Raw genomic sequence first — 72,089 nt, 5'->3', positions numbered from 1 at the left:
CATACACAGAGAGAGAAAGAGAGAGAGAAAGGAGGAAGAGGAGGCAGCTGTAATTTAGTGCATGTAGAAAGTAAGAGGTTCAATCCTGGGAATTTCCAAGAAAGAATAGAAGAGGGTTCTATTGAAACACCAGGAATTCACTGCCAGGGTCAACGATCCTGGGCTGGATATAAAGAGAAACGTAGTATGCTGAAATTGCAGTGCTATTGAGTCACTATTCCCCCAGGGCTGTACTATGCAATACAGCTGTTTGTTGTTTAGAAATCAATGATTTTCTAACTGGAAATAATCCATTAACGTCCTCCTCCCACTTTGCATACAAATGTCTCATTCAGTTTCATTATTATTTTGGGAACATTTATTTATTTATTGTGTCAGAATCGAATTGAGGATACAGTTATAATGTTTTTAAAAACACAAACAAGGTTACAAACCTGGCATTATACTAGATTTCCTTTGACCAGAAGATGGCCACTTGGAGTGCCTTTGGTGAGAAGGTCCTTCATTGTGCATGTAGCAGGGCTCAGGTTGCATTGCAGTAAGTGGTCTGTGGTTTGTTCTTGTCCACACTCGCATGTCGTGGACTCCACTTTGTAGTCCCATTTCCTAAAATTGGCTCTGCATCTCGTGGTGCCATAGTGCAGTATGTTCAGTCTTCTGTGTGCCCAGGAGGGAGTCTCCCATTTGAAATCAGCCATGGCTTGAGGTTCCAGGTTTTAGCCTGCCACTTTTGGACTCTCGCTTGCTGAGGTGTTCCTGCAAGTATCTCTGTGGATCTTAGGAAGCTGTTTCTTGATTTAAGATGTTGGCATGCTGGCTAATATCCGAACAGAGGATGGGCCAGAGATGTGTATGACTTGGTCCTTTCATTACAGGCTGCTACTTCCCAACAGATGTCAGGTGGTGCAATACTGCTTAAATAGTATAATTTCTTTAGCGGTGTAGGACATAGACATCCTGTAATAATGGGGCATGTCTCATTAAGGGCCACATCCACTGTTTTAATGTGGTGAGATGTATTCCACACTGGGCATGTGTATTCAGCAGCAGACTAGCAATATCTGTGTCTTCACTATATCTGGTTGTGATCTCCAGGCTGTGCCAGTCAGCTTTCATATGATATTATTGCTAGCACCACACTTTTTGCTTGATATTCAAGCTGTGCTTCTTATAAGTCAGAGCACGGTCCAAAGTAACTCCCAAGTATTGTGGTGTGCTGCAATGCCCCAGTGGGATTCCTTCTCAGGTAATACTGAGAGCTTGAGATGCTCAAGATGAAAAGCATATATCTGTGTTTTAGATAGATTAGAAGTCATTGGGAAAATAGTATGTGCAATATGAGCATGGTTTCAACCCTTCTTCCATGGGGAACTCTAGCAGGGGAAACCCCAAGCTATTTCTGATGGCTGAGCCAGAAGGACCCCAGGATTCCCAAAATTATCAAGAAAACTATGGTATATATGTATATATGTTCTCTGCTCCCCTTCATTTTTTTTACATTCTACGGTAGCACAGTAGAGCAATTTGGATATAATCCTATTAAGGATTAATGGCTAAATAAATCACAGAGTTCAGGGAAATGTTAAAATGTAAATATGCAAAATTTAGAATTATATGGCAAAGCAGAACTGGATAACTGTTGTCTCATGACAAGAAGCAATGCAGCAAGTGGACATTTTTGTTTATCTTCCCGAATGGGAAAGTTTCTATAATACCATCATTACACAAGTGTACAATTGCACTGTTCTGACTTTCTGGTTGTTTTTTTTTTTAGTAAAAACTCACCAATCATGGAGCACAAAGTAGAGTAAACCATGGAGTCAGTGGCATTGTCATATTTCAAGTGTAAGAAAACAAACTTGGAAACTAACACCACTGAAGTGAAAATGCAATGATGGTGCAAATTACCATTTCAATACATTTCCAAGTACAGAAAACACACATTTCAAGCGAAAGAACCTAGAACAACTCTCCAGTGCGATAGATACCTTATCAGCAGTCTTTTTTGGTCAAAAGACCAATAGTAACAACATGACAATACCCTCACTCTCAAACTCTTGACATAGGGTGTGTTGACACTCTAGAATTAATGCAGTTTGACACCAGTTTAACTGCCGTGGCTCAATACTATGGAATCATGGAAGCTGCAGTTTTACCAGGTCTTTAGCCTTCCCTGCCGAAGAGTGTTGGCGCCTCAACAAAATTCAACTCCTTGATTCCATAGCACTGAGCTATGGCAGTTAAAGTGGTATCAAACTGCATGAATTCTATAATATAAATGTACACTGTAGCATGCTGGACACCATAGGTGTTCTGGTCTACAGCTATCTTTGGGTTATTGTATTTTACACTCCAATGACACTATAACATACAGGATTCCAACTATTTTGCTGTAAGAAAAAAATAATACTGCTACTATAACTAGCATCAATTTTCTATATGTTATAAGGTTTGCTTTGCTTTTTTGTAACATGTTATAATAAAACTAATTTAAAAAGTAGCGCTTTACTCTACTTTCAAATGTTCATTAACTTGAACTATTAAATTTTTAGTTCAGATAATCAATGAGAAGCAATATGCTACCTAGACGACTAATATTTTAACACCACATGAAACCTTATATAAATATTACAAGGTGCTCTCATTCAACATGCTACTGATAAAGAATGCATGACACCTGCATATGCCAGTTTTATGCAGAGTACAATGTTATCCCTACAAAGCCATTTGCAGCATTTACCCTTCAGTTTCACAAGGGGGCAGACTCGACTAAGAAGCGGAAACTTCTGAAGAAGAAGAAAAAGATTCAGGTCCCTTGTGGCTCCAAGGAGAAAGAGGCAGAAAAGGAGGGAGAAGTTACCACTGTCATAAATTTGTTTTCCAAATCAATGTGTGTGTGTAGTAGGCTGTGTGTTTGTATGCCAACTTCATTCTTCATATGATCCAGGATCCCTTTGAACAGAGTTCTGTTAGACTGCATACATCTGTTTTCACATTCCTTTTTATGTAATGTGTCTTATTTCTGTAATTTTTTCAACATTTTAAAAATCCCATCAGCCTTCCACTTGTTGAATGGTATTGACGGTTGCATTTGATAATGATAATTATGATGTTAGTAGGAGATTTTTTACTGTTCTGTTTAATTATTCTTATCAGGCTTCCAAATAGCTGTCCACACATGCAGTACTGCCATTCCGCTTCCTTGCTAAGACAGAGTGCAGCAATTCTCTGAAAATCCAGGTGATGCCAAAAGTCTTGGAAACCTAATTCAAACTATTTGGAAGGGGTTTCACTTGCTTCCCCACCTTTCTATTTTATTTGCAGCCTGAAATCCCTTCATAAAATCCAACATGCAGCACAGGATTGCATTGGAACATGGCCATACAGCCTGGAAAACTCACAGCAACTCAGGGGAAGCCTTCGACAACACAGACTTGCATTGTTTAATGTTAATGAAGTGTTTGAGATATGCGCCTTTTCTCCATGCAATCTACCAAATACAGCTATGCATATTATATTCATTGATTTACCACAATTCATAACTTCAGGGAAACTGAATCTGATAAGTCTAATTTATAAACATTTGCTGGGGGGACGGGACACTTACATTTGATGTTAATGGAGTTACTATTGAGTGGAACAAAGATTGTCCTGTGCATTTTAACCAATGGAAAACTACCCTGGTCTCAATATCTAAACCCTAGAGTGAGAATTTGATTAGTCAAAATTGATGTTTTGAATATATTGGACACTTGGTGTTTTGAATATATTGGTGTTTGTAAATACATGAGTTCTTTTAAATTACATCGTTGTGGTGTGGAATTTATACTGAAGGTCAAAGTTGTTAGATCCTGCGTAGTTACACGGTTGCAAAAGAAAAGTATACTCCAGATTGGAAAGGCAAACTTTTATCATCCATTGTTCCAGAGAGAAGATGTAACTGCTTTAAATGGTATATTTTACAGACCCCATTTTCTAGAAAGTGATTTTGAGGAATAGAGTCTTTTATGTGTATGCTTAGGCGATGCTCATATTCTATGCATTTCACATTCCTTTTTCATTTCATTCTGTCATTTTCGTTTATTTCCTCTGCTTCTTTTATCTGCAATCATATTTTTAATATCTATTTTTTATTTTAAGATCTTGTGTTTGTTCATTTCGCCCAGGTATGACTGTGATCTGTATCTTATCTTTGTGTCCATGTACCAATCAGGAATGCATACAGGAGGAAAGATTCCCACAATCATCTGAACAGGGGCACTTACATTGTGAATGAATGCCCAGTGTTAGTTATGAGCCACTGTCTGTGCCCCTTTTTGAACAAAGTTGGCCACAGTTCTTCATGCTTTATTGATTGCAATGTGCTTTACATGGGGCTGTTCTTAAAAGCAACTGCTAGTGCAAACAGTGGTGGACACATCATTGTCTCATGTGTGCTTTAGAGTACATATCGTTGGTTTTGCACAAACGTCACTAGCTCCCACTTTGATCCCAAATACAATTCAAGATGTTAGTTTTGACCTAACAAGTCCTTAATGGCTTGAGGATGGACTGCTATGAAAGTTGCACCTAGGTCTTTCTTCTATGACTCTGTCTTGAGATTGAAGTTCTCAAGGGAAACTGTATTGTGGGTCTCACTGCCCCTTGAAACTAAGGGCAGAGTACACAGACATTATACTCTGTTTTGGAAGTGCATTAAAAGAAATCTGTTCCTCTGCAGAGTGTCTACACCAGTGGTTCTCAACCTGTGGGTCCTCAGATGTTTGACCTTCAACTCCCAGAAATCCCAGCCGGTTTACCAGCAGTTAGGCTTTCTGGGAGTTGAAGGCCAAAATATCTGTGGACTCACAGGTTGAGAACCACTGGTCTACTCAATCAGCCAGGAAGTAGGTTGAAGCTGGGAAGATGGTCACATTGTTGAGTGATTTCAGCTACTGCAAGAATTGCTAGTTCAAAAGCCTACTGTGTCTAACTTTCCAGAAGGCCAAATCAGACACAGACAGGTAGAAGGCAACATCAGAGGTTTTATTCTCAGTGGCCAGAGAGGATGTCAGCAGAGAAACCACTCCAAAGAACTGACACATTGCAATTGCAAATACAGAGCACTTTTATATGAGGAGGCCCTACCAAGGAATAGGCCACATGCTCTATTTCATAAAGATATATCTGTTTGAAATGCTGTCCTGTCCAAGACTGGTCTGTTTATTATTTTAATCAAAATATTTCAATCCTGTAGTACATTAAAAAAAACATCTCAGAATGGTGTACAGGTATAATCAATACCTACAGCTAAGCGAAGGGGCTGAATCAGCTACAAGATGGATTTGGAGGAAAGAGTTTTTTGATGCATGGTTGTTAGAGGATCATTAACACCATAAAAAACCATGGCACCCAAAGTCTTATTTTAAAAATATTTTTTTTAAAAAAACATACAAATTCTTCACACAAATTTAAAAGCTACAGTATATAACTACATAATATATTTTACTACAAGATTACAACTAAGAAGTGTTAAAAATAACAAAGACATAAACAATACACATACAGACAAAAACAATGAAACAAACAAAAGATCTATAAACTTCCTGTTTTCTATCTGATGATTATTATCCCTTGTTATTCTACTCCCTTTAAATGATATTATATAGTTACGCTTCTAATATTGGCAACTGCTACTAATTCCTAAATCCTGCTATTGACAAATGTCACCATTATTATCATGAAAAGGTAATGGCCAAGTCCCAACCTTTCTTAAAGTTAGAGATTTCTCCTTAATGTGCATAGTCAATGTGTCCATCTTGGCTAATTCACAGATCTTCATTGGATGTTCTAATTGTATTGGGATAACTGGTCTTCTCAACCAATGCCACATCTACACTCTCATATAAAATCCAGATTATCTGCTTTGAACTGGATTAGATGGCAATGTAGATTTATATAATATCCGGTTCAAAGTAGATAATCTGGAGGCACCAGCTTTTGAACCTCTTTCACAATCATCTCTCCTGTTAGCCATTTACAGTTCAAAAATCTTGTACTAGAAATGATGGATATGTTACACTGATGTTGTGTATGATTTGCTGTTTGCAAACTCCATTTCAGGGGAGTGAGAATATAAGAGGAACAAGGGCTTGGAGGAGATAGCAAACAAAACACTGATGAAATCATCTGCCATACCAGTGTTTGCTTTTCTCACTGAGGAAGGAAACAGCAATGATTACCAATACATGGAAAAGCACAAAACCCAGAACACTGTGCACTGAAGTCAGAGAGCAGAGGAGACAGCTAATGTGTAACTTGGGTTTGGCAATCGAGGGGAAACAAATAAGTAGGAATCCAAATTTTCTCTTGGGATCAGTTCCTGAGCACAGCAAACAAGGCAAGATCCTCTTCCCAAAAAATTAAGTCTCTGAGAGGTGAGTGGCCATTTTCTACACTGACTTATTTTGAATCTTCAGCATTTGGACACAAAGTTAATTAGCTAATTTGCTTGGAAATGAAAAAAATAATGAAATGTGAAGTTACTTTTGTGCAACATGCTAGTTGTCAACATTCGTGGTTACAATCATATGTGCAATCCACATTTTGCAAAAGTCACAACTAATACCAAGTGCTGTAGGCTTTATTTCAGAGGAAGGAACTAACAAAACAACCTTTGAGTATTCCTTGACTAAGAAAATCCTATAAAATTCATGGAGTAGCTTTAAGTTGGCAGGTGACTTGACCAAACACACACATACATGGAAAAATATTCGCTCTATGCAAGGATTCCCTAAGTTTTGTTCTAATCGTGCTTGGGTTGCATCATTTGCGAATATATGGGAGGAGAGGATAATTAAACAAGAATAAATAACTAATCTGGACTCAATAAAGTTAACTTTGAAAGATTCTAATTGAAAATTATGACTTGAGTTCATAAACGCTTTCTGTGAAATTATTAATACCAATCCAGAGGAACTGGAATGGGGGTACTAAAGGGAAAGCAGGATCAACCTGAATCTTTGATAAGTAATTGTTTCAAAATGATGGGAAAAGTGTTCCAAAGATTAAGAGTGCAGTTCTGTACTTGTTTAACTCAGTCCAGAATGCTCCATTGAGTTCAAGAAGACTTGAAGGATTGCAGAGGCTTAAATTATGCAGTTTCATTAAATTCAAAGGCCAGAATTCGTTTGGTGACTTACACCAATGTAATACTTAATAATAATAGTAATAACAACAACAACAACAACAACAACTTTATTTATATTCCACCCTATCTCCCCAAAGGGACTCAAGGTGGATTTCTGAAAGTCAGCACAATATAGAGGTAAGATTTTGGGAGACCAGTATTAGCCATGGAAACCCACTGGGCACCCTCTCAGCGCAAGAAGAAAGCAGTGGCAAATCTACTCTGAATAAATCTTGCCAATAAAATCTCATAATTGAATCACTGTAGGTCAGAGTTGATGGGAGCCCCCACAACAAATGCTCCATCATGTTTGTGTAATGCAGTTTTTTTGATAAGTGTGGTTGGACAGGGGTGATAGATAAAGCTGGCAGCACAGTTTTGTCTCTTTTAACAGAGATTATTTTCTGTGTTGATTCTTTTTTTTTTTTGCTGTGTTGCTTTTCTACAACAGTAAATTCAGGCAAGCGAATATCAGATGCTCCTGTTTGTTTGACTGTCGCCACCTTTATTAATATAGTTACATCATGCGACCTAACACATAGGCTGCAAGTCACTTCTGGTGTGAGAGAATTGGCTGTCTACAGAGACATTGCCCAAGGGATGTCCAAATGTGTTACCATCCTGTTGGGAGGCTTCTCTCATGTCCCCACAACCTAGAGCTGACAGACAGGAGCTCACACCATATCTTGGATATTACTCCTAGTTACAAACGGGTGTGAGACAACAGGAAGTAAGTGAAAATCTATCCCCAGGAAGGGAAATTCACTCCTGTAAGAGTTATCATGAGAAAAAGGTGTCTCCACTGACACTTTCTCAACAATCCTTATTTCCAGAACAAGCCAAACATTTCAAAATCCAGTTGTCACAGGGATAAAAAGTGAGGTGAAAACTTCTGAACTGACAGCAAAACAAACGTTGCAAGGGTGCTAATCCTCTACGATGCTATCCAAAACTTTAAAATACACTTTAAAATGTACATGTTCCAACTTAGGACCTCAAGCGGAGTGAACCATCTTATTCCATTCCCCATCTTCTGGGATAGCCAGCCAACCTATGTGCTTGCTGCACCTTTCCCCATCTTTCCTTTGTTTTCTCCTGCAATCTGCTGCTTGGAGTCGGGTAACATTGGACTGCTGAAGACATCTGCCAGGCTCTGTGTCCATGTGCTTAGGAAATTGAGAACCATGGAGTTCCCATCAGAAGTGCCCTTACATCATGTGATGGCCTCTGTGGGACTCCCGTAGGGCTATTTCCTAAGTGCATGGAAACAACCTGAAGACTACCTGATGAAGTCTTTACATGAAAATTCAACTTAAGAACAAATATACAGGACCTATCCTGTTCATAACCCAGGGACTGCCTATATACTGATGGATGGAAGGTGAGGTATATGAATAATAATGAAATTGCTATGGTGAGTATATGAGTATGGCATTATGGAGACAAGTTCAGTTTCTGATCATTAAAAGTTCAGGACTCACCCCCCACCCCCCATATCTGATGGGTTAAAGACTGGGCCACTGTCAGAAAATGGGATGGATTGAAAAGTGGAACCCAAGTCTTTTTAGCTTTCAAATGTAAGACTAATACTACATGGGAGAAAAAAAACCCTGTGTGCCAAAGAAGCAGCAGCAATGGTCAAAAGAGCAGATTGAGGGTTGAAAATGAAGAAATGGCCATAACTTAGATCTGTTGAAACAGAGGGGTGTCCAAAGCAAGTTGTCAAAAAGCTGGAGATGCTTGTAGTTAGAGGACAAAGGTGGAAGGCAGGATTTACTTCAAGCCAAATATTTAGAATGTGAGGGTTAGGCATGGGCCCCAAGTCATATGATAGTCTTTCAGGCCGTTTACATGTAAGAGGGGGATAACGTGTAAAGGAAACCTATTCCAACTCACTGCAGCTGGCTAAAGGTTGCATGCTGACTGGTAATCAGGCCCCTAGTAAGCCATATACATCCAATAGCTTGCTCTACCCCTCCCGATCTTTGGATTATGAAGACTTTATTGAAAAGGAGCGTCTATTTTCAAAGGCCACCAATAACACCACCATCGGTTAAACACAGAGCTTGGAAAAATCCTTTCTTAGACTAGTAACTTTCAGAATCCTCCAGCCCTTGGCTAAGAGATGATTTGAATTGTATTCCCACATAAAAAGCTAAGACGAAATATGATACAATGAAGACAAAAATGGACAACTATTGCTTTGGTAGGAATGTTAATTCTTTGCTAAATTTCTTCTCAAATGAAACAATGGACCATTGTGACAATTTTATTCCTATTGTGAGAAAGTACCGTGTTTCCCCGAAAATAAGACAGTGTCTTATATTAATTTTTGCTCCCAAAGATGCGCTAGGTTTTATTTTCAGGGGATGTCTTATTTTTCCATTAAGAAGAATTCACATTTATTGTTGAACAAAAAAAATGAACATTTATTATATACTGTACAGTAGTTGTCATCACAAAACAGCATAACCAGACAAACTGTGAATCCTATCAAGAATTTCTTGTTACTACCAATATTTCCATGTACAGCACTCTATGGTACATACATTTACTGATCCTGCCTGCTCTGGTGTTCTGTTTGGTGGGCATGCTTCCAAACAAAAACTTCGCTAGGTCTTACTTTTGGGGGAGGCCTTATATTTAGCAATTCAGCAAAACCTCTACTAGGTCTTATTTTCTGGGGATGTCTTATTTTAGGGGAAACAGGGTAGTTGACATCCACAGTTGTGTGGATCCCTTGTGTGGATCCCACAAGAAGAGGTTAAATTACTGCTGGGAAGATTTACAGGGCAACAGATTCTACCTACCCATATTTTCTCAATTCTAATGCTCACTTCTTCTTCTTCTTTTTTTTTGGCTAAATGATCTTGCAAAAATCGGGGTACACATTTGATTCGCGTAATACGGTAATCTTAGTGATGAGCTGAAGCTTCTTCAGGAGCACCTGTAGCTCTTCTTTGAGGGATGCCATCTCTAATTGTATGGCCAGGGCTCAATGTTATGTGATCCTGGGTTTTGTACTTTGGTGAGGTATTAGCATTCTTTGGCAGAGAAGATTCAAAACCTTGTCAAACTACAGCCCCCAGGATTCCATAGTATTGAATCAAGGCAATTAAAGTGGATTCATTCTACAGTATAGAAAGCACCCCAAGGTTTTCTTTTCAATTGCTGGAAGCTTTGGTGTTTTAACACAATTATTTATAAAGAAAGAATTCTAAGCAGGCAGCAACTGCAATTACAAAGAGCACATATTTTTGCCACTGGGCATTACATTCAGCAGCAAATACTTTTTTGGTTTTAGGGTTTTGAAAATTGAGGTGCACATTAGATTCAGTGGTGCAGTAGACTCAAGTAAATACGGTATGTTTTTCACTTTAACTGCCTATGACTCAAGTGGCTGTTACATAGAAATGAAGGGCCTAGAAAACTCTTATGAATTCTGTTTATTCTTATTTCTTTCATGCATAGGTATTGCTGACGCTGCCATTAGCCATGAATCTGGGAGTGGGTTTCCTGTGCTTCTTTGTATGCATTATGACTGCTGGCTGCGATCGGGTGTATGTCCACCCCTTCTACCTGTTTTCCTTCAACAACACAAAGGGCCACAATTGCAAAGAGTTAGAAGTCAGAGAACAGTTGATGAAGACTTTCATTCCCATCTCAATTGAGTCTCACCTCATGTCAGAATCTGAAGAGAGTCTGAGGAACCGAAGCGAGGAAGAAAAAAAACGTTTAGGAGTGAAGTTCTTGAGAGATCCCATTCATACAGTTGGAGCCCGCTTCTACCAGAAGTTGAGGGAAATCTACAAAGAAGATAACATTTTGGTTTCTCCCATTTATATATATGAGTCTTTGCTGGCCTTCTACTTAGGAGCCTCTGGAACAACAGCTAACAATCTGCAGACTTTGTTGGAATTCAGCTCTCCTTCTATTGACCCAAATTGCACCTTCAAAATTGATGGGCACAAAGTCCTTACAGCTCTGAGGTTCATAATCAATTGTCCCTTCCATTCAAAGGATACAGATGGATTAATCTTCTCCAGGATTTCCTGTCTTTTCTCAGCCCCTGACATCCGTTTATCAGAGTCCTTCGTCCACCACTTGGCCTTTTCTGAAGCTAACTTTCATGTGAGGGCAGTCGATTTTTCAAACCCTGCTCAGGCGGCTAAATATATTGGAGCCTTTGTGGAAGACAAAAGCACACCCAGAAGCAAGAGTTTGCTGTCAGACATTGATCCAGAAACCACCCTGCTGTTTGCAACCTACACTCAGTTCAGAGGTAATAGGGCAGTAGATGGGGAGAGAGTCCAGGCATGCTGATTTCAAGGGTCATCCTCCAATATGTGTTTAGAAATCTGTATTAGTATTCTCAAGGATGCACATGCACACATTTGATAGTTGTCTGCTGTTTGTTCTATTTGTTGACCCCATCCCTAAGTAGATGGTAATTCCGACTAGGGATAAAAAGGATATTCTTTACAGTTCATTGATCTGCAAAATAATGGATTCCCCTTTGAGACTACAAATCTAAGAATCCCACAGACAGAATGCAATCACTAGTACTGAAATATTTCCAAAATAGTATAGGAAATAATCTAAGTAGAAATCCGGGACCAGATAAGTTCCTTATTTGAACCTTTCTGGGAAACAGCAACCATAACAGGATTCCTGACTTTCATAGAATCCATTAGAGTTTCTTAGAATATCCAGTGTGATTTCAAAGATTGGTTGTGGAGGAAGTGGCTTCTAGGTAATCAAAATTGGATTAGGGAATCGGGCCATTGTTGTGGCCATTCTAAAAACTGAGATGTGACCATTCCAAGTTTTCCTTTCAGCTCCAATGCCATGGCTTACAATGCAGGAGAGACAGGTGAGGCATCAGTTGCATTTGGCTTGCTGTCATTTTTAAAGAGTTCTGGATCCTCTCCAGAGGTTTTGGACCACTTACAATTTGTTAAGTGAAAATCCAAAGTGAAAACCAAAATTAATTAAAGTAGCGTTTGGCACCAAACTGGCCTTTTAATCTTTTGATTGTTCCAGCTGTTAGCAATTTCTACTTGAATTATTTTATGGAATTATGAATTGATGGTCCCTTGTCTTCACACTAAAAAAACTTTGCTGAAATCTGTAAATCTTTAGAAGGTTGTGATATAGATGGTGATGTACCAGTCCAATTCTGGAGTGTCCTAGGTGTGCAGTTGGACTCCTCTGGGAAAGGATGGAAGAAAACAGTGTTTCTGCATTCCCCTTTGTCTCTCATTTTCTGTTAAGCAACAAAAGAAAATAAATTTAAAGTAGCTTCAGGGCTGGTCTGACTTGGTTGATGCAATGATCAATGACTGGGAAGTATTTAGATTGTATGGATCTGAGCCTTCCCCTACTCCATGAGCACTTCCCTCTTTCTGCTTCTCCAATACTAAAGGTCCAATGTGGGACATGTTTTAACTTCATATTGTAAAAGTGAACTATCCTTTTGCATTGATGAGAAGACAGATCTAAGATCAGTTTTCTGTTTCTGATCTCCAAGGGGTTTCCTGCTGTCAGCTTTGTGACCCAGCAGGAGTCCTAAGTCTAGCATTCTTTAACTGTTCATCTCTACTGATGCTCTCAGATCAGCGCTTGCTGTAAACATGGATGATACAGAAACAGCATACCAATACATGTCATTCATTTGCACAATATTTAAATGTGCAAAATGTATTTCTTTTGCACATTATACAGGTGTACATAATATGGAACTAATTGCTACCTGGATTTGGAAAAATGGAATACGGCAATCCTACTTTTAATGAGAGACATTGATTTTGGTCACCAAACTGTCAGTTATAATGGCTGCCTTTATTCCTTGTCTGCTGCTGGTCTTTGTTGCGTTTGCTCATATTTATTCTGTATTTTATATTTCTGTTTCAAAACTGTGTTATTGCTAGCCACTTTGATCTTTGCTAAGAAAATTAGCAGATCGGTATTTCAAATACATGTTATATATTTGGACACTGGCAAGCTGCTTCATATGCTAACTAAATGGATTCAGTCAACCCATTTCATCTTACCGCTCCTTCATTTTTCTCTCCAAGCTATTTTAAAGGGAGCCTCCCTATTGAAGGAGCCACAAGACTTCTGGCTGAATTTGGACACAGCGGTCTCTGTCCCTATGATGAGAATGACTGGAACCTTTGAGCATAAATGTGATGGTGACCCCAGGCTTTCTGTGGTCAGGATTCCTGTCAGCAAGAGTGTATTTCTGCTGCTTTTGCAACCGGCCAACAGCAGTGACCTGGGCAAAGTTGAAAAGCAATATTCCTTGACACCATCTGTACCCTGGATGCAAAAACTATCAGCAAGGTACACTTTATTTATTGATCATTACAGCTCATATGAATGGAAGAAGTATCTCTGTAGAAATCCATTTGCATTGGCAGTATCTAATTGGAGGCATCTGCGTTTGCTTGTTATTTAGGGTAGGGATAGTTGGAGATGACAGTTTTGCAACATAAACTCTGGTATTTCAGTTCAGGCATTAATAATGGGCACATTATTCATCACTGCCACAATATAATAATCTAATGAAACCAATGTCATGATAGAGAGATACAGAGTTGTAAAAAAGCCTGAGATCTCAAAGCGCTGGAACTTAGCGCTTGACCATCTGTCAACCATCCTTTCCCAGTGTTTCAAGAGCCATCTGAGCTTAGATTCAATCCTCACAGCAGTGATGATAAATATTTGACCAGAGATGATCAAACAAGACAATATGATTTTGTCATCATCTTCCTTAAATACTGAAAGATGCACTTCCCATAGCATGTGATTGTACTGAATAACACATTGTACATAGATAATTAACACAGGGTTATTGTGCAAGGTTGATTGTTGAAGCACGTATCTTGAGGACATCTCATTGTGGTAGGAAAATGTGTTAATGGTTGGGAAGACTCATTTCTTTTAATGTCTAATTTGACTCAAGGGAGCATTTGCCAGGTAGTACCTTCCTAAGGCAGTATGTTTTGAATAGTTACCTTAAGTTGAAGGGAGATGATTCATTTAACTAAGAATAGCTTTAAAAATCCATCCCACAAAATCATGTGCTGGATTTTGCTAATCATTTTGCCAGTGTATGCGTGCCTGCTTAACTTTTAATTTTTTGATTGTTCAATCTAATCTTTTAATTTTGTATCCTGTAAAATTTTAACTACAGTAGAGTCTCACTTATCCAAGCTAAACAGGCCGGCAGAAGCTTGGATAAGCAAATATCTTGGATAATAAGGAGGGATTAAGGAAAAGCCTATTCAATATCAAATTAGGTTATGATTTTACAAATTAAGCACCAAAACATCATGTTATACAACAAATTTGACAGAAAAGTAGTTCAATATGCAATAATGTTATGTTGTAATTATTGTATTTATGAATTTAGCACCAAAATATCATGATATATTGAAAACATTGACTACAAAAATGGCTTGGATAATCCAGAACCTTGGATAAGCGAGGTTTGGATAAGTGAGACTCTACTGTATATATTTTAATTTGTTGTCAGCAGCTTTGAGTTCTGAATTGGGAAAAGGGCAGAATAGAAATAAAATAAAATAAAAATACTCCTCACGGTATTTCACTGATGCTACTCCCATCAATGAAACGCAACAATCAGATTTCTTTTAGACCATGTTATGTGTGGAATTGTGCTTTCCCACCTTTCTATGTTAAAAGGATAGTAAAGAAAAGATGGAGTGGATGGGGCACAAAGGAAAAGTGAAGTACCTGAGGTGGAAAGCTGTAATAGTATTTTGAGAGACACAGGTGCGACTCCAGGTTGAACAACACTGGATGAAAAGTTACCCAAAACATATAGAAGAGCTATTTGCCATCAAGATAATTGCTTCTATTTTTCTTTGGGCATCAGAGAGGAATGGATATACAGTATCCTCAGTAGATGCTTTCTTAAGAGTAGCTGAGCACCTGTTTTCTTGCCAATCCTCACCTTTTAGGGTTAGGATTGGCATTGAAGACTTGTCCAAAACTCCAAGGAAGCCCAAAGTTCTGCTTGACCTAGGACTCTCAGCATTACTAAATCAAACGATATTTGAAGCGATTCCATGTCCTCCTCCTTTGCAGATTTTTTTGTGGCAAGTAAAAACGGTGTGAAAATAATGTATTGCTAATGGAGGAAAGGGAAACATTTACAACATTCTGTGAATGAAAAAGGGCTGGGCAATTCCATGATAAAAGCTTCATGATATAGAAGCACTCCTGAAATCAACACTATATAGTTTATTTACAAGCAACCATTTGTAATGATTTCTCTCTTCTTGTATCTTCTTCAGACAAATCCAGCTGACTTTGCCACAGATATCCTTGAAAACTATTTATAATCTTCAGGAACTCCTTGAGAAGCAGAAGATGGGTGACCTGCTTGGAAAGAATGCCACTTTCAGACTGCTAAGCAACACTGACATGACAATTGGCAAGGTACAGCAGCACACTCTTTCGTATTGTTTATCTTTCCTAGCTGTGCACACATTCTCTCTCCCTATGTAAACTAGAATAAGGAGACCAGGTTAAATGTTGCATATCTTCCTTAAATGTTGCATAAAGGGTAGTGTTAGATCAGGGTTAGATTAGGCATGGGCAAACTACCAGATATCCCAGCCAGCTTACCAGTTTTTAGGAATTGTTGAAGTTGAATTCTAAAATACCTGGAGGGCTGAAGTTTGCCCATGCCTGGGTTAGATGAATCATAGCACTATAGAAATAACAACATTAATGAAAAGGGTAATTTTAAAAAAGAAAGAAAATAGCAGCCAAAGACTGATTTTCATTTCCTATCAGTCATTCTGGTAAAATTCACAGCCACTCCCATCCATGTTACCCCCTGCAATCTCTCAGGTCTACTTTTAAAACTGTGATGGTACCATTACACACTTCACAACAAACTTAGTCTATTTATCACATGCTCCTCTCCCAAAATGCTCAGGGTGGGCTCCAACTGTATAGCACTATTTAGCATCACTGCATCTTTTTCATTTGCTTGGATTTTCCCTTCATTATTGTTACATCATGACTTCTTGCCAGCCCGAAACTATTGCTAACTGTATTCATCTTTGCTTACAGGTAACCAACCAGCAACATTTTGAACTCAGTCCCAGTGGAGCTGATGAAGCTGAAGCTCCCTCTGAAGAAAATGAAGCCACGGAGACACTCAAAATGACCCTGGACACGCCATTCCTCTTAGCAGTGTATGAAAAGGAGTCAGATGTATTACTCTATTTTGGCAGAGTAATGAATCCTCTGAAAGGGACATAAAAGATCACAAAAAGGAAAGGGGATTTCATAGATTTCCTCCCACCTCCCTTGCCCTTGACTTAGCAAGTTTTTGTGGTCTCATCAAATTGTCATTACATATTGTGAAATGCAAATAGATATGGTTTTCAAATATAAAAGCGATGAGAAGAATTAAGAAAACTTAAAATCACTGTGTTCCATTAAGTGGGTGTTATAGGGATAGAGCTCCTGTTTATACCACTACCAATGGTCAACAATGGCACCACACAAAGGACTTCAAAATATACTTGACTTCATAGCCAACTGAATCTACAGTAGAATAAGATATGTAGACATAAAACATTATTTTTTACTATGAGGTAACATGTCAATTTCTGTATAACTGCTTGATAACGAGAACTCAAAAAGCTGTCAGTGTCATACGTAATGAAAACATTCTACCACACTTTGGCATCACATCAGCAATCCAGGGAAACAATGTCTTGTTCTCGCTACTTGTATCTGCAGTTTTATTTATCCACATCCAACAAAAGGCATTTTCAATATTCTTGGGCAGAAGCCCTTCATTTCAACAGGGTTCACTATTACTTGTAGTTTCTCTTATCCTCATAAAGACCATGGATACAGGGGTGATACTTTACTTGGTAATTTAACAGTATTAATTAATCCATTTCCCAAATGGCCTAGGTAGGATTAACTCAAGTCATTTTGCCTCCTGTGGCTAAGGCTGGGACAGTGTCAGTTCCTTTTCTGTATAGAAACTAGGTGTACTTGACATTTATTTTAACGTTGCAAACAGGATAGCATTTTCCATCAGAAGTGAGGACAGCAGGTCTCTTGAGTTCAGAAACCTGGCTACACGGCATGCAATGTGCTCTGTCTAACAACAAAAGAGGAAATGGCGAGATGTCTCTGGAACATATAGCACCTGCCATGTAATAGTAGGGATGCTCTGCAACTAAGAAAACAACTTGATACACTGTTGTCTGTATCCATCCGAAAGGCTGTTAGGAATCATGGGAGTTGAAGTCCAAAACACCTGGAGGGCTGGAGTTTGCCTGCTCTAGTAGGACAACTGTCTGCTAGTGACATGGGGAATAAGAAGGGTCATTAAAATATAGAATTGCTTAACCTTCTGGCTATTTCATGGACCATGAAAATCCCCTTCTTAACCGGATAGACAGCATTCAGATCCAGTACTTGCATATATTTATATGTGAGGGGAAATTGTTTGCACCCACGCTCTGGTAACACTGCCATTTAGCAGATTGCTGCTTTGGGCCTTCCACTGGGAGTTAAATAGAAACAAGTAAGTAAATCCATTTGAAATGACACGGCACACTTCTTGAGCTCAGACTGAGAACCAAAGACTTGTATCTTAGTGAAAACAGCTAATTATCAATTTATTCCAAATAAAACTATTTCTATGAAAGGGGAAGATACAGAGAAGGTTTCTTTTACGTCTTTCACTATCCCCTTTCTTAATTTCCTGTCTGCTTATCAAGATTTAACCTCTACTATAGACTCTATTTAATCTAATTGTATAATAAGATGGGGGGCCTTTCTTTTTTATTATATTTGTCATAAATCCCTTCAATTCGCACAACTACCATATTAGGATTTATATTATAATATAAGATTAATTTGCACAGTGCATTTCATCTGTCACCACAAGCCAGTCAAGAGAAATACTCAGATTACCAAGAAACATTTAACTAAAAAATGCACATAATTTACCATTTAAAGGGTAGTTGTTTTTTAAAAGTTCTATGCTAATTGCACTGAGTCATTTTAAAATAAGCAAGATGTATTTCTCATCAAAAAATCTCCTCCTGATGCTCAGTAACAGCAACAATCAAAAATCCTGAATTAAGGAGATACACTATTATTGTAAAATGATTGCATTTGGGAACAAAAGTCTGTATAACATTGAAGTCTGGAATTCATAATCACAGCCACAAGTGCACAACTTCAGAGTTATGCATTTGTAACAAATTTGTACAAATTATCCCCATGTATTCACGATCATGGCAATAGTGTAGGGCATTGTTTCTTAAACTGTGCGTCCCGACCCAATATAGTCCTCTTAGTTCAACATTGGGGTTGTGTAAAATCTGGCAACAGTAAAAGTTTTCTGAATGCCACCTAGACATTTTCCTTTTTGTGGGTTACAACTGAAGCATCTTTTGCAAAGTCCACTATAAACACTGCACATCAGATTTGTGTAAATGTTAAAACAGCCACTAGGTGACATTCAGAAAACTTATTTTGGCTAAATTTTTCGGAACCCAACACTGAGCTGAGCGGACCCCATTTAGGGTCATGACCCACAATTTAAGACGCAGAACTATAAACAAATGTCTTGGCCAAGATTCCACATTAGCTAATTAGTTACATATACAGTAGAGTCTCACTTATCCAACATAAACGGGCCAGCAGAACGTTGGATAAGCGAATACGTTGGATAATAAGGAGAGATTAAGGAAAATCCTATTGAACATCAATTTAGGTTATGATCTTACAAATTAAGCACCAAAACATCATGTTATACAACAAATTTGACAGAAAAAGTAGTTCAATATGCAGTAATGCTAAGTAGTAATTACTGTATTTACAAATTTAGCACCAAAATATCACTATGTATTGAAAACATTGACTACAAAAATGCGTTGGATAATCCAGAACGTTGGATAAGCGAGTGTTGGATAAGTGAGACTCTACTGTACATACCTAAGTAGCATCTCCTGGCCCAACCGCTTTCACCCTGCCTTAGCAGGCAATATTGCAAATGGCAGATCTATTCTTCTGTCTATAGGATATAGCACACTGGCAGCAATTTGGTAACATAGGATTGGGGGGGGGGTGTGTTAAAATATTTACATATATTCTAGAACAGGGTTTCTTAAACTTTTTCCACTCACAACCCCTTTCCACCTGAGAAATATTTCTGCAACCCAGGTATATAGGTACATAAAATAGGTATTAAAATTAAACATTTACTGGAAAATCAGCATTTCCAAACCTTGCTAAACAGGTTAATTTTCCTTTTTATGGAGTTCAGCAGAAGCATTTTCTGACAAGTTCTCTGTTAACTGCACAATGGAATCACCTAAATGTCTAAGTAGTGTTCAGATCCCTTTTATTGTCGTCAAATTTTCCATGACCCCAACATTGAGATAAGGGGACCCCATCTTCTGCAGAGTCCATTGAAAACACTGCATGTTGTTGCTAACAGATTTGTGTAAATCAGCCTCTTTGGCAAGCCTTGCAAATGCTGATTTGATATCAGTAAATGATTGATTTTCATACCTATTTTAGATACCAATACATCCAGGGTCACCTGAAAATTTCTTGGGACAAAAAGGGACGTGATTGGCAAAGGTTTAAAAGCCCTGGTTTATAGTTTTTACTCTACTCTGCTCAAAGAGTCCAAAAGTTATAAAATCCTTTTTACTCAGATTGGTAACAAGGACTCACAGATCAATCAAACTACTTAAAGACCTTCAAGTAGCAGGATTCTGAAGCAGGGATCTCTTCACTGTGCAAAACTAATCTCTCCCTCTCTCCCTCTCCCTCCCTCCACCCCCCTCTCTATATATATGTGTGTGTGTGTGTGAGTTTCAAATATAATTAGAAGGTCAAATGCTGAGGAAAACAGATTAATGAAGAAATTCTTTCACTGAGTTTTGTGGCCTGTTCAGAGTGTCACTGTACTTTAATTATAAGATCTGCACACATTTACACTGATTGCAAAATCTAAACTCCTAGCACTGTTTCTGTTGTGGAGATATTTCTAGCCTGTGCAGTTGAGGAAGACAACAAACACAGATTTCCATTATCAAAATTAGCTTGCCTACGGCCCACTGCTTTCCAGCCTTAAATCATGAATTTAAATAAATTATAACAAACACATGTTGTCTCTTAAAGGAAAAGTTTCAAAATGATGATTTTGTTTTAATACTGAAGGACTTGCTTCTTATTTCTTCTATCCAGCTTAAACTATAATTGTTATGCTTAGATGCTTGACAATTAGTGATCTCGGATATATATTGTAACATTTTCAACACACTCTGAATAAATAAACCTACAAAAGGATCAAGTTTTTCCAGTATATTTTAATCATATTAGTCCTACATGATAAAAATTTACAATAAAAATAAAAAAGAATTTCCACATCTCTGTAGTAGAGTTTTAGAAATATACAAAGGGTCTTCCATATAATGGAAAACTAGAATGATTGATTTCTTCATGTAAGGTTCTCCTTCTGGGTGAAACAAGTTTTTCTGTATCTTCAGACATAGCGCTGCTGAAGCTGCATTAGGAAGCATTTCACTGCTACATATTATTTGGTGCGAGAAAAGTAAGAGTAAACCCTGTTATCTTTGGAAGCCCATCACGCAGCTGGAAATCATGTTGTTTGTTCTGCTGATATCTGGTCCCTGGCGGCTTGAACAAGTTCTGAAAGACCTGAAAAGCTTTTGATGTTGTTCAACTGCAGACCCAACTTCTGCATCTAAAACAAGACATTACAGTGTTTTGTAATTTTTGTAGCCAAAAACAGAATCCCTCAATTGCTTTATAAACAAAACATCTATAAAGCAAGCTCAGTTTTGTCGTATGCTCGCAACTGGTTTCAATGAATTTCACAAACTAGTTTTGGACTTGTATAATCCAATGGCATGTAAAAAATCAGAAATAATTGTTTTTATTAGTGGATTAAACATATTTACTGAGCATGAAATGGTGCTAGATCAGTGGTTCTCAACCTTTGGACCTCCAGATATTTTGGACTTCAGCTCCCACAGTTCCTAACAGCTGTTAAACTGGCTGGGATTTCTGGGAGTTGAAATCAAAAATACTTGGAGGCCCAAAGGTTGGGAAACACTGTGCTGAATGGAAAATACAGAACAACCCAGTACCAGCTGGACTGATTCCTGTGGTTTTACATACTTGCATACAACAAAATATGTCCTTTCTAGGAATTTTCTAGGTCCTTCAAGTGATTTTATGGTAGGCTCCTGCAGAAGTTTACCACATGACACCTCTCTAGGAGTTGTCTACATCTTCCAGGGCAACTCTATGGTAATCCTGACATAAGTAATTCATTTCACTAAGGTTTAGTAAGTTCAAGAGCATATCCCCTGTAGATATGGATGTCATATCATAACTAGTTAAAAACGGCATCTTTTCAAATAAATATGTTAAAGAATTCTACTCCTGAAGCAATTTTAGAAGCACTTAAATCAGTGAATACAACTGTAACATTACAAAATGGATGTTGCATTTTTCCCTAAGGAAGCAGCATGGGCGTCCATTTGGACCTGACCATACTTTCGAAAATCTAAGTGGCTTTGACAGAGTTAATAATATTCACCAGCAGTGGCTGATTGCTGACTAAGATACTTCTTTCAAAATGGAACTAGGGAATTTCTCCCACATCACTATAGCCATTGACTATACCCAAAGCATTCTGATGTTTTTCAGGAGCTGTTTTCTGATTCCTCCTAACTTTGGAAATTGGGAAAGAAGGGACTTTTATGGTGCTGTACAGTACTGTTTTCAGTCTGTTTCAATGTGGGATTTTAATTGGCTTAAATGTTGTTGTTATTTAATACTGTTTCAATTTTAATCTTAATTTACCATATTTTTTTATTTTATCTGTTTTATTGTATTCTCTGCCTTTTTGTAAACTGGACATCAATAATTGAGATAATAGACGGGACATCTATTGGGTCCTGTGGCCAACATATAAGAATGAGTCCTAGTCTGAGGCAGGAATGAATTTAACATGGGAAAATGAGAAAACTGAGCATATTCCCACCTCTAGGTGTTTCTGGTGCCAGTCTGATGACTCTTTAAGACTTCCCTGGCCTTTTAGGGCTTCAACGTTTAAAAACAGATTGATTTTACTCGTTCTACGTGTCTGAGTATTTTACATGCTGTTGGTTCTAATAATTTCATATTTATTTTGATTGCTGTTGTGATTATTACCCATTCAGATTTTTTGTGATTATTACCCATTCAGAATTTGTCCAGTAAATGAACAGGATCATAATTCCTGAAATATCTAAATAGCTATGAATTAACTCAAAATTTTAATCATGACACTGTAAAAACAAGAATTGTTATCTAAGTGTTGGCATTACTTTAAAAAAACCCAAATGTTCCATGTCAGCCTCCAAATGCTATACCAATAATGGTTAAAGATATCTGAGTATCTTCCAGCTTTATATACAGCTTTGTATACACAGAGCACAACAACATTAATCTATGCCTCTATTTGATATTTAGCAGAATCCAATTCAAAATGATGACCTTAGCCAGAAAGCTTTTATGGAATTAATTACACACGAACATTTTGGCATTTTTCACAGATTAAACAAAACAAACAATTTCATTTGCCTAAGGAATTCATTTTAGATCACCTCAAAAAACAGAGTTTAACATTTATGAGTTACTATAGAAAAATATTAAATCTTCCTGTATGCTTGATTTTCTAGACTTAAAATTCTTTCTTATATAACTGCTGTTGGAAGAAGGAGCAAATGTTAATGCTGGATGTGTCACTTCTGATTAAGTAATATATGTATTTATTTAAGGAAATTGCATTCATGTGCTTTATGTTTGTCATCAACATTTTAATGGTCTAATAAGCTATTTCTTGCCTAAGAAAACCCTAAAAAAATCAATGGGGTCTCCATAAATCAACAGGTGACTTGAAAGCACACATGGAAGCTTCCATCCAAAGCAATAATTGGTCATACAGAGGGATACCATCAGACATCTGCTTGATCGAGGCAAGGCAAACTGTTCCCTAAAGATCAGATCAAGTAATGGAGGGCCAGAGAGAACTACATGCAAATATGATGGACCTTTACTTATTTCATCCAACAAAACTTAGTTCATCCAACAACATTGTTTTTGTTTCCATCCAGATTACCTGAATCCCAAAGTACTCCACATCCAGGGCCAACTGCAGGCGGATTTTATTGTCATCACTCATTCCTCCATTTGGAGACACACTATTAGAAGTCACAGTTTTTCTGGCCTGTTTAAGCCTTTTCAAACTTTCTTCCATCTTCTTCACAGAATTCAGAATATCTGATATTGTCTCAAAGTACCTGAATGTAGACGTTAATAAACTGATTAGAACATGGGCCTTCTGCAGACAAAATAATTAACTGCAGAGAAAAAAATACTCTGCTTTAATATGAAAGATATCTAAATGAATGCAACAATACACTTCTCTCTCCCGTTAAGTTCAATGGGAAATAAAGGGGCTAGCTAGAGATTATTAAACTGCTATACAGTAGAGTCTTGTTTATCCAACCTTCGCTTATCCAATGTTCTGTATTACCCAATGCAGTCTTCCCTTTTGTAGTCAATGTTTTTATAGTTGATGTTTTCAATACATTGCAATGTTTTGGTGCTAAATTTGTAAATACAGTAATTACTACATAATGTTACCGTGTATTGAACTTTGCTCAATAAAAGACTCAAATAATGCTGGAGCAGATTGACACCAGCTTTCAATAATATCTGTTACAAAACTGCAATTCTACAGATGAGACCACAAATCCACAGTGAAAAAATCCCCAGCAATTTATTGAGGCCCAGATGTATGTTTCACCTTGTTAATTTACTTTTGAACATTAGGGATGGAATCTACATAAATTTGTTTCTGCACATGATCAATATACATTTCCTTGATATCAGCAGTACTGATTTTAGTAAATATTGCAACTAGATTAAAAATATACTGAAAATACATTGGTGTTAGGATGTGTGTTTCCCTTAAGGCAGCATGATTCCCTGACTTCCAATCCCCAGCACAGAATAACAAAATCAAGTTCTTTGAAAATAACACATACTGGAAAACAGGAGCAGGAAAGCACTTCCACTTTGTTTCAACATTACAAAACTCTACTTGAAAGATGTGAAACAGCTAAAGTCAGTTAATGACAGGGAAAGCTGACTTACAACTATTCACATCATTGATACATATTGTCTACCATGCTGAGTCCCAGGGATGAGGAAAATATAGGATACAAATAAATTAATGATTTTATCAATAAATGATTGACAGTGGCTAGTCAAGATTTTGGGCAGTCAATATCTGGATTCTACATATAAGAGTGAACCCGGAACCTTTTGTAAGCAAGGTGCCAGTTTCAATACTGAGATATGGTAACCACAAGTCAAACTTTACTTCTTCACCTCTTAGGAGCCAAAGGAAACTCATCATATAGAATCATAGAATTGGAAGAGACTTCATGGGCCATCCCAACCTCTGCCAAGAAGCCGGAAAATCGCATTCAAAGCACGTATTATCTCTAATCCAATGCTGAATGATGTAAAAACCCTCAAGTAAATGTTGAGTCAGTTTTTAATGTTGAGTTTGTACTGTAACCTTGCATCAAGGTTTTACTTACTTCTGTGTACTTCCACTGAGGGCTCCTTCAAGCCACTGGTCAATTATAGCTGGCTTTAAAGTATCTCTGTACTCATTCTTCAGCTGATAGAAAGGTTTAAGGGCACTGTCAACATAAGGCAATGCCTTGGTTGGCACCTCCTGGTTAAGAGGTGAGAAAAGAAAGGGTGTTATTTTAGTAAACTCAAGGCATGCAAGCTGAATGCAGCCCCCCAAATGCTGGACTAGAACTTCTGTATTTTTCATCATTAGATATCATGACTAGAGCTGATGGTTGTTGGGATGCATTAACATCCGGAAGAGTTCAGCTTGTTCTGTTTAGTCAGGATAGTGAAGTGTGAATTTAAATAAAAGGCTTTGGATAGGATGTCTGACATCAAAATGTCCTTTAACCTTCATCCAGTCTCAGAGTCGCAATTCCCATTATCCCCAGTCCGCATGGCAGATAACCGTTATGAGAATCACTAAGATCTGGGTACCCAAACGGGTAAAAACTACAGAGCACCAGCCACTATGTTTTAAAAAAACTTGATCCTCTGTATCCACGGATTCTCTATCCATTGAGAAAATCATAGAATCATAGAATCATAGAATAGTAGAGTTGGAAGAGACCACATGGGCCATCTAGTCCAACCCCCTGCTAAGAAGCAGGAAATCGCATTCAAAGCACCTAAACAAATACATAACAGGTGAAAGAAAAATGGAGAGCTTGTTCTATCCTACTAAAAGGTAAGGAACGAACAGATAATGAAGCTACCATATTCCATTAGATGACAGTTCATACAGATTATACCATTTATAAAATAAAAAGCACACTACCTTATTGGTTCTTCTATAAAGTCTTGGGATTTCTAGGGCACTTTTCAGGCAACTGAAGCAAGAATCACTTAAATCTTGAATTATGTTTTTATTTAAAGTTGGCCAGCAACCCAATAAAGAATCATTTGAATCTTCCAATGCTCCTGTAATTTAGGGTGGGGGGGGGGGGGGGAGAGGTGGTAAAATCTGAGTTTGCCAGATATGCATATATTTTTCAACCTTGTCATTATAGAACATATCAGAAAAAATAAGGGGGAGGAAGATTGCTTACTATGCTATACTATAGTTATTTGTTATGTTCTTGTATGGCAACATTACCTACTTACATACAGAAATACTTTGTGCAATCTTAAAATACTATCTGATTTCCTAACAGGTCAGTCACTCAGAAGTGTCCAGTGGTATCATGGCACTTTCTACTTTTCCCCCTTTTCATTTATGAAATTAACCAGAGTATGATGCTTGCTCTGGCATTTTTGTTCTTCGTTAAAACCATTGCCACAAAGAGATACACAAACTCTGACAGTGAGAACAAAATGTAAGTAAAATACTATATCATAAATTGTTCCTGAAAAAAAAGCTGGAGGAGGGTAGTGCTCTTCTACAAAGAGGAAGAGCAAGCTCGTGAATATCTCCAGTTTCCTAACCATTGCATGTTAAAGACCAGAAACAGGTACACAAGTGAAATACAGCACAATTCGGAAAGGATGCAAACATGATACACCAAATGCTGATTATTTTCTTGAATCTAGATTGCTTGATCATGTTTACTGGAAATTGAACTGACTCTGAATATACATATATATGTCTCTGTGTGTGTCACCTACATTTTACCTGAGATGCAGGCTATGTCTTTGAAGCCAACGGATTCAAATTTTGGTTTGATAATTTCCAACAGTTCAGGCAGCTGTTTGAAAGAATGGGAAAATTAAGGGTACATTTAAATCCATTATCTTATGATTTTCACATCCAAAATACTAAAGATACTTTTTGTGTATGGAATATAATTGTATTCTTCCTGCCCCAAGAACCCATATAGAGAAAACAACTTCACATACAGTGCTCCAGGCAAAACATCAAGAAAACATGTATCAACTTTATTCAAAACAGTGCATTTGCTCCTTGAAGCATGTAATTAATCTTAAAGAGAAGAGATCAAAAAGTCCAATTCAAAATAGCACACTAATGGTCTGTGTTTCAGATAGGAATACAAACTATTAAATCTCACTGAGGTTGACAAAGTTTTAAATTTCAAAAGTTCCTGACTAAGACCAGGGTCAAAGATTGCATCATAGGCTTAAGAGACTTGGGGCCCAATTTGACAGACAAATACATGAAATGTACAAACCCAGTCCTGAAGGTGATCCAAATCTGCAGCAACAAGAACAAGTTGAGTGGTGGATATGGAAGGCAATGGCTGGGTATCTGGAGCAGATCCAATTCCTTGGTCCTCAACTGAGCCTAAGTTCAATGGAGAATCCTTGTTGCTGCCTGCCAATGTTTTCCTATGATCCTTTGTACTTTCATTAGAGATGGGTCTGAGTAATAGCTGTTCCATCAAAACAACATTAAAATAGTGACAAAGAGAAAAACATCTAGATATCTCTCTCAGTCTGCTAAATAAAGTGAAACATATGTAGTTATAGATAAAAAGGAATCTCTGAAGTACCTTTGAGATTAACTTAGAAAAATAAATTTACTTCATCATATATGAGGGAAGAACCTAAGAATGTAAGCTACGAATTATATAAATGATATTCATTAATAAAAATAGAAATGCAAAAATGCTATAATATCTCTGTATACTGGATCCAGACTAACACAGCAATGTCTTTGGATTCTGGCACTTGGTAGTCATTGGTAAAGGATCCTTGTTTTGATTGGATATCATAAACAAGGGAACTGTCAGTACTTGTATTGATTGTTATACAGAGAATGAAATGGGCCAAGAAAGAGTAAACAAATTAGACTGCCTTTTGTAGCCTGCAAGATATGAAAAACCTTTTCCTCCTAGCGGTGCTATTCCAGATAGAGATGTTTCAGCTCCAAATATGTTGAAAGATGGTCCATGATGGTAAGAGAGAAAATATTTACTAGGCTATGCTTAAATAGAAATATGTCCCATTATGAGCATAATGAATGAACATTAGGCATTATGGATGTAACAATTGCTATTAAGATTTAACAAAGCTCAAGGAATTAACACTTGAATGTCTGCATGTTTACACAAGTCTGTTTAGAGGTGCATAATGCCTCAACAGATGAAACTGCATTCCTTGAGTGGCAACGTTAAGTGGTTATGGATATGATACAAGGAACTCCATTTAAGATCATGACATTCCCCTACACAGTAACTAAAAAGCCCATTGACAAGATGCAGGGATAAAGGTTCAGTCCTTATGAAACTGTAATATCACACTGGCCATATGATGTAATGTACTGAATGTGTGATATGATGCAATCTGTGATGCAAGCTTAATGTTCAGACATCAACATGTGTTTTTCTCCCTCAGGGGATATATTTATGAATGCTTATAACAGATTGACCAAAGAGCCTGCTCATTGTTCTGTGTAAATATGCTGTTATCCCAACACCTAAGAAAGCTTAAATTATATGTTGATGTTTACTCTGTCTATCTGGTTTTAACCATTATTATTAATTGAGCACTCGGGTGGCTAGAAGCTGATAATAGGGCCACAGAAAAAAGCTAGATTTTGTTTATTGGCAAGAATCCTCAATTCCCTCAATCTAAAAAGGTAGGGATGGGAGATCATGCCTGCTTCAAGTGGCTCAATTGAATAAACTTATAATTAAACAATTAATCATTTATCTGGTCATTCCAGGCAAATTTTCTAACATACCATTATAAGAGTATGAGAAAAGCAGAACTATACTACAATGAGGGGAGGCTGTAGTTTTCCTTACTTCGTTAACAAAAACTGAATAGCGTGCTACAATTTGCAGTGAAAGCTTCCAGAGGCGATGGACTAGCAATGGCAGAAATATTTGAGCTGACCAACACTTCTGTAGACTTTCCCACACCATATGCGCAGCCAAGAGATGATACGGACTGCCATCTAAAACAAAACATTTAAGGATAATTATATTAGTAGTCCCAATCCAAATTTCTAACAGAAATACAGATTTCTATATGTCACATGCTGTTTCCAAGATTGACCTGATATTAGATAATATGTGTAACCAACATGTTTTCCTTTATTTTCTTCTTTCCAGTCCATCACTTATAGCATATTTATAACCTCTACATTTCAACAAAACTGACTGCAAATTTCAATCCTGACAACAAGCAATTAGCAACACTTTCTATGCAGCCTTATATGAGCAGATTAGAAACAGACACAGTAGATGGAAAGACAATGGTCTCTTAACTCATGTTCCATTAACAGAAACACTATTCCAACATCAAGGTTTATGCCCAAAAGGCACTGTAAGTCTTCTGCACTTTCACCATTTGTTCCACATGAATTCATCAATATTATCCAACCTCTGCCTGGTACAGCAGCCAAACTTTCTCTCACAGTTTTATTTCACTAATGGAAAAGAGAAAAAATCCTCTTGCATTGCTTTTTGTAGGTTGTCCAAGCAAAAGCACTGCTTTCATTCTTATGGCATAAGTGAAGTAAGCAAGATGCCACTACTATAAAAATGATAGAGATAATTATGAAGACCTTTACCATTATTCTAATAAACACGAATACTTGTCATTCTTTGTCTAAATAAAAATACAGAGAACAGCTTTACCTGGAGCCTCTTTTAATTCTTCAGAAAGAGCAGATTCTAAGGCCTCTGCAATTTCTCTAAATCTGTAAACAGATTGACATTATGTAAGGCTTCAGTAAAAGTATCAATGAAATTTATATTTTGCAGCTTAACCCTCAGAGCTCTGGATAAAATTACCTTTAATACATCTCAAATTGAAATAATATGAAGAGACCTTTTTGATGACTGTAACCCTGCGGTAAATCATCATCCTCTGAGAGGAAAGTCACCACTGTGTTCCCAAAGATGAACTGAGAAATATATTAACACCTTTTTATCCTCCCAAGTGTTTTAATTTTTAATGCCTTTACCTTAGCTGTATCACTGACCCTTTCTCACCAGAGTGTTTTTTTCTTCTGATTACACTGCAGTACAGGCAGTCCCAAGTTACAAACATAATTGCTTCTGTAGATTTGTTCTTAAATTAAATTTGCTTTTAAGCCGGAACAGGCAATTTTTAAAGTGTAATTCCAGACAACATAAGCTATATATTATAGCTTTGGACAGCATAGGGAAAGGTTAATACCCTGTGTTGTTTGTTTTGCTGTCTGTGCCCCTGTTCAGAAGATTTCGCCTCACTTTCTGTCTCTGTGATAATTGAATTTTGAAAAAAATGGTTTGTTGTAGAAACAAGGATTGGTGAGAAAGCTTCTGGGGAGAGCCCTTTTCCCCATGATAACTCTTTCAGGAGTGAATTTCCCTTCCTAGGGGTAAATTTCTCTCACTTCCTGTTGTCTCACCCCTGTTCTTAACTATGAGTCATTTGTAAGTCAGATATTTGTAACTCGGGCACTGCCTGTACTTCATTCTGTTTTGCCTTTTTTGTTTTGATCTGATTCATTTTGAAATTTTATTTTTAACAGTCCAAGGAATGTTAGATATTGGGTGGTACATGAATACTACGAATAAATAAAAAAGGTTTCTGCCATACAGCGGGCCCAGTATCTTTTTAAACAGAGATCAGGGCAGAGAGAAATGGAAAAAGGAGAGGATACGAGTCACTCATTGCTGAACAAATCTGTCACTTGCAGGGATGCCTCAAAGAAACATCAGCAAAAGCAACTTTCTGAGAGCTCCCAAGGAAACTGGCATGTTTCTATTATTATGAGGCCCATGTTCATACATTTAGTGCATCTTAGTTGCACACCTTGTTTGTTCATATTATTTTTTGCTGCTCAGATTATAAAGGGGGTTGGTAGACTGCAAAGCTTGAGGAATACAATTTAGCCTCAGTTGACACCTTTATGACCCATTGCAGAGTTTAAGATCATCTGGGGAAGCCCTGCTCTCACAGGCACATTTGGTGAGGATGAGAGACAGGGTCTTCTCAGTGGTGGCCCCTCAGCTATGGAACTCCCTCCCCAGGGATATTAGATCAGACCCTTCCCTCTTGAGCTTCTGTAAAAGAGTAAAAATGTGGTTCTGTGACCAAGCCTTTGGTGAATCTGTGCAATAACCAGATATGGACTGACATGTATTGACTATAGGAAGGGCCCGGATCATGCTTGTGGACGATGTGATTAATTGTAATTGTTTAATTTTAAATGTCTCATTGTTTTAACTGTGTTTTATTATTCCGTTTTTAATTGTCCATTTTACATTTGTATTGTTTTTAGGCATCAAATAGCTGCCTATATGTAAAGCCACCTTGAGTCCCTTTCGAGATGGAGAAAGGCGGGATAGAAATATCGTAAATAAATAAAGTTAACGCTGAAGTGAAAATACATAATGGTAGAATATTACACCAAAAAGGGAAAGGACTAATTTGAGGAATTGCATTTTAAATCGTTTCTTTGCCTGAAGAAATAAGCTGTCATTCACACTGAAGAGAATGCAGAGATGCTGCTGAGTTCTTAGATTTGCTTTAGATGACCCATGGCTGGGACCTATGACGGTGGCACCCACCAGTTTCAACGTGTTTGCTAATGTACTTTGGCACCAGGTTCTGCAAATAGTTCTAGGGGAAGGAAATCAATAGTTCTTTCTGATGCCTTGAACTTTTTGTTTAAAAAAAGATAAACTTAGCAACTGCAATGTTAACAGAAACGTTCTTTGTTGGGAATTGTGGATACAAAAATGGATAGTAAATATGGCATACTGTTTCAACACAATATTTTACAGCAGTAAAATATTGTTTGCTCAAACTTAGTAATGGATTGAAACACAGATGATGGAAGGTTGTTAGGATTGCTGAGGCAGCCCAGACTGTTTTTCAGATACATAGATATGTCACCAGGTAAATCAGAAAAAAAAATAGTGTGTTGCAAGCCAAGCCAGATGGCTGCCTACTTTAGGGGGGAAAGGTGAGTGTGTGTGTTATCTTATTTAAAGCACAGGCCCAACATGGAACTTTTCAGCATAATTTCTGTTACATGTTGTCAGTTGCTCCCTGGTGGAATATACATGTAATCTAGGTTTCTTCCTGCAATGTATTTTCTGACTGGAATAATATAATCCTGTCTCTAGAACAGTGTTTCTCAAACTCTGCTCTTCCAGGTGTTTCGGACTTCAGCTTCCAGAAATCCCAGTTGTTAGGAACTGTGGGAGCTGAAGTCCAAAACACCTGGAGGAGCAGAGTTTGAGAAACTCTGCTCTAGAAGTATATTCTTTACTGTTGGGATTTTACTGGCATTGTTCATGACCATCAAGAGTACTTACAAGTAATTGCTGAAGAGGATATTATATTAATAAATGTTGCCTGTGTGAAATTATATTTTAATGATCTAGGTCACTGACTCTTAAATTGTGGGTCCTGACTCCAAATGGGGTCCCTTTAGCTCAATGTTGGGGTCATGGAAAATTTGACAACAGTAAAGGGGTTCTGAACACCACTTAAAGACATTTATATGAATCCACAGTGCAGTTTACAGAGAACTCCATAAAAAGGCAAATCAGCCTGTTTAACAAGCCTTGCAAATTCTGATTTATTATATAAAATAGGAATACAAATCAAACATATCTTGATAAATATAAAAATTTCTCAGGCAGAAAGGAGCAGTTAAGAAGCCCTGCTCCACAATATTGCAAAATTTAGCATCAGTTTGTAATTATTTGGTATTTTATTCCGTTTAAAAACAGAGAATTATAAGAACAAGCTAGTTGTGCAATGATGCAACACAGCCGATTTTTGCTTAAAAGATTTATGTTGCTGATAAAAAACATATTTTATATGTTTCATCATCTGAACACTGTAATTATATAGAGCTTACACTGTTTCACTCAATATGGCATTTCTAATTCTGACCTATCTTTATAAGAACCTTATTTGATCTGAAAACTACATTCACCTGAAGGATTACTTTTACTAAATAAATTAAATACTGAATAGACTGAATACTCTGAGGTTGGTGGTATGAATGTATACTTCACAGTTTTATTCATAGTGACCACAAATATTTTGTACTAAAAATACTTCTTTTCCCTGAAGGTTCGATGAACAAGAAAAATAGTCTTAGTAAAACTAAAGTGCTTATTGTCCTGGGCATTTGAAATATGCAACAAAAAGGACTGGATGGGAGAGATCTTGGAAAGCGATGTGGGACAATTTGAGTTCAATAATGGAAGGTTGGCAGGATGTAAATGTATAATTAAATGAGGACTGGGGAAAAAACCCTAAGTAAAGTGCATTACTTGTCACATTAAAAAATAAAACTAGGGTTGTACCAGTTTGCAACTTTCCCAAAGCATATATTGCAGGAATAAAATGACGTTACTGTTAAATTATTAAAAGGAAGAAGGAAGGGGGAGTGGCACTGCATCCAAAGAAGTGGGTTCATAGCCATGAAATCTCATGTAAAAATAAAACAAGCTGCCAAATTTTACTCCTCCTTTTTATGATTGCAAGAGACTAACACAGCTAATTATTTGGAAACTATTAAATTATTAAGCAATCAATTATGAGAAACAATTTCTGTTCAATTATCATAGAAAAAAACAGGCAAAATAGAAAATGGAGCAGAAAAAATATATATACAGGCAGTCCCCAAGTCACGAGTAAGATTTTATAGGTTTGTTCTTAAGTTGAATTTGTTTGTAATTTGGAACAGCTCCTTTTTAAAGTGTAACTCCAGCCTGTCTGTCTGTCTGTCTGTCTATCTATCTATCTATCTATCTATCTATCTATCTATCTATCTATCTATCTATCTATGCAAGCTTTGGATAACATAGGGAAGGGTGAACACCCCGTGGTGTTTATTTTGCTGTCTGTACCTCTGTTCAGGAGATTTCCCATCACTTTCTATCCCTGTAATAATAGGATTTTGAAAAGAAAAAAAAAGGTTTGTTGTGGGAAAAAAGGATTGGTGAGAAAGCTCCAGTGGAGATACATTTTCCTTATAAAAACTCTTCCAGAAGTGATTTTCCCTTCCTAGGTGTAGATTTCCCTCCCATTCTGTTGTCTCAGCCCCATTTGTAACTATGAGTCATTTGTAAATCAGATATTTGTAACTTGGGGACTGCCTGTAAAAGATATGAGATTGACCAACTGAGACCATAAAATCCAAGCCCATTCCCCTAAATCTGAAAACCTCAGCCTGGTTTTCTGATGGTCCAAATTTAGGGTAAACTACCTGAATGGGATGCAGATACGGGGTATGTATGTATATGTATGTATGTATGTGTATGTATGTGTGTGTGTGTGTGTGTGTGTGTGTGTATCTGTCATGCTTTTCATTTCTATTTTTAGCAAGTAGTGAGAAAAATGTATTTTCCAAAACAATTAAATTAACTAAAAAATTAAAATTAACTCACACCTCACAAGTGTTCCAATTGTCATAAAATATGTACTTTATGCCCCATTAAAATAAAGCTCAAAATACCAACCTTATTTGGAAATAAACAGGCAAGTTCCACTTATCATTAAAACTCTGGTATGATGGATGCAACCTCAATCTTTTCACGCTGGCTTGTGAACCACACTGTCGTTCAAATTTTCGTACAAAATCCATGCTTATAGTGTATTTCTGAAAATTAAGTTCCGTGAGAAATCTCATTAAGAGAAGAATACTGGCACAGCACGGTGCTATTTACCTAGTATTTTCCTATTCAATCATGAGAGCCAGTATCATTCAGCTCATTGTTTATAGAGATAAACCAAAAATATTATTTCCAGTGTTAATCCTTTTTACTATAAACTCCAGGAAGTATAAATATGTTGGCTTACAAAGACAACTGAAACTGAGTCCCTTCGAGGAGAGAGGGCAGGGTATAAATAAAGTTTTATTACTACTACTACTACTACTACTATTTATTAACTGAGTGATAACAACAGACCTGCATGTGCCTCTATTTCCACTATTAGTCTAACTTACTCAACTACTTTTTTCTTCAGGGTATCTTTTTAATGTTTATCTCTTAGTAAATTTTACAGAATCCTTCATGTAGTCATAATGAAGATTTTCTATTTACTAGATGGCAAAAACCCTGGTTTTGAGGCAGACCAAATGATGCTTATTCAGGATCACCTACATGTTACTAAATATGTGTACTTTTATCTTATTTGCACTCTCCGTTGACATTGAAAACTATGACAAGGTTGCCAGTGGCTAAAGTTGAGAATATGATATTAAACCTTCTTTCCCCAATATATCTTTTAATGTAAGGAACTGTCTCCATTGCTTTAGAATACCAAAGATGTTATTAATCAAAATTACCTCATGAAAGGCATCTGGGTTTCCAGGATTAAACAAGGATGGCAATTTAACTTCTAAGCCACGAACAAACTCTGGCCACACAGAATTTACCAAAAAATCATATCCAGGAACAGTATTCCCCTTTTCACTACAAGATGAAGTGGAGATTTTTCTTAGAAATACTTTGAACAAAGAGATCAAAATCAGAAATAGTTACATTAAAATGCCTTGTATTTGTTAGTTTAGAAACCTAGGGTCAGGGAAGAAAAAAGAAATCCTTCATAGTACAAGTTTACCAGGTAAGAAACCCATCTACTAGTATAATATGAAAGATCAACATTGAGGGATTAAGAGAATTGAAATGTTAGCAAAACATAAAGCCAGCTGAAGAGCACCACAATTCCTCGCTAACTAGAAAAGCATTTCTGTAATCTCTAGAGCTACATCCTAAATGCTAATAATTGCAGTAGGCTATAGCATTAATAAACCAGTTGAGAGCAGTTAATTAAATTTAGTTGGCCTAAATTTAAATTTTTATTGCAATATGCATTAAGCACATATTTAAGAAGACAGTAATATAAAATAAAGTGTGCATTAATCAGACATACAGTGCAATGAGACATATTTATACTGTGATCTCTTATTAAAATTCTTTTTTTTAGATAAATTAGGAAATGATAGTTTCTTACAGCTAGCATTTAGAGTCTGTTTTTGCGGATTTAGTTCTCCACTAAAATAACCAGGACTTTCTCTATGCTTGTTCTAAAACCACGAACACAAGTGCTTGGAATCAGCATGAATCCTATCAGAGTTATTTTTAATGGAGTAATAAACAGCTTCAGATTTTATATTCCTTAGTTAAAAGATTTGGGGCTGATTTTTTTCTTTGTACCAATTAAAGCAAGCAAGAATATCAACAGAATTTTTCAAACCAAGATGCAGCACAAACACGGCATCTGGGTTCCAATGGAGTGAGAAATGTTTAGACTAATTTTATTTATTCTTCTTCTTTGAAGATAAACAGAAACATTCCCAACAGTTTATAGCATATCCCTAGAACTGTTCACAACATTTAATTGGGGGGAGGGTTGTGTTACCTTGGAATACTTCCCCCTGTGACTTCACGCAAGAGACGGCAATGGAGAGGAACAAACTCCAGCAATCTATTGTACATGGTCTGAAGACCATTAGGATGAGACTGAACATACTGTTCTACAATCACCTGTGAAAAGGAATTTGAACATCAGGCAAGAACAGAACTGAAATGCAAAATAATAATAAAAAACCCACCTTGCATCTACAACCTATTCAATAATTACTGTATTATTCATACATCTCAAAATACTGGCTTTAGAGCAGATATATAATGATTGTAAGTGAAATATGTGCAATAAAAACTCTTCAAAGATTATTAAGCATTAATGCAGAGGCCTTTAGCACTCATTCCTTTAGATCTAGTGGTAAATATCAACTGACTTCATTTCCATTCTATTTTAATTTTCATGTGATAGTTATTTCTGAGGAGTCAGAAAAAGCAACACAGAGCATAATGTACTTTCTCAAATTAGTTACAACCAGCTTCACTTACCTCATCTACATAAGGTTTCACAAGTACTTCACCAACTAATGCTTCAGCATCCCGTGTTTTGTCTATCGTTGCATAGGTCCGCAAACAGTGACGTATGATATCAATGTTAGAAGTCTGAAGACCTTCTAAAAGCAGCCCTTCCAAGGATTGCTGCAACATTGCCGTTATTCCAACTATACGCTATAGATTTAAAAAAATAAAGATTTTTTAAGTTGTACTACAGTCATGAAGGCCCACTAATTTTGTTATGTAAGAGCTGCATTCCACCGTTCATTTTGAACGGTTTATTTATTTATTTACTTACAACATTTTTACCCCGTCTTTCTCACCTGAGGGGACTCAAGGCGGCTTACAACACCCGGCAAGATTCAATGCCAAACAATCAATAAAATTAACAACACATTTAAAACCATTAACAGTAATCAGTAAAAATACATTATACAAGCATTAAAAAGCATTAAAAACATATAAATTACTTATATGTTAAATTCTTCCAAGAACCTTGTACATAGACCTTAATTCAGACCATGTCAATATTTGCTTACACATTAAATGCTTGTGCACAAAGCCATGTCTTAACGTTCTTCCTGAAGCCCAAAAGAGTTGGGGCCTGCCGGATGTTACTGGGGAGGGCGTTCCACAGCCGAGGAGCCACCACTGAGAAGGCCCTGTCCTTCATTCCCACCAGCCATGCCTGAGAGGCAGGTGGGACCGAGAGCAGGGCCTCTCCCGACGATCTTAGCATTCTTGATGGTTCATAGGAGGAGATACGTTCAGACAGGTAGGTTGGACCAGAACCATTTAGGGCTTTGTAGGTCAAAACCAGCACTTTGAATTGGGCTCGGTAGCATAGTCAGTGGAGCTGGCTTAGCAGGGGGGTAGTACACTCCCTGTATGCTGCTCCGGTTATTAATCTGGCTGCCGCCCGTTGTACTAATTGCAGCTTCTGGGCCGTCTTCAAAGGCAGCCCCATGTAGAGCGTGTTGCAGTAATCCAAACAGGATGTAACCAGAGCATGGACCACCATGGCCAAGTCAGACCTCCCAAGGAATGGGCACAGCTGGCGCACAAGTCTTTGTTGTGCAAATACTCCCCTGGCCACCACTGAAACCTGGCGCTCCAGGCTCAGCGATGAGTCCAGGAGAAACACCCGGACTGCGAACCTGTGTCTTCAGGGGGAGTTTGACGCCATCCAACACAGGCTGTAACTCTATTCCCTGTTCAGCCTTACGATTGACCAGGAGGACCTCCGTCTTGTCTGGATTCAATTTCAATTTGTTCACCCATATCCAGTCTGACACAGCGGCCAGAACCTGGACAGCCTCCTTAGTGACAGGTGGGAAGGAGTGACAGAGCTGGACATCATCTGTATACAGATGACCCCGAAACTCTGGATGATCTCCCCCAGCGGCTTCATGAAGATGTTAAACAGCATGGGGGACAGTACTGAATCTTGCGGGACCCCACAAGTCAATGATTGTGGAGCCGAGCAGGTGTCTTTCCCTAGGCCAAATTAATTTAGGCCTCCCTTTCCCGTATCTCCCCCCTCCCCTCTATTACTTCTATGGGGACTCCTCGGCTGCCTAGCAGCCACCCCCCTCAACATGGTCCATCATGAGACTAGCACTAGCCTTTACATATGGGCAGAGATCCTGTGTTATACTCCAACCTCCTTTAAAGATGGTTCTTTCCTTCTCCCCCTCCCCCACCTTAGGAGTTACCCTGATGTTATATCTGAGATAGTTCTGAGGCTCACTCCCTTTTTGCCTTATAGATCTTAAAGTGCAAGTGCAATGTGCTACAGGTGGGGGTACAATTGACTTGGCTGTCAATTGTACCCTCAATAAAATGGATTATTTGTCAAAGTCTGGGTTGGAAAATAACAGTAAATAAGAGTGTTAAAATAGTAAAAGCAACACAAATTTAGAGATGATAGTAATTGCTCCTAGATTGCTGTGCCTGCAACAGCATGTTTGACTTGGGAAGGATATAAACAAAGTGAAAAAGGTTCAGAAGAGTCCAGTGATGACTCTCAGCATTATTGAGAACAAACTCAGTTTTATTTATCTCTCACTGTGAAGCTTCTCCTGCCTCTTGGCCCCTTTCTTGCCAGCACCATGGAGTAGTGGGGGATCAGCTGCAATGGGCTTCCACATCCTCCTGCCAAGAGGAGGGTGCAGGGCTGTAAGAGAGGACCCAAGGGGGATGCACCCGGCCCGTGGTCCTTAGTTTGCCCATGCCTGGTCTAAATACGTGGGTTTGAACTAGAGTAGATCCACTGAGTTAATGGATTTTACATAAATAATGACAACAACTTCTCATCAATTAAAGTGGATTACTCTCAAGTAGGGCTAACAATGTCGTTAAGGCTAAAACAATAAAGGTATAGAGACAGGACGAATTACCATCTTAGAGCAAAGCAAAGCAAACCAAGGAAATGAACCAAGGCTTATATAAAATTTCTAAGAGGCCTAGGTGGGGAACAAAGTATTTCTCCTGATTCTTAAGGTTCAGATATACCGAAGATGATGATTGAACAAGTAATTTGGTTCCTTCTTCCCAGTTTATAATCTTCTAACTAACATAGCTATGCAGTAGCTGCAATTTGTGTACTACTTTGAAGGTAGAAACATAAAACTATATTTTAGTAGTCTAAGTAGGAAGATACTAAGGTTTCAGTAATGTATCACCCAAAACTGATAGAAAACATTTCTAGGAACAGAAAGTATTCTTAATGCCATACTGGATCAAAAAGGATCTCCAAACTGCAATTTGTTCCAGAATTGTTTACTATTTATTTAAGAGAACATTCAGCTGGTACCATAAAACCATGTTTAAATACATTAATTCACTGTAAGATCCACATAAAAACAAACAATATTATTATTGCGACTTTACACAATAAAAATAAAACAAGGCAACATACTTACTGGTTTAAGCTTGTCTAAAAGTGGCATTCCTTTGCTCTGTACCGCATGAAATTGTAATTGATTGAATTCTGTAGCAACTCTCTCTAAAACCTGTCCAGTCAGAAGGGGACTTGCAGAGGAATTGAAACATGAGGATATAGTTTTAATATACAGTGACACCTGCCAATCTGAATCTCTCCACAACCTCCCTCTCATTCAAAGCCATTCCCAATATTCTACTTCATGTCCTTTAGCACTTTAACATGACCAGCAAATTCAATCTACAATAAGGCTAAGTTATGAGAAAAGATACATTTTGAGTTTTAATGATTGAAGTCATCATGGCATGGATGAAGTTTGGACCACGCTGTTATTGTTTTCCTTAAAGATGCCCTTCTTTTTTAAAGATGTAAATGAAAGAAATCAAAGACATCAAAAATGTCCTCAAGGACAATATTTTAGTTGCAGAAAGAGCAATCCGGTCCAGTGACCCTCAACACTAGATGCCTAGTCTATAACAATAGGGACAACATGGATTATGCAATATGTTTCTACCTTAACTAGAGCGATTTAATCAATGTTAAAGAAAATAAACATACAAATAAATAAATGGAAAGGCACAACAATAAAAAAATCCCAATTTCAACAGGATTATCACATTCCAATGCCATACCTGCTTACTTCTGATGTTGATGATGACTCTTTCGAATTTTGTGAATGTAGAATTTTCTCAATTTTCTCAACTGATTTAATAACTTGAATAAGTCTCAGGACACACATCTGTTTTTAAAAGCAAATAAAATTTCTAAAATTGAATCCGAACAATTTTTAAGTGCAGATATTTTGGGAAACCATTCAACCCAAGGATGATATATAACTGTGCATAACTCGACCTCATATACAAATCAATGATAGGTTGGGGGACAAAATGAAGAATTTTCATATGACCTATGGGTAAGTTGAGTATTAACTCTTATAAAAAATGGACCCATACTCTACTCTCTTGCCGTTTGACTGTATAGGAATCGAAAAGGCCAGAAGCAATGCCACAGTGTAAAGTCTAGAGAAGGGTCAATGTTTCTTTCAGGTTCTCACAGGAAAGATCACGCTCTTGCCTTTTATCACTCTACTAAGAGAATGCTTTTTTGATAAGAATTACAGTATTCTTATTCAGTATTCTTACAGTACAGTATTATGGATAAGTTGACCTTGGTTTTGAGGTTGATTTTTTTGATTAAATATTTTAGACATACATGAATATATACATGTTAAAAATGTGTTGTATGACGCACTCCCTGAAATATAACAGAGGTTTAAAGCAAGCCTCACTTGAAAAAATATACAAAAAGTAAGAACATAACATTTTTTTGAAGAGCTACCTAACCTTTCAATTTGCTAGGTTGGAAGAATGCACATGGTACCACCACACCTAAAATTATTTATTTTAACAAGATTCCTTTTGTCTCATTGCACAAAAAAATGCAAACAGTAACATGTTTGTCCTTAATACCTTTTTTCTTCTGATATCTTCCTGTTTAGACAAACGATCATCAATTGCATGAATTCCTTCACTGACACATGACTTAAGACTCTGGAAAAGATTGAAAAAGTAAAGTTCTTAACATGAAACAGTTCTCCCCAAGGAGAACAAAATAAAGTCTTTGAGTGTCACTTCAAAAAACAGAATTAGGGTATAAACAATGATATTTAAGTATATTTTTAAGTCAAATATATTGTAGAAGACACATTCTGTACATGCTCAGCTGAAATTCTGTCCTGTATGCAAATAGCTACAGGTTGTGTCATATTAACTGCAAGTCCAACCTATCCTAGATGATACAGTGTTTCCTCACTACTTCACGGTTCACTTTTCATGGATTTGCTGTTTCGCCGTTTTTCAATAAACTCTAAAAGAATATTATAAATCATAAAAAAAATACAATTTACAGCCTAAGGAAGAGAGGAGGGAGAAGCCAAAGGGAGAGAAAAGGAGCCCAAGCGGCAACAAGAGGAGGAGGTAATTTATCAACACACAATTGGTTGATAAAGACTTAAAATAGTGTATAACTACTAAAATAATGTATACATAGTAAAATAAATATAGTGTCCCTACTTTGTGGATTTTCATTTATTGCGGGTGGTCCTGGAACGTAACCCCCGCAATAAGTGAGGGAACACTGTACTGGAAAGAAGTACAGTAGAGTCTCACTTATCCAACATAAACGGGCCGGCAGAACGTTGGTTAAGTGAATATGTTGGATAATAAGGAGGGATTAAGGAAAAGCCTATTAAACATCAAATTAGGTTATGATTTTACAAATTAAGCACCAAAACATCATGTTATACAACAAATTTGACAGAAAAAGTAGTTCAATACGCAGTAATGCTATGTAGTAATTACTGTATTTACGAATTTAGCACCAAAATATCACAATATTTTGAAAACATTGACTACAAAAATGCGTTGGATAATCCAGAACATTGAATAAGTGAGTGTTGGATAAGGGAGACTATATTGTATACAGTAAAATGCAGAACAGATGAAAATAAGTTTCAGAGCAGAGCTAGGAGACCAGCCATTTCAAGACAGCAAAGCCAGGAATACTCTCTGGCCAACTGATAGTATCAACTGCTGGCACATCTGCCTATGAGATTCATCCATTTCCCTTTTCAATAATTGTTTTAGCAATATAGATGTTACAAGATAAATCCCGAAGTGACACTACAGAAAAACTTAATGCTTTATGTAGAATCATAGAATCAGAGTTGGAAGAGACCTCATGGGCCATCCAGTCCAACCCCCTGCCAAGAAGCAGAAAAATCATATTCAAAGCACTCCCGACAGATGGCCATCGAGCCTCTGCTTAAAAGCCTCCAAAGAAGGAGCCTCCACCACATGTCAAATAAAAGGCAATGCAGTCACCCAATCCACAACACTGGCCAATAGCAAACAGAGGATGGAACTATACCATAGTCTACCATGTCACTCTGAGTTCGATCTGTCCTATAGTGATAATCTCACACAACTAACTTAACATAAAACCCAATTAAAAACACAGCTTTTTTCTTTGTATCCTGGTTTTTAGGCCTGTTCCAAGAGTTGTTTGGGGACCTGATTCAGACAATTGCATTGGATAAACCAAATCAACTCTGGTTTCTTACATATGGTTATCATGGTTTTCTATGGGCGAGCAGATGAAGACTAGTATATGGCATATGTTCTGTATCTCAAAAACTAGAGTTGAGAGGGGGGGGGGACTGGTGCCATTTTTTGAATCAGCATGAAAAATATACCCAGAAACAGGTCTAATATTTGAGGCACCAAAATGTGTGTTGGACAGTGATATGGGAAAGGGGCTTTAGATATTTTAGGTAGCAGTTGCACTCTGCCATTTTGCTTGAAAGTATAAGTTATGCAGAATTTAACCACCTACAAATCTATATATATAAAAGGGTAATGGAATCGTGGCCTAGGACAAAACAACAAAACTATAAGTCCCAGAAACACCAAATTTGCCAGCACCATCCAACGACCTTGCCCCTAGGTTCGTACAACAAAACAACACAGCAGGAACCTAAAAGGGGGCTAAAAAAACAAAAAAAACGGGAGCAAACCATCTGCGCCTGCACCAAAAGCCATCCCGTGCACAGACAGAACAACCCCCATCCCTTCCCTCAACGGTTGCTCCTGTGCGCTCCCCTTTTTCCTGCCACCGGCGCCATCTTGGCAACCAGCCCCAAGGCACCGCGCGCCACAAAAAACTCACCCAGCAGCCCACGCCGTTTCTCCCCAACTTCCTTACCTCCTTCCACAAAAGCTGCTTGAGGCTCCTCTAGAGGGAGATGCAGGCCTAGGATGGAGCCCCCCGCCGTTGCCCTCCGGCAAGGCCTGGCCGGGAGCAGGGCCAGGGCAGGCAGTGAGGAGAGGGTCCGGCGGGCAGGCCTCCTCCCCAGCCACCCTCCTCTGGGGCCTCCTCCTCCTCCTCATGGTCGTAAGGGAAACACAGTGAGGAGGGAGGAAGAGAGGGGCCATGCCCACGTCGCCCCGTCAAACAGAGGCACACCAACGCCACGGAGGTACGGGGGGGGGGAGGAGGAGGAGGGAGGAAGAGTTCTCCCTCAATTACTTTCAGTTTTTCCTCCTCTTTCCCTCAATTTACCCCTCAATTATAATAAAACAACAACAACAAAAACAACAACAATAAACAGCTTCACAGGCAGGAAGCAGCCAGGCACTGAAGCTGCGAGGCCATTCAGTGCTAATTAAGCTCGCCAATGGCAACATTCACACTTGGCCTCCAAACAGACAATACAGTAGAGTCTCACTTATCCAAGCTTCACTTATCCAATGTTCTGTATTATCCAAGGCAGTCAATGTTTTTGTAGTAAATGTTGCAATGTTTGGGTGCTAAATTAGTAAATACAGTAATTAATACATAACATTACTGTATATAATATGTAATAATTACTGTGATCTAATAAGAAAACAGAAAAATAGAATCTCTAAAATTGGGACACTAAATACAAAACAATACTCAGAAGACAGGGGAATTCCAGACAGGGGAATTCCAGACAGGAAACAATCAGGCCCAGCTAACACCTCCCAACAAAAGATTCCCTCAACCAGGAAACAGCTAGGCCTTGAACCTGAAAGGCCATTCAATGCTAATCAAGGTAACTAACTGCAACATTCATACTTGCTGCACTCAAGACTATTCATTGCTATCCCACCTGGCCAACCAAGAATTCCACAAGATCGAAAGCGACCAGGCTTCAGAGCACCAAGACTATTCACTCCTCTTCAACCTGCCCAACCAAGATTTCCCCTAGATGAAAAACCCTCATGCTTGGAAGCCATCAGGCCACTCCGTTCCATTCAACCAGCTCAAGCAAGGAGGCCCCTATATAGAAAGCACCCAGGCTTAGAAGCAGCGAGGCTATTCAGTGCAATTCCAAATGGCCACAGCAACAGCAGGGCACAGCTAGTACCATTATAAATTTCCAAACTGTGACTGATGAAAGGAGAGTACTAGTTCCTAGAATACTAAGTACATTGGTAATAAAGGCTTTAGAAAGAACCAGCTAGTAAAGAGAGGTAGTGACAAAACAACAGAGAAAAATTAAATACAAGAAAGTTCAGTTCAAAGATGAGTAAAAAGGAAGCTTTCAATTCACTCTTCAAGTGTAATCTTGAAAGTCTTTCCAAGGTTAGAAATGTCCTAACATCAAGAAATTACATAAGTTATTTCTGTGCATTGGTATGCATCATTATTTGATCAATATTTAATTCCATCTTTTATTATTTCAAGTTCATGAAGTGATCCATCTCAAATTGCACATTTTGCCACAACTTAATAGTACTTCCTATTTTAGTGTCATCTTAATCAACATACTTCTCTTCCTAAAGCATTAAAAAGTTTATTTTGGGTTTGTTCTTCTTGTATCCTTTAAGTTACTTTCTCAAAAAGCAAAGCAATTACTTTTCTCACCTGAGAATAAAATATAGAACACTTAGATATTTTACTTTTTAAAAGCCTTCCTCATCAGTATAGCATACATTATGAACATAAATAGCAACAGCACATCAATTTCTAGCAAGACACACATCCACACTAACAGTCCCATGGAAGTGTCTGTTCAGATGAAAGATAAAACAATATATTGTTGCTTCACATCTCATTACATATAGACCAGGTGATCTAAGTGCATTGGCACACCATGATGAACAAGAGCCAGGCATGTTTGTCATTAATGAACAGCAAATTGACATTTTGTTCTATGGCTTATTTATTTGTGTTATTTGACAGTGGCAGTTTTTGTTTTCTAGATTGTTCCCTTCAATAGCCATAGAAAGCATCCAAGGCTGATTCATTGAGAGGGAATAAACCAATGAAAGGAAGTTGTGGACTAGAAGACAACAAAGTAAACAAATAATGGGGCAAAATTCATGGCTCATTAAGTATTCCTGCAGGGATATTTCTTTATGCCTGGCATTTTTAATATACAGTAATTGTTGCTATTTGCCTTTAGGCTGACCCTATATCATGACCATCTTTTAGGAGTTCTTTGTGAGATTTATTCAGAGGATGTTTGCCCTTCTCTCAGAAAAAGAGTGTGTGACTTGAACAAGATCTCTGAGGGATTCCATGTCTAAGTGTAGATTTAAATCCTGATATCTAAGCATCCTTATCCAACACTCAAACTACTACATCTTGAGATTTTCTTTCACCCATTCGCTAGAAAACAGCTAAATTCAAAACAACAAACAACAAAGAGATACTACAGATACTACTGCAGTCAATCAATACTACAGTTAATCAAAAAGACATAGCATAAGAAAGTCAGATTTGTGAAGTAAAGTCTCATTACAAAATCTTTAGCCTAGGAAACTTCTGTTTGATCTGCCTATCATATTCCAATTTTCTGGACTATTATTTTGCAGTTAAATTAAAATCTATTTGAATAGAATTATCTCTAAGATGCTATTCAAACTCCAGTTTAGCTTTCACTGAAACAGCTTTTAGAGAAGCTATCTACTTGAAAACTAGTATTGAAAAGAAGGTACTACTGAATTTACATGGGTATGTTCCCTGGACATGTTTACAGGTTATGGGCTGAATTAAATAAACTATTTAAAAAGAAACCATTGGCTCTTCTGGAAAAGAATTATTTAGTAAACAACTTTAGAAGCCAACTGATATTATTTAAGCCAAAGGCTAAACAACAGCCTTTGTCTTAAATAAACCTTTTTGCAAAACTCATTCAGTAAACAGCAGAAATTTTGTAGGACGTTTAGAAGGCAGCTTATTTTAGAACATACCATAACTTCCTCTCGCAGCTGTCCCAAGGGTACCGAAAGCTGATTAAGGGCCTTGTCCATGCCAACCTGAAGAAATGACCAACAAACACATACACACACATATAAATATATATTTAATAGACAACTGAGATAAATGATTATTCGTGGAATTGTACCTGCATATTAAATCTTTGCAGAAATTGGCTACCATAGCTAAAACAACAGGGATCCAGGCACTGGCTACAATCCTGCCTGAAAACAGGTGTGAATAAGACTTTGTAAATACAAAATGAAGTTTCTGTTTGCTTACTGCATTCATATTCAACCATATTTCTAGACTTTTAAAGAGAGAGAGAATTGGATCTAAACCAAGGAAACCAATTCGCTGGGACAGAGGAATTCAATGGTTATATCTACTTGTCACAGGAAGCCAGATGGGAAGCTACAATTAATGTAGTAGATCCAGATCTTTTAGATTTCTTTCTTTGGAGGCTTTTAAGCAGAGGCTGGATGGCCATCTGTCGGGGGTGCTTTGAATGCGATTTCCTGCTTCTTAGCAGGGGGTTGGACTGGATGGCCCATGTGGTCTCTTCCAACTCTACTATTCTATGATTCTATGATTCTATGATTCTTTGTAAATTGTGCTGCTAAGCAACTAAATATATAAAATATTTATCTCATATCCTACATAAGATATTTGGATTTAAACAATTTAATATTAGAGCAATAACAATTTAAAACAATAAAACAATGAAATTTCTAAAAATGCAATGTTGGAATCATAGACGCCTTAAAGGGCCAGGCTTAAAAGTGTCTTCAAAACAGAGTTTATTGAAACAAAAGGAAAAGGACGCAGGGATACTTAAATGCAGTTCCACTGGTCAAAAACTCAAAAACCCAAACCAGACCTGGTTCAAAAGACTAAACAGAAATGTAATCCAGATCAACTGGATGCAAAAAGCAACAAGTCAAACAAAGTGCTCTAAGGCAAAACAAAAAGGCACAGTACACAAATGGTTAACAGAGGGAGTTGCAAGAAGAGAAGCGTCGTCAGCCGAAGTCCAAGGTCGAAGCAGGAGGAATCCAAAGCAGCGTTGCTCCAGTGTCTGCAGAAGCAGCGTCTCCAGTCAAACCAGTTCAGGTCCAAACTGCAGATCCGAGCCCAACACCGAACATGAAACAGGCAGCAGCAAGACTACAAGAAACTTTCCCAATACCCAGGACATGAACACACATCAACACCTTGCCTTCTGCAAAGACCCCTCACCCCTGAACCTACTTTTATCTACAAACCATCATCAGAGGATAAACTGACCACCGCCCCATCACCATCCCCCACAGCTGCTCCCAGCTCTTCATGTGAATTCCTTTGACTCTCCCTCCAATTCCTCCATCTCCTGTCAAGACTTAGATCCCCCAAGAATCAGCTGGATCCCCTGATTGCCAGTCTTCACTCCCAGAGAACCCCATAAAGGTATCACTAGTTGTTGGTGCCTCACAAATAGCTCGCACTTCTTTTATCTTAGTCCAATCCATGGTGTCTCCTTCTTCTCCTTCACTCATTGACCCATCATCCCCAGAGAATCCCTCAAATGACTCTTCATCTGTAGATGCTGTAAGTATGTCCCAGATCTTCTTTCTTTGCTGCTCATCATCGGATTCCTGCTCCCGAGTAACCCTTTTTCCCCTTCTCGCACCCATACTACTGTTTGTAATGTTACTCACAGGCTCTACTACAACACGTACTGTAGACTCTCTCTTGTTTGTTGGAAGAAAAACCGAAAAGAGTGGAAGTTGTACTAGCTTTCACACAACAAAACACACTCTGTGGTTTATCAGTTTCCTAAGTTGGAAAGAGGGCTGAGTAGACCAGAGTTCCCATGTATCCCTGGTTTGCTGTGTCATACAAACCTGTTCACTACATCCTGAACAGTGCAGAATAGAAAAGTAGCACACAGTTGGAATCAAATTCATCATATGGAAGCAAAATATATTACTGATCATTAATGGGTTCTTTAAAAGACCAGTTAAAAAGACCAGGATTAAAAAGCAGCTCAGTGTTTTTATTTATCACATAACATTTATTTCATTTAGTTCATCTATCTGCTCAAATGAGTCTGCAACCAGTCGAGTCCTTGTCTAAAACCTTTTGTATGGTATCAAGTGCTCCCTTAGAATCTTGCAGGACATAGAAGACATACTGGAATACATACAATACAGGATAATAAAGCTTTAGCTTAAGCACAGATAAAGCATCTATTTTGAAAACTTACCAGATTGGTGGAAAGATTAACAAAGTCTGCATAATCCTTGTTTATGAGTTCTACCATGGCAGTTTTTAGTAGCTTATAGTAGAGCTCAAGATCATCGCGAAGTTCTTCCAGCTGAACACGTTTTCTGCATTCAGACACAAAATGATCGACATCGAAATTTGGCTGCATAAAAAACAGATTAAAGAAACAATCAAACCCTTAAATTGTACCTCTGAGTAAACTAGTTATATGCTGATCTAATAATCAAATGTATCTGAACTGAAGTCAAGGAATAAAAGTGATGGGTGGTAAAATAAAAACAATACCCATTGGCCAGAAGCACTTACATTCTAAGTACAACATGAAAAGTAACTTCTGGGTAGATCAATCCTAAATGAGATTAATAGGAGAGGAAAATGGAGGACTGCCTTCTGAAAGTCTTTCCACTTTGAAACTTTTCCCCATCTGCCTTCTCTAACTTTTAAAAAAAGTTCTTTTTATTGGTGTCAAAGTATCTCAACCTGAGACTATCTCAAGCAAAGGTCATAATCCTGAGTCTCACAGGGGAATGGGGTGAGGTCTGATATTGTTTATACTCTTACCTACTGAGTTACCCATGGGTGCATGAGTACCCATTACCCATCAGTAAAAATCTTCCCTATTGGTGAAATGGCACATTTGCCTCATTGTGGAAAATCCAAGGAGGTTAGGATTGCACTGTTTTTGAGCAAGGCCTAAATGACTGGCACGGCTAAATACCAAATGATACCAAATAAACACCTGCAGTTTCAGTACACAGTTCCAGCACTCCTAGAAATAAATTCAGAGAGTCATATTCAACATTAAATGAGTAGACGTTTCGTTTCCCTTTACCTACTGCATCTCCCTGTCCCACCCATTTTCTCTAAAGAGGTAATACAGTGGTTCGGCCTAATGGTTAAGGTTTAATAGGTAATTTCATGAATCCTCTGCCCACAAAGCTAATGCACATCCCGAGTGTGTAACAATTTATTCTTAGCATCATATTGATCCCAGATGGCAAGGGGTCCTTTTTGTTCCAAAGTTTTATATAGGCAGGTACAAAAAGTACTCTAATGGCAAAAATCAACAGATTTCTAAGAATTTTTTCTCACTGTTTTTGTTGTCTTTGGCAAATCTCTGAATCTTAGGAACACTGTTTACAAATCTTCAAGTAGCAATACCATAGAACTCTTAACATTGTGTATCTAGTTCTGTGTGAATTTTTTCACAACATAGGGACTGTTGTGGACTAAAATGTCCTTTCCTGGTTTATGAGGACTAAGAACATCTGCCTTTCAAAAGTCTTACATAATGAGTACATTTTGACATCAGAGCAGCTTCCCAGTTTGTTTAGCTACTTTCCCACCACTTCAGCTTGTGTTTGTTTCCAAAACTAAGTACAACATGCTGACTTGCTGAAATTGTGTAAATTGCCCTTTTTATTGCCTAGTTCTTTAAATAAAGTTTTGTTTTTCTTTTCTTTTGGCAAGACTGATTTTGTAATTGAGGATAAGTTGCATCACATCCCTGATATTAACCTATTTGAAGAACAGTTTGAGTATCCCTAATCCAAAATTACTGGCTCCAGAAATATTTTGGACTTTGATTTTTTTTATTTTGTAATATCATTATACGTATACACAATATGTTGGAGATGGTACCAAAGCTGGAACAGATTTACATTTCATATACACCTTATAACTTTGCAACTACCAAGCTTCACTAGCATTATATGACTATCCGTTCATTATTTTTAATGACTTTTATAAAACATTTTCAATTTAAATGTTCCATGGAAAAATTAATTTTATTCCTAAAGCAAAACTGGAATGGAACATTTCAATTACTATGCCGATGAAAACAGAGACAAAGATGGCAGTTTTCTAAGAAACAGATCACTTTCCTGATCACTTTTAGTCTTCAATTTGACCAGAACCAGAATTGGGTTGCTGCCCAGCCCAGTGTGGATCACACCAGTGTGCCAGCACTATTCTGCCTTCAAGGCAGACAAATGTTAAAGAATTAGTGGTGAGTAGTAATGGGTATAAAAGTGAGGAAAGGGAAATTTAAGAGGGAAACAGAGAAAAAGTAAAATAAAGCAAGAGAATAAAAAGGGAAAACAATTTTTTGTGTGTCAGGAGTGACTTGAGAAATTGCAAGTTGCTTCTGGTGTGAGAGAAGTGGCCGTCTGCAAGGACGTTGCCCAGGGGATGCCCGGATGTTTGATGTTTTACCATCCTTGTGAGAGACTTCTTTCATTTCCCTGCATGTAGCTGGAGCTGACAGAGGGAGCTAATTCGTACTCTCCCTGGGTTGAATTCGAACCGGCAACTTTCAGGTCAACAACCCAACCTTCAAGTCAGCAGTCCTGCCAGCACAAGGGTTTAACCCATTGGGCCACAGGGGCTCCTTAGGGGAAACAATGATAAAAGTGAAGTGAAGGTAAAGTTTAAAAAATTATGCAGACTATTGTTCGTCTATTTAGTTGTGTTAATTCTGACTAGCAGTCGTATCTAAGAGGGGTCTTCTTTAGGCTAACTCCCCAAAGGCCCCTTTAGGTAGAGATGCTGCGTGCTAACTGGAACTTTCTGTATAAGGATGCATTCTGTCATGCGACTATGGGCCTTCCCCAACATACCACCATACACCAACTGCATTCAACATTTTATATGAAGCAAGGTTGTTTGAAACATAATAGAAAAAATAGTGTTAAGCATGTAGAACCAATGACTGAGGTCACAAAGTTTCTTGATTTCATTGGTATCCTATCCAGTGGAGGAAAAAATACTAATATCACATACTGCAGGTTGAGCATCCCTTATCAGAAATTCTGAAGTCCAAGGTACTCCAAAATTCAAAACTGTCCTCATAGGAGGTTGAGACATTGGCATCTTTGCTTTCTGATGGTTCAAGAAACACAAAGTTCTGGTCCCAAGCATTTTGAGTAAGGGATCCTTAACCTACAGTAATTTTTTCAGGAGGTCTTCTATAATTCAGATGATAGCAATGAAAAAACATCTCATATTATTCACACTGAGATAGAAGAAAATCAAAAGGAACATTCCTGTCGTACCTAAAGAACCAGGCCTCAAATGCTGTGAATCAGCCATCCCCTCTGTTGTCTACTGAGTAGTTTCAGAGAGAAGATACAGGTTGAGCTGCTAAGGAACATAGAAGTGTCAGCACTCTGAGAGGATGCTGCTTAACAGCACTCTGGGCAGAAACAAAAAGAGCAAGTATGCATGTGTGTGTCAGTGGGTGCACACTGCTTGGGAGCTTGCTGCTAGTTTGTCTACTCTTCTCCATGAGAATTTCTGCCTGTAGAGTTCCTTATCCTTGAAATATCAGTCCATAGGTTCTGTGAGTCAACTGTTCTCTCTATTCCTTATCCTTGACTGTTGACCAATTTCTTAGAAAAGGAAAGACAGCTAGCACTTTAAAGCGCATCTATTAAGGAACTAGACATGGTCCTGAAGTATAAAGATATCTCATTGAATACTTTTTTAAAAATGTTTTTATTGTATCATATTGTAAGTATACATATTGTAAGTATGTATTGTAAGTATTGTAAGATACATATTGTAAATATCAAAATCCATCACCATTTCAATATATATTTCAAATGATATAATCTTAGTAACATTATCCTTGCTAATTCCACCTTTATCTCCCACTTGGGTCTGTTGGTTTTTCACCCTTCCCCCCACCCTCTGGGAACAGTACTTTCTTTCATTCAGATATTATTTTAATTGACCAATCATAAAAAGAGAATGGTTCAGTTCTTTGTATTTTCTTTGTCCTTTGACTTTATCTATCAATCTTCCCCATTTCAGATCCCAGTTCTTTTTGATTCAGCCTGATGTATGTTGGGTTCTCCTTTTAAGGATGTAATCCTGAAGTATAAAACTTTTAAACTTCTCATTGAATACTGAAGTCAGGATTATTTGTGTATGGTTGTGAAAGCAGAACAGTGAAAAAAGCTGACGAGAAGAGAAACATCTCATTAGAAATGTGTTACGGTGCTATGGACTTCTGGAGTTACCCTGGACTGCTAAAAAGACAAACAAATCGGTCCTAGAGTACATTATTTGTCATTTTAGCAGCCCAGGGTATACACAGAACCCCACAGCAAAGCACAACATTTCGAATGAGCTGTTTATCTTCTTAGCATCCCTTGTTTTTAGCAAATCAGCAAACCAGAATGGTTTGCAGGTTCGCAGCTTGGGAGTGATCCTAGATTCATTGCTGAGCCTGGAACCCCAGGTTTTGGGGGTGGACAGGGGACTTTTGCACAATTAAAACTTGTGTGCCAGACTTGGGAAGTCAGACTTGGCCATGGTGGTTCACGCTCTTGTTACATGGAGAATAGATTACTGCAACGCACTCTACGTGGGGTTGCCTTTGAAGACTGTTTGGAAGCTTTAATTAGTCCAACGGGCGGCAGCCAGATTGCTAACAGGGAGCACACAACTTCCTTGTTTCGTCAGCTCCACTGGCTGCCAGTCTGTTACCAAGCATAATTCAAAGTGCTGGCTTTAGTCTATAAAGCCCTAAACGGTTCTGGCCCAGCTTACTTGTCTGAACATATCTCCCTCTATGATCCACTTCTTTGCTGACAGAGAAAGGTCTTGACCTTCTTGCAGAAGGCAAGTAGGAATGGGACTGTTATGGTTGAGCCTTCTGGCTCCGATACTAGGAGACGAGGTCGTAAGACTCCTCGAGAGCCAGACTCTTTTGAGGAGCGCGAAAGGAAACGGCTCCGGGACTTATTTGCAGAACCAACAGACGAAGACTCCTTTGAGGGTTTTACCGAGGGAATGGAGGAAGAGATGGTTAGCTCAGAGGAGGATGATATGGAATGGACTCGTGTGAGGGAGGATTTGGGTGTCACCGGCAATAATAGCATGGGAGGCGACTGGCGGGTTGCAGGATCGGACCCGTGGACGGGCTGGAGGGATGGAGCGGGATCCACAGCTGGGGATGCTGTGGGGCGTAGTCAAAGGTGTTTTAGCTCTGATGAGGATGATGATGAGGAGGCACCTGGAATTAGGATAGCAGCTGACAGCGATGAGGAGTTATGAACTGGCATAAAATGGGGTTTAGAATCAAGGGCTAATTGCGTTGGGCAAGGTAATCTGGATGAACGCTTGGGCTCTTGTTGGGGAACTTCCTGAAGACGGGTGTGATTCGTTGCTGAATACGTAAGTTACTAAGGACACTGGGCATAGACGGCGGGAGGAACTGTGTGGGCTTTTTCTGTGCAACTTGTGTTTAATCTTAATAGCTTGGACCTCCGTCGTCTTTTTGACGGACATTAATTGCCTACTCTGGATTGACGCTGGACTGACTGACTACGACCTTGGACTATCCCTTCTGTGGCTATCGGTGGAACTTGTGGAACTTAAGACGTCTGCACCTGGCTTTCGACCTCGGACCGGATTGGGACCCTGCTGACCGTTGTTATCCTGATTGATGTGCTTGGACCCGGATTTCGCTCGTTGCACGGAGGAGTAACAGCCTGAGTTGCTCAATTGTAGCTTTTGAGTAGCAGAGAGGAATCTGCTGCCAGTTATTTGTGTTATATTGAGTCTCTGTTTACCAACTTTTGTTTGTTTAAATTGCCAGGCTGAAGTAAGCATTTTTGATTTAACCCGGATTAGACTCCTGTTTAATCCGGTTTATCTTTTGAACCGTTTTTTAGACTAGCGGAGTCTTTTCTGTAACTTTTCACATTGAAGGCAAGTGTTTGCCTAGTCCTTTGTTTCTTACGGGCATTTTTTAGTTCTGTAACTTTAATAAACTGTGTTGAACCTTATTTGGTGGCGTTCTGTCTGTGACATGGGACCATATTAGTCTTTCTTGGGAAGGAGTTCCACAATCTGGGAGCAACCTCTAAAAAGGCCCTCTCCTGTGTTCCCACCAAATGCTTTCAAGTCATTTCTGACTTATGATGACCCTGAGACAGGCATGGGCAAACTTTTTTGTTTTGGGGCCGGGCCAGCCCGGGACAGAGAATGGCCCACGAGAGGAAGGGCCCAGGAGAAGGCAGGGCTAGGATTGGGCAGAACAGGGTCCGAGTCATCAGGTTGTCCTCCCAGCATGGCATAAGGACGGGTCTGCTCACCACATTCTTATGCTGGGAGGAAGGCGGGACACACGGCGACAGCCCCAATCCTCCTCTCCTGATCCTCGGGTTGTCTTCTTGGCATTATCCCTGGAGGGAGGAGGACAAGACAGCTGGCAGATAAAAATGCTCCAGAGGGCTCTCAGTCGCCACATGCCATCTTCGAGCTGTCCTCCCGGCATAAGGACAGGGCCTCTCGCACCATCTTTATGACGGGAGGAGGGTGAGACATCCAGTGGCTGAGCATGCTCCAGATGGCTCTCAGCTGCTGTGTGCCTTCCTCCCCCATCTTTTTGCCATAAGAATGTGTTGGGCTGCCATGTTCTTATGCCAAGAGGACAGGGAAAATGAGGAGGGCCCGAGGAAAGCACCCGGCTCCCGAGCCTTAGTTTGCCCTAAGGCAAACCTATCACAGGGTTTCCTGGGGCTGAGAGAGTGTGACTTGTTCAAGGTCGCCCAATGGGTTTCCATGACCAAGCACTGAATTGAAACCTGGTCTCCAGAGTCGTTGCCTAATGCTCAAACCACTACTAGAGTAATGCCATTCCATATATCAACACAGTTTCCTTGCTTGAATCTGATCAGGTGTACAGGATTAGTAATAACTGGGGGAAAAGGACCCTCAGTAGCCTCCTTTTTGGAGTCAGGCTTTAATGAGAAGGTTTTGTGGCGCTAGGATTCCAAGGATTCCGTAGCATTGAGCCATGGGGGGTTACAGTGGTATCAAGCTGGATTAATTCCACGGTATAGCTCAGGCATGGGCAAACTTGGGCCTTCCCTACAGGTGTTTTGGACTTCAAATTCCCACCATTCCTCACAGCCTCAGGCCCTTTCCTTTCCCCCCTCGGCCGCTTAAGCGGCTGAAGGGGAAAAGGAAAGGGCCTGAGGCTGTGAGGAATGGTGGGAATTTGAAGTCCAAAACACCCGGAGGGAAGGCCCAAGTTTGCCCATGCCTGGTATACATGCAGCTCAACTGCGCCCATCTCTCCCGAAGTGCCAGTGCCTGTCACGGGGCTGGGCCCAAGAGGCGCCTCCAGGCTCTCCTGCCCCTTAAAGGCACAGGCCATGCCCTCCGCCTCCTCACCTTTAGGAACTCGTCCTTGTCGAAGCAGAGGTGCCCGGGTCCCCGGGGCAGGTTCATACTCCGCGCCTCCATGGCTGCCGAGCAGGGAGGGCGCCCAGCTTCGGCCACGTCTGCGCCCAGCTCTGCCTCGGGCCCGGCGCCTCCGATGACGCAAAAGATACGCGCCGAGGCCGCACACTTCCGCCAGCACCTCCACCGCCCGCCCCTGCCAAGAGATCGGGAAGCGGGCGCCTCCTGCGCTCGCGGGCGGCCCCTCGCGGCCTCCTGGCTTACTGCAAGCACTGGGGAACTAGCTAGCTACGGTAGCTTGCTGACACCAGACCTGGCCATGGTGTGTCCCTCTTTCTGCCTCTTTCTCTCCATCTACACTGCCATGTCATGTATTATATGGTAGTATAGAACCAGCTTATGTGTTCATTCCTGGGGCTTACCTATATGTGTGTTTGTATATATGCACACATACTGTAGAGTCTCACTTATCCAACACTCGCTTATCCAACGTTCTGGATTATCCAACGCATTTTTGTAGTCGATGTTTTTAATAAATCGTGATGTTTTGGTGCTAAATTCGTAAATACAGCCATTACTACATAGCATTATTTCATACTGAACTACTTTTTCTGTCAAATTTATTGTATAACATAATGTTTTGGTGCTTAATTTGTAAAATCATAACCTAATTTGATGTTTAATAGGCTTTTCCTTAATCCCTCCTTATTATCCAACATATTTGCTTATCCAATGTTCTGCCAGCCCGTTTATGTTGGATAAGTGAGACTCTACTGTATCATCATCAGCACAGCGAGTTAAACCGCTGAGCTGATGAACCTACTGCGGTTCGAATCCAGGGAGCGGGGTGAGTTCCCGCTATTAGCCCCAGCTTCTGCCAACCTAGTACAGTAGAGTCTCACTTATCCAACGTTCTGGATTATCCAACACATTTTTGTAGTCAATGTTTTCAATATATCATGATATTTTGGTTCTAAATTCGTAAATATAGTAATTACTACATAGCATTAATGTGTAATGAACTACTTTTTCTGTCAAATTTGTTGTATAACATGATGTTTTGGTGCTTAATTTGTAAAATCATAACCTATTTTGATGTTTAATAGGCTTTTTCTTAATCTCTCCTTATTATCCAACATATTCACTTCTCCAACATTCTGCCGGCCCGTTTATGTTGGATAAGTGAGACTCTACTGTAGTTTGAAAACATGCAAATGTGATTAGATCAATAGGTCTAATCGGGAAGGTAATGGCGCTCCATGCTGCCATGCCAGCCAAATGACCTTAAAGGTGTCTACAGACAACCCCGGCTCTTCGGCTTAGAAATGGAGATGAGCAGCAACCCCTAGAGTCGTACACGCCCAGCTTCGGCCACGTCTGCGCCCAGCTCTGCCTCGGGTCCGGCACCTCCGATGACGCAAAAGATACGCGCCGAGGCCGCACACTTCCGGACATAATGTCAAGGGAAAACCTTTACCTTATCATCATCATTGGCAATCACAGGTGTCCGAGTAGGATGGCCTTCCAAGCGTAGGGTCTTTGTGGTGATTTCTGAGGTGACCGTGGAGACCTATAATAACAATAATAATAATAATAATAATAATAATAATAATAATAATAATAATAATAATAATGATAATAATACCGTGGGACTTCCGAATCCAGACTGACAAAGTTTTGGAACACAACACACCAGACATCACAGTTGTGGAAAACAAAAAGGTTTGGATCATTGATGTTGCCATCCCAGGTGACAGTCGCATTGATGAAAAACAACAGGAAAAACTCAGCCGCTATCAGGACCTCAAGATTGAATTTCAAAGACTCTGGCATAAACCAGTGCAGGTGGTTCCAGTGGTGATCGGCACTTATGAAATCTAACATTAACATATACAGGTAAAATAGCAAACTTAATAAACATGACTAAAACACCGAAAAGTTATAAAAAAAACGGACTGGGTAAGTGCACCGTATGCATTTTCAAACATGAGGAGCTAATAAAGTGCTGCAGATTTGTGAGAGAGCAACTTGGGATGGGAGTAGACCCTGTGGCTATATCAAATTAAAGCGCATACAATGAGGAAATGGTCACAGAAACAAGAATCATCTGTATATGCATGTCACCCTCTTCCTTAGTTTTGCATCCTCCCAGGAGGCATCTCGGTGACAGACTGGACCTTTAAATTGACCAATGATCAGCTTATTTCCGCTATGGGGATCTCATTTTCCTGTGAGTGACATCAGGGAAACCTCTGGCCAATCACTGTGTGGATCTTAGCTGGCCTCATTCTCAGCCAATAAGGAAGAAGCACAGGAAGTCTGAATAGCTGTCAGAACTGCATAAAATGTCTTGCATTTTTTTTTAGTGAATTTGCTTGTATATTTTGAGTGTTGGCTGGTACTTGCATCCCTCTCGGCCAAACTGTAATAAACCTCAGGGTTGTATGTTTTCTGGACTGTATGGCCATGTTCTAGAAGTATTCTCTCCTGACATTTCGCCCACATCTATGGCAGGCATCCTCAGAGGTATACTTCACAACCTCTGAGGATGCCTGCCATAGATGTGGGCGAAACGTCAGGAGAGAATACTTCTAGAACATGGCCATACAGCCCAGAAAACATACAACAACCCTGTGATCCTGGCCATGAAAGCCTTCGACAACACATTGTAATAAATCCCTGTAGTTTGCCAGAGTTCTTGTTCTCTGTCCTGTTGAAGCTCACCAGGCACAGGCATTCTTATCTGTGTTCCTAGCTGAAATCACTTCAGGCTGACTGTCTATTGGCCAGAAATTGCACCCATACAGCGAGAAACAGGTTAAGCCCTTGCATTAGCATCACATCTAGCCACTCTTTAATATGCATGAAAAAAGACCTACTGCTACTAATTTGCTTCTTCAGGAAACTGGATGAACACATTCAATGGACGGTGTTTAGCCCATAACTGCAAAGGATTCTTATCCTTTCTGTAGAATTGACGTGTAACATGCTTATTTGCTTGGCATAATCACAATTCGTTAATGTCTCTTCCCCTCTGAGCCTGTAAATGCCTGGGTGTGCTGTTGACTCAAAGAGTCATTCAGCGCAGGAGAGGTCATGCAGTTCTGTTCACACTGAGTGGAAACGCACCTCATATCATGCTTCATTTTCCATGATGTTCCTCAACCGTCACACAAAAAGGGTGGATGAAGCCACATCACAGAAACCAGTAGAGCCTAATGGCAGGGACAGAGCAAAGGGAGAACAAGTCCAAGATGCCTTTCTGCCTTTGTTGTCGACTGCGCTTTAGGGGATCGGGCCCTTAAGGAGAGTCCTGATCCGGTCCTGAGAGAACGGACCTTGGCGGAGCCAATAGGAAAATATGAGCCGCAATACAACCTGAAGCCGAAATGAAGAAGGTCCGCCAAAGTTGAAGGAAAATCCGCCAAGGAGTCTTTATTGAGCGATTCAGCTGAAAAGGACTCTAGTAGTGATCATTCAGTCTACTAGGGTACCATATAATCAAAATAAAGCCATATTTATACAATGTTTCAGTCTGACAGCCCCTTGAATTTCCCGCCCCACTCCCCCGCCCATCTGATCGCTGGTAGGCTAGAAGGTTGAACGAGGCGGGCTTTCGTTTCCCGCCTTGCTCTGTTGGCCCAATAGGGAGCTGCTTTTTGTCCCCACTCGAGCCAATCAGGGAGGAGAAGGCGGGAGTCACTGAAACAATGAAGTGACTGAGCAGGAAAGATCGGATTAATTCCTGCCCGGCCGATTTCTAAAGGGATTAATGACAGCAATCAAGGGTTCCTGTCACGTATACAGATTTCAGATATGCCTTGGGGTGGTGATGGGCCATAATTGACAAACTCTGCAGGGCGCCTTCCTGAGGTGTCCTGGATTTCCTTTTGGAGGAGATATGAGAATGTTTGCCTTGGGGGCGAATCACCTTTAGGAATTCGGCGACTCAGGCCCTATGTTGTCCATGCAATCTGAATTTGATTGGGTTAAGCGGTGGCGGATTATCCTTTTGTTTTTGGGAAGGGAAGCCTGGGTCATAGGATCTGGGGTTCATGTTGAGTTCAAAATATTTCCTATTTGATTTCATGATTTAACAATTATATGAAATAAAATGAAAAATAAAATAAAGTTGGAATATAAACCCTGCTGGGAAAAATACATATTTTCCGGGGATCCCAAAGAGTACAAATACATATAGGCAGATAGATAGATTTCGAGGAAATAAGGGAGAATCCATAAAAGTGAGTTACATTGCATAAGGGGGAATCATGAATGATATAAACAATTGAAAATATTTGATAAGAACGAAGTTCATAACATCTGTGGAACCCAATATGGAAATTCATAAAAGTGGAGTTTTAGCAGCATGATTTTACAATTCATGAAGTTGTTATCTCTTGCCTCAGAGTGCAGGGATAATCCACAGTAAACTCCAGTAAAAAGTCTCAATCACCTTCTACTATAAATATATGGAATATAGAACATAAAGTCTTGATTTTTGAACTATCTTTTACAAAGTCCTGGGGGGGGGGGGGTCACCTCGATCACACCTTCAATAATAAAATGACACACACACATATAGCTCTCATTATTCCATGTACTGAAGGCGATTGGCCTGAATTGAAGCTTAATTCAATACTGGCGATGGGGCATTGACCTCTACTGTGCCTGAGGTAGGAGATTAATATGGAAGGATCCAGGAAAGGTCCTCTCTCTCAATTGAGGGTATTATTTGGAGAGAGAATAAGAAGAGGTTAGGAAACTACCATTGCTGCCATAGCATTTTCACAAATGGTAGGGCTGGCCTTCAACAAAAGAGACAAGATATGCTATTTTAATCAACTAGCCTGCCTCAACATTCTGTCTGATCAAACTTGAGACACCTTTCCATAACCTTAGCATTCCCATCACCCCCCCCCCTTTACAACTATATTTACTCAAGAGCTGCTGTGCGCCTTCAAGTTGTGACATATGGTGATATTAAGGTGAATTTATAGCAGGGTTTTCTTTGCAAGATTTGTTTGAAGATGGATTGATATTGCCTTCCTCTGAGGCTGGGAGAGTGTGACTTGCCCAAGGTTACCCTATGGCTTTCCATGACTGAGCAGTAATTCAAAGCCTTGTCTGCAGAGTCCACAATCCCAATCTGGTTGTTACCAGGGGATTAAGTCACTTATCTATTTACTGTGAGTAGCTATGATAGTCTGATATATGATAGCCTTACATGGGACTGGTTAAAATGATTCATTATTGTATTTGCACTTCTTAATTTTTATGAGCAACTAAGAAAAGTTCTTCCAATTAAGCAATGTCTACTTTTGTCTCTACTGCAGCTTAGCTATTATTTTCCGCTAAAATACCCTTACATTATGAATGCACATAAATCACCAGGATTGCATTGAAAACATATGCTTTAAAGGTAAGTCAATTGCTGTAGGAATGATCTGGGGGAATCATGAAGTACCAACTTCTGTATAGCAGTTGTAGGTTTCTTGGTAAGCAATTCTATCACAGTCACAAAAAGCATTTAATCTCTTCCCTTCAATTTTGTTCTATTTGGTTTTGTCAGAACACTTGTCAATTTTTCCAAAATAATTCTTTCCTTCTCGGGTGTTTATGGCTAAATCTTATCATGATTTCCATCTGGAGCAGGTCCATGAAATAAACTAAACTTAATACAAATAAGGACTTACCAAACATCTAACATCTTGATTGTTCTGTTCTACCTGAGACCAGTTACAGCTAGTGGCTCCCGTGTCTGCTTGGGGGCATTTCATCCATTCCAGATTCCTCTTTAAAGAGCTATTCAGGTGCGGAACCTATTTTGGGGATAGGGTTCACCATCTTGAATAATTTATTTAAAGTTTAGACTTCAAAGATATTAGTCAAGATGGTTTCAAACTGTATTATGTGGTCAGTGTAGACTCCTATAATGCAGTGCAATTTCAAACTGCATTTTATGGCAGTGTAGATAGGCCCAAAATGAGAGATCTATAGATTAGTTTCTATGTTTCTTAGTGCTGTTTTAGTATGTACTAGCTGTGCCCGGCCACGCGTTGCTGTGGCGAAGTCTGGTGGTATGGGAAATAAAGTATTGAGGAATTGGTGGTAGTTAAGGTAAAGGTTTTCCCCTGACATTAAGTCCAGTCATGTCTGACTCTGGGGGTTGGTGCTCATCTCCATTTCTAAGCCGAAGAGCCGGCGTTGTCCGTAGACTCCTCCAAGGTCATGTGGGATGACTGCATGGAGCAGTACCTATTGATGCACTCACATTTGCATGTTTTTGAACTTCTGGGTTGGCAGAAGCTGGGGCTAACAATGGGGGCTCTCTCCGCTCCCCCAATTCAAACCTGCGGCCTTTCAGTCCAGAAGTTCAGCAGCTCAGCGCTTTAACACGCTGCGCCATCAGGGGATATTATTTCCTAAAGGTTGTGAATATACAATATTTCTGATTTTTTTTTTGTCTGTTGAAGGGAAGTATGAATGCTGCAATTAGGAAAAATGATTAGGATGTAATGGCCTTGCAGCTTTAAAGCCTGGCTGTTTCCTCCCTGAGTGAATTTTTTGTTGGGAGGTGTTAGCTGGCCCTGATTGTTTCCTGTCTGGAATTCCCTTGTTTTCAGAGTGGTATTGTTTGCGATATTTTATGTGCTTGTACTGTCTGTGGCCCTGAGAAAACAGGATTTGCCTGATTTTGATGATGGGAATACTTTGTTGGGAGGTGTTAGCTGGCCCTGATTGCTTCCTGTGTGGAATTCCCCTGTTTATTTACTGTCCTGGTTTTAGAGATTATATTGTTCTGCATTATTCTATCCCAGTAATTATTTCATATTAAAGAAGAATCTCACTTATCCAACATTCGCTTATACAATGTTCTGGATTATCCAACGCAGTCTGCCTTTTCATAATCAATGTTTTTGTAGTCAGTGTTTTAAATTCATTGTGATATTTTAGTAGTAAATTTGTAAATACAGTACAGTAGAGTCTCACTTATCCAACATAAACGGGCTGGCAGAACGTTGGATAAGCGAATATGTTGGATAATAAGGAGGAATTAAGGATAACCCTATTAAACATCAAATTAGATTATGATTTTATAAATGAAGCACCAAAACATCATGTTAGACAACAAATTTGTCAGAAAAAGTAGTTCAATACACAGTAATGCTATATAGTAATTACTGTATTTAGGAATTTAGCACCAAAATATCATATTTTGAAAGCATTGACTACAAAAATGCGTTGGATAATCCAGAACGTTGGATAAGCGAGTGTTGGATAAGTGAGACTCTACTGTGTTACTACATAGCATTACTGCGCATGAAACTACTTTTTCTGTCAAATTTGTTGTATAATATGATGTTTTGGTACTTAATTTGTGTAACGATTCCTAATTTGATGTTTAATTGGCTTTTCCTGAATCCCTTCTTATTATCCAACATATTCACTTATCCTGCCAGCCTGTTTACGTTGGATAAGTGAGACTTTACTGTATATTTCTAATCTTATATTATCTGCTCAGAACTGGATTATATGAGGCCCCTTCTTCACAGCTGTATAAAATGCACACTGAAGTGGATTATATGGCAGTGTGGAGTCAAGATAATCCAGTGCAAAGCAGATAATATAAGATTATAAATGGGTTATATAGCTGTGTGGAAGGGCCGTGAGTCTACACTGCCATATAATCCAGTGCAAATTAGATAATCTGTGGAAGAAGACTCAGTGAGGCCTATATCTGCCTGTCCCCTAACTGAAACCTGGCTGTCCCTTGGTTGCTAGGCAACCAAGTGGGCAGAGATTAGCCCTCTAAACTGGCAGCAATTGGATAAAAAAAATTATTGCTCTCCCTCTAATTAGGACTTTGTTTTTCTTTTCTTTTTGTTGTATCAACCTAGAGGCGTGGATGATGGGTTGTGTTGTCAAATTTTGAGGTTGGGGGCCCGTACTTCTGTTGTTTTGTGAGTCGCCGTGATGTCATCACTCTTTTATATATATAAAAGTTTTGTGTATATGGCTTATTGTCTTATTTCTCATGTTTATATGTTTTTGTGTTGTCACTAGTAGCATTTAGTTGTACTATAGAAGTATGAGAAAGTAGATCAATAGTTCTTTTTCATGGAAAATGTATAACTGTGTAACTTGTTTGCTCATTTTATTATAGTTGTATTAGTTTTTCCTTTCAAAAAATTAATATAAAAAAAGGAAGTCAACATAGGGAAGTTGTGATGCATCCACATCAAGGCAAACATCTACCATTAAGAACAAAACCTAGATCTTCCCAGCTGAATTCCAACTCTTCTTGTTCCACAAAATTACGCAATGATAGGGGTTTGAATGGAAACAAGAAAGCTTCCTCTTCTCTTTACATTCAAGAATATCATTTTCATTTACATCAAAATATATACAGTATTTATGCCTTCATATTTCCCTAGCTCTCCCTACATAACAGCCAGCTTTCATCACAACCATGTGATAATTGTATATTTACAGTGCTTCAGTTTTATTTATAGCTCTTCTGAAATGAACATCAGCTCATCATTTTAGCATGGAATATTTGATCATGGAAGATAGTTAAAAAATTTCCACTCTCATAGAATCATAGAATCATAGAATAGTAGAGTTGGAAGAGACCACATGGGCCATCTAGTCCAACCCCCTGCTAAGAAGCAGGAAATCGCATTCAAAGCACCCCCGACAGATGGCCATCCAGCCTCTGCTTAAAAGCCTCCAAGGAAGGAGCCTCCACCACGGCCCCGGGGAGAGAGTTCCACTGTCGAATAGCTCTCACAGTGAGGAAGTTCTTCCTGATGTTCAGGTGGAATTTCCTTTCCTGTAGTTTGAAGCCATTGTTCCGTGTCCTAGTCTGCAGGGCAGCAGAAAACAAGCTTGCTCCCTCTTCCCTATGACTTCCCTTCACATATTTGTACATGGCTATCATGTCTCCTCTCAGCCTTCTCTTCTGCAGGCTAAACATGCCCAGCTCTTTAAGCCGCTCCTCATAGGGCTTGTTCTCCAGACCCTTAATCATTTTAGTCGCCCTCCTCTGGACGCTTTCCAGCTTGTCAACATCTCCCTTCAATTGTGGTGCCCAAAATTGGACACAGTATTCCAGGTGTGGTCTGACCAAGGCAGAATAGAGGGGGAGCATAACTTCCCTGGATCTAGACGCTATTCCCCTATTGATGCAGGACAGAATCCCATTGGCTTTTTTAGCAGCCGCATCACATTGTTGGCTCATGTTTAACTTGTTGTCCACGAGGACTCCAAGGTCTTTTTCGCACACACTGCTGTCAAGCCAGGCGTCCCCCATTCTGTATCTTTGATTTCCATTTTTTCTGCCGAAGTGAAGTATCTTGCATTTGTCCCTGTTGAATTTCATTTTGTTAGTTTTGGCCCATCTCTCTAGTCTGTCAAGATCGTTTTGAATTCTGCTCCTGTCTTCTGGAGTGTTAGCTATCCCTCCCAGTTTTGTGTCGTCTGCAAACTTGATGATCGTGCCTTCTAACCCTTCGTCTAAGTCGTTAATAAAGATGTTGAACAGAACCGGGCCCAGGACGGAGCCCTGCGGCACTCCACTTGTCACTTCTTTCCATGATGAAGACGACGCATTGGTGAGCACCCTTTGGGTTCGTTCGCTTAGCCAATTACAGATCCACCTAACCGTAGTTTTGTCTAGCCCACATTTTACTAGTTTGTTTGCCAGAAGGTCGTGGGGGACTTTGTCGAAGGCCTTACTGAAATCCAGGTACGCTACATCCACAGCATTCCCTGTATCGACCCAACTCGTAACTCTATCGAAAAAAGAGATCAGATTAGTCTGGCATGACTTGTTTTTGGTAAATCCGTGTTGACTATTAGCAATGACCGCATTTGTTTCTAAGTGTTCGCAGACCACTTCCTTAATGATCTTTTCCAGAATTTTGCCTGGTATTGATGTGTGGCTGACCGGACGGTAATTGTTTGGGTCGTTCTTTTTTCCCTTCTTGAAGATAGGGACCACATTCGCCCTCCTCCAATCTGCTGGGACTTCTCCCGTTCTCCAAGAACTCTCGAAGATAATTGCCAGTGGTTCTGAAATAACTTCCGCTAGTTCCTTCAGTACTCTTGGGTGTAGCTGATCTGGCCCTGGGGACTTGAATTCGTTTAGAGAGGCCAAGTGTTCCTGGACAACTTGTTTCCCTATTTGGGGTTGGATTTCCCTCAATCCTTCGTCCATTCCGTGTTGCTGAGGTTGAAGATGGCTTTCTTTTTCTGAGAAGACCGAGGCAAAGAAGGCATTAAGTAGTTCTGCCTTTTCCCTGTCCCCTGTCGCCATCACCCCATCTTCTCCTTGCAATGGCCCTATCGCCTCCTTTTTCTTCCTTTTTCTACCAACGTAAGCAAAAAAGCCTTTTTTGTTGTTTTTTATGTCCCTGGCAAGCCTGAGCTCATTTTGCGCTTTAGCCTTGCGAACCTTTTCCCTACAGGTGTTGGCTATACGTTTGAATTCTTCTTTGGTGATTTCTCCCCTTTTCCACTTCTTGTGCACTTCTCTTTCCATCTTCCTTTATAATATACACTGTCCTCATCCTCTTCATTTCTACCTCATTAAAAAGTTATGTTGTTCTTGGCCTTATTGGAGGGATATTTCTATATATGAGACTTGTCTTTGAAAAAAAACAAAAACTTATGTTTAGAAGCTAAGCCAGTTCATTAAAGGGAAGGGTTGTTCCTCCTCCTGCAAATGTTCTTAAAGGAGCAGGTTACTCAAAACAATCAAAGCAGCATAAGAAAGTGATTACACTTATCTCACAAAGGGCCAGATGAGAACAATCTGTTAACTTTTTTATACTTGGTAATATTCACCATTCATATCCACACATATTGATGGATATTATGATGCACCATGCTGCTGTGTAAAGTATTGTTACAGATTCCTGAATAACCATTCCTTTATTAGGAGACTGCTATAATCCAGAATTAGTGTTTGCATTTTCTTAGTAGGTTTTTATGGGTCAGATGTACATCTTGTGTGTGAGAAAGGATGAGAGGGAAGAAAATAGAGAGGTTTGAATTCCTGCTTGGCCTTGGAAACCCACCGGGTGATATTGGGCAAGTCACACTCTCTCAGCCTTAGATAAAGGCAAAGGCAACGCCCCTCCAGACAAATTCTGCCCAGAAAGCCCTTGATAAGATTGCTTTAGGGTCATCATAAATTGAAAATGACTTGAAGGCACACAGCAAAAACACCAAGTGACATTGTCACATCATGGTGGTTCCTAGCATATGCCCCTGTCGGTCTGCCTTTTGAGAAAAAGGAAGATTCTCCATGACAACATTTTTCTGGTTGGGACCTTGGCCCAAATGATTTCCTGTTAAAGACCCATGCAACTGGTCTTGGTCATGTGGTTTTAGCCATTTTGCAGAGTATCGCTTGTGGAACAAAATGATCTTGCAACCAAAGTTCTCCAGTGGTGAGACTATAACATTTAAGAGGGACTGGCTATCTTTTTAAATTGGAGAGAACTGCCAAAGTAATTTGGGAGATAACATTTAGAGCACATTGATCAAAGTTGTATTGAGGCCATACTGCGGGGGGAGGGCTAGATTAAATCCATGCCTTAACTTCTATTTGTCATTATAATTGGGAGGTGGGAACAGTTTTGCTTCTTCAAGGAACTGTAATTTAGATAAACTTCTGTTTCATTCATAATAGAAGTGAACTTATCAATTTGCCATTGCTTGGCATAAAATCATATGGTGTTCCTCTTTGGTTGGCATAAAAGCAGAATAGAACATTTTATTGCTCCCTTTGAGCCTTGGGCTTGTTGATGAACCAGTCGGTCAAGTCGTGAGGCTGATTTTATGCTATTAATCCCATACTGTGAGAAGAGACATCTCATATCATGCTTCATTTTCCATCACATTCTCCCACTGTCAAGACGCAAGGCAGGGTGTGGCTGGCTGCAGCAGCTGTACCGCCACAGTAATGTGTTCTTGTTTATTTGTACACTTATCTTGAATTGTCAGGAGGAATTAGCTTACTCAAACGGTCTTAATTTGACAAGTTCCAAACTGATACCTCATACTTTCCAACTGTTTTGATTTTGAAGGCGACCCAGTTAATCCTTTGCTTTCCCATTTTCCCCAGAAGTTTTTTAAATACAGTAGAGTCTCACTTATCCAACATAAACGGGCCGGCAGAATGTTGGATAAGCGAATATGTTGGATAATAAGGAGGCATTAAGGAAAAGTCTATTAAACATCAAATTAGGTTATGATTTTACAAATGAAGCACCAAAACATCATGTTAGACAACAAATTTGGCAGAAAAAGTAGTTCAGTACGCAGTAATGCTATGTAGTAATTACTGTATTTATGAATTTAGCACCAAAATATCACGATATATTGAAAACATTGACTCCAAAAATGCGTTGGATAATCCAGAACGTTGGATAAGCGAGTGTTGAATAAGTGAGACTCTACTGTAGCTCAATTTCCTTCTCTTCTTTTCCCCTTTTACTTCAGTTGGTGCAAACAAGGTTCAAATTGCAAAAATAGTTTGCACTACTTCAATTAACTCAGTGAAGGGGAAAAGCAAAAGCAATGTTGTAGCCTAGTCAGATTCTGAGTGTTCAGAAGATGAGGAAGGGGATGTTGGGAGGCTGGGATTGATTCAGAGGGCCCAGAGGAGGGTAGAAGTGGCTTGGCGAGAGTTGTTTTGGAATCTCCTGGCAGTTCCTACGAGACTGGAGAAAGCAATATCAGTTCTCATGAGAATCTGCCAGAAGTGCAGGCTGAGAGAAATGTGGGAGACAAGTGTTTGTCCAGATTAAGGTGCTTGGAACTTCGGAGTCAGAGCATACAACAGAGACAGACTCACTTTTCCCAGCGCCTTAGAGATAAGAAGAGGAATTGCTGGTATGTGAGGAATAATGTCATGGGGGGATTGAGGCATTTTAAGTGGGCTTCTGCAGGTACAATCCTTTGTGAGAGCAGCTCTCAGTTCCTGGTCCTATGTTTTTGGATTCATGTATTCAAGTTTGTAAGTTTGTTCATGTTTCTAGTTTCATGTGTGGCATAAGTTGCCTGCCTTCGATTCATGCTATCATGTTTATGGATATATCTGTGGATTAACTCTTGAGACTGTACTTGAAAAGATTTTGGAATCTTGGCTATCTTGGAAATAACTTTTTGAACTTGGATTCTCTGTTTTAGATTTGCTTATTTTATATACTCTTCTGTTAATAAACATTTGTACTTACTGGATTATCTGGACAGAGTGTGATGTGTGGTGAAAAGATGTTACAGGGCTCTGGTGCAACAAGCAAAATGCTGCAGCCTCTCTAAGCATGTGCACTCTTCCATCTTTGCTATTTTGATCATACTCATTGCTTGGCTATATTTGCCCTGGTTTCAACTTTGAAATATTAGGATACAAGTGAGTAGCCTTCTGTGTAGCACTAGCTAATAAAAAGCAACAGCTTTTAGCCACAGATGGGCAATGCAGCTTTATTACAACCAACACAGAATCATGCAGCTATTCAGCCATTCAGATATTGTGTATTGTATACCATATAGTGACCTTTTAAAATGGCTTTTACATTTTAAAATTAAATTTCAAATACATTATGTTGGTTATATTGAACTGAAGACTAGCCTGGCATAAACTGGGTAGATCTATAAAGTCCAATATCTAAGGTACTTACTCAAAAGCCAATCCTCTGTTTCAAGATGTCCTGTTTGATAGAGCAGCTATCTTGTGGTCTTTAAATTGGACTTGTGTTGGAGAGCTGAAAGTTGCCCATCAACAGTGAGCAAATAGGTAACAGACTGAAAAGGCAAGCACATAAGTCAAACACTCACATTCTTTCTTGTTAAAAGTAAAGTTCCTTGCCTATCTATTTAAATAACAGTATGGCAATTACTTCTAGGTATGCATCTGTACCAGGGAGATAGCAACTCAGAAGGGTGATTTTCATAATGCCTGCATCACTGCATGTTATACCAATTTTTTTCTGGCAAATTTTAAAGTAAAATCCTGATTTTTAAAAACTGGGGTGGATGAATGTCTTAAAACAAAATTTGGGGATCGTTCTTTGATTTAGAACAGTGGTTCTCAACCTGTGGGTCCCCAGATGTTTTGGCCTTCAATTACCAGAAATCCTAACAGCTGGTAAACTGGCTGGGATTTCTGAGAGTTGTAGGCGAAAACACTTGGGGACCCACAGGTTGAGAACCATAAAGAAAAATATTCCCTGTGAAGACATCTGGAGGCATTACTCTGCTTTCATAAATGCGAGTGGCTCTGTGGGCTGCAGGAATGGCTTTGAGGATTACATGGTTCTGCCCCAATATATATTGATAAGAACTTCGACTTAAGATCATCCCAACTTAAGAGCGTTTTGTGTAAAGAGCCATTGCTCAAAGTACATTTTCTTAGTTAAAAACATATAACAAAAAATATTGGGGGGAGGTTCGGGGTGCTGAAAAGATTTCAGTGGGAAATTTGCTTTGAGATAAGAGTGATTTGAGTTAAGAGCTCAGACAGAGAACAAATTAAACTCTTAACTCAAAGTATCAAAGTATGTGTAAAATCCATGCAAATCAGATTACCCCTTTCCTGTGATAAATTTCCTCTTTGGGACAATATATAAGGAGTCACTTTACTATGGATCTGAGTAATGTTCAATCTAACATTGAAAAGAAAAGTAATTCATCTACCAGTTCAAATTTATGCTTTCAGTTCTTCTTGGCATCATTCAAACTCTTCATCTTTTTGCTTTTAATATTACTTTTACCATTAAAATTTGCCATATCTTTTCACAGATAGACTCTTTGAGTGATCCATCTTATGTTCTTACATGTAGCATGTGGATGAGCTTGGTTTTATTGTTGCGTAGCTTAAAGTCATTTCTGACTTATGGCAACCCTGATACAACCCTATCATAGGGTATGGGGGGGCTGGTCATCCATGGCTGAGCAGGAAATTGAACCCTACTCTGCAGAGTCATAGCACAACACTTAAACCACACTCTCTGGATGAACTTGTCCCATTCTTGTCTTAATATGCAGCACTTTATTTTTGAAAACCTTAAGCATTCTTGTAGCTGATACCTTTACATGGAGAAAGTGCTCTGTGTAAGAGAATATATAATTAGATCATCTCAGGCTTATCTACATTCCACTTTTTTGGCAGTGCATACAGAACAGAATTTTACTGCTGAAAGTACTGCTGGAATGATCAACTGCAGAATGGAAGCCTATGCATGAATGAATGCATTCGTTTAAAGCAAGCATTGGCAACCATGAAGGAGCCACTGACATTTCCATCCCCCACCCCAACCCCCATGAAACCCATGGCTAAAGTATTGCTCCTGGATGACTGGAAGTGATGGTTTTAAATTGGAATTATCACCAAAAGTGTATCTAAAATCCCTGAAAAGTCTTTGCAAACTGCAGAAATAAAATCAAGCCTTTGTCAGACCCCTGGGAGCAGAGCACCAAGAACCATACACGGAGGCCAATCTCTATCTAATATCTTTATTAAGGAAATATATAAAAGCAATAAAAACAAGTGAAGAATATAGTTCAGAAGCAGACCTTCCAAATGAGGTCAAATATAGTCCAAAAATGTATTGTCCAATAAATGATATTAGAGTTCACAGTTCTTTATCCAATACCGAAACACACACTATTGCCAAGCAATAGTGTGGGGAAATGTCTGAGTCTCTGGAGTCCTAGGTAGCTTGACAACAAGGCTGGAAACAAGGCTGGATACAAGGCAAACAATGATTCTTGGAACAAGGTCCGTGGTTAAAAGCAAGCGAGGCAAGTCTTGATTATTTAATCCGGGAAACAAGGAACTGGGGTTACGAAGTCCACACACGATCTTACTCCTGAAGCTGCTCTGTTGACTCCGCAAAGATTCTCCCGCGTCAAGCACCTATATTGGGGTCTCGTTTTCCCGCCAACAATCTCTTTCCCTAGAGAACGAGAAGCGAAACCCAACTCTATCCAGATGCAAGACTCCTTAGAATTTCCCAAGGGAAGCAGGCCTAATCAGCCTGTTGTTTGGCAGCAATCCGTAAACTCCTGCGATTTTGTTCTCTGACTCCTCTGTCTCTAGAGTAAGATTCCCTTCTGGGGAACAGAGGCGAGGAATGCCCAAGGTCTGTTTTACTGAATTCTTGGGGACAAACATCAA

General features: G+C 39.1%; 2 protein-coding genes across 2 annotated transcripts; one reads left to right on the top strand and one right to left on the bottom strand.

Moving 5' to 3' along the window:
- Window positions 1-6,261: 6,261 nt before the first annotated feature.
- agt (angiotensinogen) lies at window positions 6,262-16,637 on the top strand. Its single transcript, XM_003215819.3, has 5 exons — window positions 6,262-6,416; window positions 10,640-11,450; window positions 13,246-13,513; window positions 15,493-15,637; window positions 16,280-16,637. Exons 2-5 carry the CDS (start codon window positions 10,664-10,666, stop codon window positions 16,469-16,471), a joined length of 1,392 nt encoding a protein of 463 aa, XP_003215867.2. The 5' UTR covers window positions 6,262-6,416; window positions 10,640-10,663; the 3' UTR covers window positions 16,472-16,637.
- Window positions 16,638-20,545: 3,908 nt separating this feature from the next.
- cog2 (component of oligomeric golgi complex 2) lies at window positions 20,546-56,051 on the bottom strand. The gene is made up of 18 exons (XM_062975724.1): window positions 55,889-56,051; window positions 48,681-48,842; window positions 46,429-46,494; window positions 41,119-41,199; window positions 40,282-40,388; window positions 39,630-39,738; window positions 36,700-36,879; window positions 36,209-36,333; window positions 35,133-35,259; window positions 34,303-34,442; window positions 29,464-29,525; window positions 28,627-28,778; window positions 27,049-27,249; window positions 26,535-26,607; window positions 25,701-25,843; window positions 24,883-25,022; window positions 23,391-23,571; window positions 20,546-20,963 (listed from the first exon to the last, which is right to left on the bottom strand). Exons 1-18 carry the CDS (start codon window positions 55,958-55,960, stop codon window positions 20,859-20,861), a joined length of 2,226 nt encoding a protein of 741 aa, XP_062831794.1. The 5' UTR covers window positions 55,961-56,051; the 3' UTR covers window positions 20,546-20,858.
- Between the last annotated feature and the right edge of the window lie 16,038 nt (window positions 56,052-72,089).

The sequence above is a fragment of the Anolis carolinensis genome, chromosome 1, assembly GCF_035594765.1.
Source record: "Anolis carolinensis isolate JA03-04 chromosome 1, rAnoCar3.1.pri, whole genome shotgun sequence".
NCBI lineage: Eukaryota > Metazoa > Chordata > Lepidosauria > Squamata > Dactyloidae > Anolis > Anolis carolinensis.
Note: the sequence above shows the minus strand (reverse complement) of the source record. Positions and strands in the feature narration are given on the sequence as shown.

Excerpts from the sequence above, each read along its gene's own strand:
- agt (XM_003215819.3), top strand. The coding sequence starts at position 10,664 with ATGAATCTGGGAGTGGGTTTCCTGTGCTTCTTTGTATGCATTATGACT. Across the intron at positions 13,514-15,492 it reads ATGCAAAAACTATCAGCAAG|ACAAATCCAGCTGACTTTGC; the intron begins GTACACTTTATT and ends TATCTTCTTCAG. Across the intron at positions 15,638-16,279 it reads CTGACATGACAATTGGCAAG|GTAACCAACCAGCAACATTT; the intron begins GTACAGCAGCAC and ends CTTTGCTTACAG.
- cog2 (XM_062975724.1), bottom strand. The coding sequence starts at position 55,960 with ATGGAGGCGCGGAGTATGAACCTGCCCCGGGGACCCGGGCACCTCTGC. Across the intron at positions 40,389-41,118 it reads AAGATATCAGAAGAAAAAAG|ATGTGTGTCCTGAGACTTAT; the intron begins GTATTAAGGACA and ends TTTTAAAAACAG. Across the intron at positions 36,334-36,699 it reads TGAAACCTTATGTAGATGAG|GTGATTGTAGAACAGTATGT; the intron begins GTAAGTGAAGCT and ends TCCTTTTCACAG.